The sequence below is a fragment of the Borostomias antarcticus genome, assembly GCF_949987555.1.
Source record: "Borostomias antarcticus genome assembly, chromosome: 5".
Taxonomy (NCBI): Eukaryota; Metazoa; Chordata; class Actinopteri; order Stomiiformes; family Stomiidae; genus Borostomias; species Borostomias antarcticus.
Window position 1 is genome coordinate 6414317 of NC_140238.1, and position 72089 is coordinate 6486405.

The following is a 72089-nucleotide window of genomic DNA, read 5'->3' on the forward strand; positions in this document are numbered from 1 at the left end:
TCCGGAAGAACGGAAAACAAGGAAGACAACTACGGGAAAGTAGAAGGGACAAATGGTACTTTTGATAATCGAATCGCGTTGTTGTTCGCGTTCGTATAAAACCGCCACACGAGGTCGTCCTCTATAAGCATAACGTTTAATTTGACAAGAGTATAGGTCATGCCTTGTCGCTTTAACCATGTAACACAATATCTTTAAATTGGACCAATGGAAAATTATAGCCCAGACTCCTAGAAAATGTCATAATTTTGAGAGAGAATTATTATTTAGCCTACTGAAACCTAGGAAAGCCGTGAAATAGACGATAGGTTATAGCAGTAACCACCTGTTTATGACCCTGAAACCTTGCCTATCAACTTAATAGGCAAGGTTTTCAGTTATGCTATACTAAATTCCATCTGGGTCTGAATAGGAAAAGAGCATTGTTATAATGGATGCAAACATCCAAATATTAATATCTATCCTAAGCTTTCATTAGTTGGACAGGTAGTTAAGTAGCGCCTCTGACGTCACGCACCGCCGGGTATAAAAGGTCCCCCAAGTTCTTCATGCGTTCATTCGCTCACTCTGAAACAGTCACTGAAAGACCACGCGGTGAGACTGAGAAAAACGACGTCCACGATGACTAAAATGATTACAGTTTACATTGGAGTTCTTATGCTTGCCATGCATTTTTCATCACAGGTACGGTAATGTCTTTATCCGAATGCCTAATTATTGATAAGGATACTAATATTCATGAACCATGGCTTCAATCGTTAACCAAATCCTGAAATCACGCATGTTATCCAAAACTGACCATTATTTAAACATACGATTTGGGGTAAATCCGTTTTGGGATACTGTATTGGCCTACATTTTCAAAAGACAAGGCTTGACTATCGCGTGGTTATTGTACGCGCAGCGGTTTCCAATCGGTCTGATTAGGATGCTGGAACGTGGCGCATGCAGAAAGTTCATCGTGTAGCCTCAGCCTGTCAAGTGGGATGAGAATGATGAACTAACGTACATGCTTCGTTTGAGACGGTTCATTGAATTCGATAGGCCTTTTTGAGACCATATGTTCTACTTTGAGACCTGTTATTCAGGATACCATTTGACACAGCCTAGCCTACATGCTGCCAAGAAAGTCTGCTTTTAAGTTTGAGGATGTGTAGCCTATTCCCAACTTTTTACGTAACTATCGTCCAGTGCGCACCTTGAGCGTCAGTCTCTGGCTTTTACGCGTGTAATGCTTAGATTGCCCTTTTCTTTAGGCTATAACCATTGACATCCCATCTCTTCTGATTTCAGGTCCACGCGAATTCGACCATGACCCCTACGAATGTCACTGGCACGAGTTACTCCATGACCACCATGGTCAACGGCACGGGTAACGGCACTGCTCCCAGTGCTGGCGTGTCTCTGCAGTCCAGCAGCGCGTTCACGCTACTCGTCCCCGTTGCGTTGGCTAGCTTTCTCCTGCACGGGCGCTTCTAAAGACCGGAGGGCACCCCGGCACTGAAGACTGCGCCAAGACTGTAACATCGGCGGCTGAAGTGGACAGAGGTTTTTTTCCTCAAGGCAATCGTGTGCGTAGGTGACCTGGGCGAAATTGGAAGACTTATTTTTTTTTCTGGGCCTTGATGGAAATTCATTTGGCGGCGCGCACAACAGTCGCCTCCCGACCGCATCAGCCCAGTCATGGGCTATCTAAAGTTTCAGAAGTGGGGCTATCCAATTGCACAGGCCACCGAACGAGGATGTACGAACCCCTGCAATTTGACTCCGTTTTGTTCTACTCTTCTGCTCGCCGGGGTGTCTTTTGGACTGGTTTGTATCTTATGTAAATTGTCTGTGCCCGGGAAATCAACCGAGTTAATTGCAGTGTTGGTTGAGGCGCTTTGTGGAAAATTTGTGGAACATATCTGGCACATGTAGCCTACCTGTAACGGTGCGCCTCTCGTAATGGATGGGGCTTACTTGATGTCAGAAGCTTGTACAAGTGATTTAAGAAGCCTAATTTTTGTATTGTAAATTCCCTTTATCTGTGTGAATTAAGTCGGCGATTTAATATGCTTTTAGATTAAATTTTTGTATTGTCAGGTTCAATAAAGCTTTCTGGTATGTAGCCTACTTGTGACAACCGTTTTGTGAAAGTCTGTCTCGCTGCACATCCACTTGCCACAGACCATATTGCCTGCCCACGTTGAAATGGAGAAGTGTTGGCTTTCTAAATAGCCAAAATATACGCCTTCTGTTTTGAGCTTTGATATTGGGGCTGCTTAAAACTGCTGTTAACCTCGCAGGGTGAAGTAGGACTTGGATGTCCACATTGCAGTGACGCCTACATTTCAGTGACATTTTCAGCCAGAGAAGCCATCCTGTGACGAGTAATTTGACTCCACCATTTTACACTCCACCTACATCAACTGGGTTGCGTGCCAAAAGGAGGGAGGAGGCAACCTCATTCTAATCTCACATTGAACAGGGGAGCGCTCCAACTGTTGACCAGAACCAGGTATAACCACAATGTTAGTCCCATACTGCAAGCAAAACAAGTCACACATTTGATTATCAACCCAGGTTCATTTTAGGTCTTTAATCTAATTCAGTAGGCTATGGTTTTGAAAAACTTAAGCAAATGGGGGTTGAGGTATTGGCAATGAAGGTGAGAGTAGGCCTATAGGATCTGTTTTCATGTGAGGTGACGGGTTGAGTTCACCTCTGCAACTTCAAAATGGTCAAATTGTATTGACATTCAAAACGTTTGACAGGAATTGACCAGTGTTCTACATGTCTACCACCCCAGAGACTCTTGTAAAACTCCCTAGGGTTCCCCCTTCTCCACAGCTGTCTTGAGGGACTTTGCATCAATTAATTTTAGATTTGTATTCCTGTCTGGGTTTTACAAGCTGCTCCAGGAGTTTCCTGTTTCAGTTCTCAGGTAGGCTAATGTATGCTTATGATAAGATATCCGCAGTGTAACAGCAAAGCTCTCAAAATTACCATTTGTGACTTTTAATGTGGATAAAGAGTTTGATAAGAGGCAGTTTTCATTTAGCCAAAATAGGTTCTCAAAGGTTTATATTGCCTTTAGATTCAAACATATAAAGTTAAAATGTAAAACTAAAATTGCTGGCTTATTAACTCGAGAGGCTTTAGGCATAATATGCAGTGCTAACCAGGTCTTCCATCTAGGGTCCATTTGGGAGGGAGGCCACTATTCCCAAAGGTCATCTGATACCCTTCCAGAGTCAACAACCATGTTGGCCTTTACTTAATGGCCATTCAGTAAAATTTCATGGACCAGCCAATGGTTTGCTGGCACCAATCATTTATATACAGTAGACCTACATGCTTCCAAATACAGCAGTAGCTTATCCAACAGGCAGCATTTATACAACAGCATTTCCTCTCAGGCTCATCAATTGACGCCTCATGTTTTGAAATAGGCGACATTCCTGTCCAAAATACACATCTTGAATTAAACAAAATCTGAAAACTGCGAGGAGATGAGCCTGAGACCACACACTGATCTGGTTTTGGTATCTTTAATCCTATTTTTTAACCGCTAATCTCATGCTGGGAGAGAACTCACAGGGAGAGAACTTTGTGTAAAATGCACTTCACTGATGGTAACAGACACGTAGGGAGGGAGCTACGGTAAGAAATAAAAACTCAATAATTGACAAGGGCTGGTGAATAATTTAAAGGGTGGTGACCCATGTTTCCCTTGTGTGCGTGGCCCTCTGGGCTGCCACAATGTCCTATTGTGACCCTACTTCGTCTAAGGAGGGGGCATTATTAGACTTTGTTCCCTACTCAGGAATCTACCTGACTGGAACCCCCCTCCCCACTCACCACACACACACAGACACAAACGGACACACACTACATTACCCTGCTTGAACCGTTCCCATTCCCCCACCCTAAAGTATATTTAGATGCTTTTAATGTCTCATGTAAACCATTTTGAATTGCCAGACATGCACGCGTGCGCACACACACATGCACACACACATACACACACACACACACACATACACACACATACACACACACACACGCACACACTCCTCCCAGACCCCCCACTCTCCATCCCTGTGGGAACTACATCCCACCCAGATCACATGACAAAGGCCTCATTGTCCCACCGAGGCAGACACCCATCTTATCTATTTCAGGTAAACTCAACCAAGGACTTCTACAGGGTTCTGACTCGCTGTCTCTCTCGCTCTCTCTTTTTTTTTTTTTTTATTGCTCTTCTTCCTCCCCCTCTCTCTTCTCTGTCTCTTCTCAATTCAATTCACAGGGGCTTCATTGGCATGGGACACATACAAGTTTAAACAACTTTAAAAGAAAAATAAATGAAACAAAACAAAATGAAAAAAGAAACAATCACATGTAAACATTACACTTCAGTGTTGTTTTAACTAAAGAGAGTCATTACAAAATGTTATGTACAACGTAGAAGAGCTGCTTCTATAGGCCTTCCTTAGTTTATTCTTTATTCAGCTCCCCATCTGCTTCGGCAGCAGCGGCTTCTAGTCTTCCTGGAGTCCACATAAAATTATACAAACACTGACAATATACAGACATACAAACAGACATACTATACAAACATCAACTGACTGACAACAAAAACCAGTTTGGCGAAAGGGGGAATTATCAACAAACAGTAAACAGAGTCCAGGATAAGGACAGGTGCTGCAGACTGCTCTAATGCCCTCTAATGTCAATTCATAGACAGGTGACTAAAGGAAAAACCTGAATGAGTACGTGGGGCGTGTGTATAAAAATGCTGAGCAGGCCCAGTTGACCTTGATTTTTAGAATAAAAATAGCAAGAGGAAAATATCTATAAGTTGTATAACTATAAGTATTGGTGCACGGATGACAAGAGCTTCAGTCACAAAGACTGCAAATGGTAAGTGTTTCAATAGTGACATCTGCATTTAGATCTATGGGAAAGACATCAGTAAATAGGAAGTTGTGTCAAAGCGCTTATTCAATAACCACAATATGTGCACAATGTTGTAAGGAAAGAGCAGAAGAGCAACTCTTACTCATGTGACTGACTATGTCGCTCTATGCCTTTGGTTATCTAATTTATTTGTTCTGAATAGAGAGAGGGAGTCCTTACTCTCTTTTCTCCCCCTAAGTCTTTCTTTGTCACTGTATCTCTCTCTCTCTATTCGTGCTATGATCTTGTATCATAGTGACGTACATCTGGCACAGTGCCAGTCACATTACTCCAATGTCATCATGAAATGTTAATGTCCATTGAATGAGATTTGGGTGAGTTGGAGAACAGGTTCTCCTCTGGCCAGTCACAGATGCATGACTCTCAGTCTGTCTCAGTGTGTGTGTTTGTGTGTGTGTGTGTGTGCGTGTGCCCCTCTCCCCTCTACCCAATCCCCACTCACCTGAAACTTGTGTGTGTGTGTGTGGGGGGGGGGGGGGGGGGGTAAGAAAGGAGTTGGGAGGTATGTGAGTGCAGGTGGGGGGAAAGTGTCCTCACTGAAAGGTGAAGGACATTCCATTTAGCTCTCACCAACGAACCACAACCCCTTGGTGACCAATCATTAAAGGGTGCTTGAGCCAGACATCTGCATTCCATTAAACAGCCACCGAAAACCCACTCTCAACCAGTTGCAACCTTTTATAGGACTAAATTGTTTAACCAACCCAACATACAGAATCACGAAAAGTCTGATCTGTCCAATAGGCTTTAATGTGCAAATTAAGTCACAGATAAAATCCAAAGACAATATTTCAAATTTTTCACTAATCAAGCTAAGAGATTCCTGTAAAAATGTTCTTGTTTTTGTTGCTATGGCAGTACTCATCACCTATGAATGAAACCGACTCTCAGGTTTCTGTTTACACCCTCAAACAGCCCTCAACATTCCAGCGACGCTGCTAGAACATTGTCTTTTTAACCTTGCCACGACTCTGATTCAACATTGCAGCATCACTATGGTGCTTAAAACAATGGATTGGAGTTTGTCGGTAATGAATAAGTTAGCGACTAGCATGTGTGGGAAACGGATATCTCTATCCATTCTCTGTGGGTTGCTAGTATGTTGCCTAGCACCCAGAGGTGGGTGGTTGGGTCAGTGGCAGGTGAGAATCAAGGATAGGATGACTTGTTGGCCTTTAATGGGGAAAAAAGTGTGATGACGTTTTCTAATACCATTGCTTAGTTAGATACTTGATTCTTATTGGCTGGTACTGAAAACAAATTGTATACAGTATACTGCCCAGTGTTCATCTTCCAAATCAATAGTGACTTATTTCATCTTTTCACTCCAGTCATATTCACATAAGTGCATGCATACGAGGAAACATACTATACAGGCATGTTTGGACAGAGTCTGGTTTGAGTAACTGCCCTTCAAGCATTCAACATTTCATTGAGTGCAATGCAGGGACAGAATGGCCTCGGTAAGATCTGTGGCTTATCTCCTAGTAGGCTCGGTTCAGGGTTTGTTTACCTGCTAAAACACAGATCAATCCTAACACAGGCCACCTGCTGAAAAGAGAGAGAGAGAGAGAGGTGAAGTGGGGTTAATGAGAGGCATGGGTGATAGAGGAGATTGATGGAGAGAAGAGGGAAGTACCAAAGAAAAAAAGGCCTGTTTAACCTGATCTGAAGTCAGCATAGAGCAAGGCGTGCAACTCTGCATACCTCAACCACTTTACTGATGTACATAGGACCCTGCAATGAGCTTTCCCACAGCTTCCCTGCACAGAGAGAGAGAGAGAGAGAGAGAGAGAGAAGTGGGGATCTGGTTTCAAAGCCTCCTGATGAGAGCTCATTGGCATCATGGTAAAGAGTGGAGGGGGGGGGGAGAGATAGATAGAAAGGTAGATAGAGCAGGAGAGTAGTAGAGAGAGAGAGAGAGAGAGAGAGAGAGAGAGGGATCACTTACTGACATCCCTCATTATTGTCATGTGTCCTGTCTAAGGTGTCCTGGTGGATTCAGAGTCATTCTGGGGAACAATAAAGTTTTAGGGCCTTTGAATAAGTGGTGTTTTATGAATACAATCTCTCATTGCTGCGTGTTATTTCTTTTTATTACGATTTTATGATCATTTATATACCACCCAAATGCTCTTCTGTAGCTTTCTCAGCACAATTTCTTCTGTTTTTCTGCTCATTTCGGGCTGTTGGCATATTGGAGATGCACTGTATCCAGAACAACATGTTGACATTGGATTCTGGTCATAGTTTTATCAGCATTATCTTTTTTGTATAGCCTAGTTATAAAACAGGGATGGCATACATCAATTGCTCTATAGCATATGGGCCCAAAGCTCCGCAAGTGTTCAATTAAGAACTATTTTGCTCTTGATGGGGGACAAGACAACTGGTAATGTCAATGATCCAATTATCTGCGCTTGGGCCTTGGTCATTGTCCGCAACCTTCCATGAGTCATCGCGGTGATCATGTGTCACACAAAGACATACTAGCCACCAGGTTATTTGCCTTTCTGAGTGATATGTACATTGAAATGTACTGTATGTGCAAATTACAGTGTGTGCTTCAGCTAACTCAGAGGGGGTAAGAAAATAATATGTGTCCGTGAAATTTGGTAAGCGAGATGGGATTTCTGCTGTTACAATGATATCAGACTTTGTGTGTGGGTGTGTGTGTGTGTGTGTGTGTCTGTCACACCTGTACAGACATCTGATTCTCCCCACATAAGATATCAACCCTAGCTGTTGCCATAGCGAATCAGATATAGATGCACAGTAAATCCCATTGGACAGTAAGAGATCCCATCTCTGCTCATTGGCTGATCACAGTCAGATAACCCAGAACTTTGCTCTTATCATTTCCCTGTGACATTTTGCTCATTTGCATGATATGTTTAACCTCCTTTGCATGGGGAGCTGTGGATTCGGACCTCTGTAGGTATGAGACCACAGTCTAATTCAATGGCCTGGTTTTCAGGAGTTCTGGAAATGATCTGGGGTTGACGTTTGGTGGCTGCCCTCTGTAATTCCTTGGAACAACAGAGCTCTGTTTGCTATCATTAATTATCATTTATACAACTGGTTTACATGTAGGAAGAGGAACAAGGATGTTTAGATAAAGGAGAGGGAAGTGTTTGAAAAGTGTGTTTGCTTATAGTGTGTGGGTAGAAAAACCCATTGTTTTCCTTCATTGATCCACACCTGTTGAGGTCGGAAAGGGAGGGTATTAGATCGTTCTGTGTACGTTAGTGCGTATATACGTTCATTTGTCTGTCACACTTGTACCAGAGCCCGTCACCTGTGGGCACTCGCCACAATTCATTTTTCTAATTGCCAAGTACATTTTGCTTTGTACAAAAAAAACATGCTTGGTGTCTCAGTAAAAGCAGAGTCTAGTCAGAAGCCTGTCTACTTTCTAAATCCTCAGTGTTCAGAGCTTCAGGTGTTTAGTAGCTCTTTTAGTGCTTGTTCTAAATGTTAGGTTTCTCATACAGTATGTTGGTATCGAGGTTAGGTGCATTGTGAGTTTATTATTTCACAATGTAGATCATATTACTCTTATAGATTACTCTTATTTAGGTAGTTTGATGGTAAATGGACTGCACTTATAAACACAGCGCTTTTCCACCTTAGCGGCACTCAAAGCACTTTACAATGGCCTCTCATTCACCCATTCACACACTCATTCACACACCAATGGCGGTAGCTGCCATGCAAGGTGCTAACCTGCTCATTGGGAGCAATTTGTGGTTAGGTGTCTTGCTCAATGACACTTCGACATGTGGACAGTCGGAGCTGGGATTCGAACCACTGACCTTCGATCATTTCCCCCTATGTTGGATAGATCAGAGATAGAGTATGGTTAGGTTATATGTTTTTCAATCGTGACAATGTTAGTCTACATGGTAGGTGGAGAGTCTGTGGGAGTTACAGCGCTCCCTACTTCTGAAGTTTGGACATGTGCTGAGAGGCTTGCGCTTCTGACGTGTATTAGCGCGTCTAGTCATACTTGAAGGTGATTGGCTTTTGCTAGGTGAAATGTTTGCTCAAGCTGAACTGCTCATGAGCGATTCTTGCTCGATGCACCCATTTTGTGTTGCTAGCAGTTTCGCCGCGATTAACTCTGCCCATTCGCCTCCTGCCATTGACTTTTCATGCATTCAAGTCACTCGAAAATTTTGCTTACTCACCATAGCTGTACTGTGGATTTCATCGCTCATTAGCCGGGCATGCGCAGCGCTCCAGTCATCCCAAATTTGGATAGCTGGCTGGTACTAGCTAGCTAGTTCTTTTCACACAGAGTTAAGAGCTCTATGCAATGAACAACACTTTCATATATTCATATTCATGAAGGAAGTATCACATTTCCACTCCTTCATTACCTCAAAGGAACATGCATCATGGGTGGGGGACGACATGTTTACTGTTGCCTCTGGCTTGTTTACTAAAAAATAAACATATTCAACAGTGGTTAGACAAAGAACGAAGAAGTTGAGTGCATTAGTAAATTAGTAAACCCCATCAAAAGACATTTGTTTATTTGTTTTAAACAAATAGGCCTAGACCTCTATGACCTGTCCTCTCTAGCAAGAACATCAGGCAGAATACATGCAGTCAGTTTTGCAAAGCAAATTCACTGAGCCCAACCATGCAAAGATAAAGTGATGGGCTGATCAGTCGACTCGGCCATGTTTTCTACATGAATATGAGTCACTGACCCAACACAGGCTACATTATCTCCAGCAACATGGAATGTGCTGGGACGTGTTAAGTGAACAATGTAGACCTTTACTGTGGTGTGTGGTTAATGACCAAAACAACTCACAGAATCTGAGAATAATCTCACACAGTTCTTATACTGTACATACATCTCAATGGTCTTTGATTGTCCAATGAGGGGGCACAGTCACGAGCTCAGACCAACTCCTGGGGCAGTGGGCATCTGTCAATCAAAAGCCACAGATGAGCATAATGTGTCGCATGTCCGCCGTTCTGTGCAGGCCGTCTTGTCTAGAGATCGTGTCGAGCGCATGACCACCGATGACCACCCACTCGCCGAGGCCTGCTCAACTGAAGCTTTTCATAGCTTTGTTCTCTCTTACAAGACTAGCTTATGTGTTCATGCTGCAAACCTCTCACTTATGTTAACCCTTTAGTGTTTTTGGGGTTGAAATTAAGATGAACATCTTTATTATCCCATAGCAGGTGGTGTTGTGCCGATCAACAACCGCCTGCCGAAAAATTACTTCTCTGCCCGAAATGAACGCTGAATATCGCAGAATCTGCCTTAAATGTAGGCTATATTACTACTGGGTTTACTTCAAACATTAATAGGCTACTTTTTAGAGTCAGGTGATATTATTATCAAAGGTGTCAGCTGGTATATCAAGCATACCTTGCTAGCCTATTCTGACTGTGTGCCAGTGACTCGAATGTGATATTCTGTACATTAACTGCCCTGATGAATATAGCACCTTACTAAGAATAATTTCTTAAGTGTAGGGGAGACCGGGGTAAGTCGAGCCACTTTTCATATTAAGGATCACTACATGAAGGCAATTATAGTTTTTTTTGCTAACAAATATATCAGCATATATTTCAGTATGTTGTGCATCCCTACAAACAATCAGAATCAGTTTGAACATAACAGTTGATATTATAGCATGTACAAAAAAAAAGGTATCGTGGCACAACTTACCCCGTGTATGGAACTTACCCCGTGAATTTATTTGCCCCCACAGCTAAAATGGTGCACTTTCACGCTAGGTTTACTACCTGATGTTGCAGCTCATAAATACCATAACTGATGTATAAAACACATCTAAAAATATATTTTTGGTCTTTACACAATCCTCATGAAACTTATGATAGAGTAAATTCACTTTCATGAGCGAAAAATGTTTTTTGGGACATAAATGTCTAACTACTTTACTCATGTGGCTCTTACCTTCACAAACTTCATGAAATGGTGCCTTTTTCCTAAATATTTGGTCACTTGGCTCAACTTCCACCTATGCTCAATTTACCCCAGTCTCCCCTATTGTTATTCCACTCAGACGTAACACACAATCATGAGTTGGTATGTGTGTGTGTGTGTGGGGGGGGGGGGGGGGGGGCAATCATTTGGCAAGTCCCTGCCCAAAACTGCACCCCCGCCCCCGCCTCCTACTTCAGGATTGTGAAGGGTGACGATTACAAACTTTTCAGGACTCAAAGTAGAAGTCATCGGATGCAAGTATACCGAATTTGGTCAATATCAGACTCTGCTATCCTGGGAAAGGTTTGTTTTCCTGGTGGGGCAGTCGTTCTTTGGCAGAACACCTGCAACTCAAGAGAACCCGAGAAAGTCAGAAGAGAACAAACTGAAACATACTGTAGGATATAAGTACACTGCCCTCAATATATAGGTCAAGTTAGATAGCCTTTTTAATGTCAATAAGAGAAATACAAACTTTAATTTTTTATTGTGTAAGTTAGTCTATAAAGGGAAAGCAGGCATTGTAGGATGTTATAATATAACATGCAAAACCTGCGTACAGTAAGTACATTCATATGTGGCTTATTTGCACTTTATCTTCAATTTAATATCAGTAATGTTATGCTGTGGAGAGAGGCCAGCAAGCGCTAACTGTTCATATCTGGTATGTGGGAATATTTCCATGTGTTCAATGGTGGAGAAACCAGTGGCAGGCCAACTCAGACCTAACAGACTTTCAAACTGTAAGAGCCACACAACCATGAATGAAATATGTTCTCGTGGCTGTATCAATCGTGCTTACACAATAATAATTCTCTAGTTCTCAAATAATACCAACACAAATACTCCCAGTGTAGCCAATTTTCATTAGATGTGCTTATGACTATAATGATAAATACTCAGGAGATTGCAAACTTCCTGGTGCACATCTATAAAGTGACCACACAGTATCATCAATCAATTAGATCTATTCTAAATGTAAATTAGTAAATTTTGGTAAACTTTGAAGAGCCATGTTTCAAAGTACTGGCTCATGAGCAACAGAACCACAGGCTGAATGGCAGGTGGCAATTTTCTTTAAGATATGGATATGAAATGAAGTGTCCCGACGTCCACTGAGGAAGACTAGGGGTATGTGTACAGTATGTGTGTGTGTATGTGTGCCGGGCTTTGTGTCCATCTGTGGGGTCCATGTCTCTAAATGAAGACTGTGAGCATCAGGAAGTATGTGTTCCTGTCTGTTTCTGTGTGTGGGTGTGACAACCTGGCTTGCTAGCTATGTGTGGAGGAGTCGGCGCTCGGCTGAGATTTCATTAGCATGTCTCTCTCTCCTTCCACCATTGTGGGAGTGAGGGTGACATTTGCACCATGTGTACACCAGGTCAAACCTACATGAGGAGAGCTGAAAAGAGCATGGATCAGATGAAACAGGAGCCAAAGAAGGGCTTGATGAGTGTGACACTCAAAATCGTGTTTATTAGGCTATGACTGCATTCAAACCCAAATGGGAATTAGAGCTGCTGTTATAAAATGCACCATAGATACTGTTAACCTACAATACTGCAGTTTTGGGCTATGGTTATTATAAAATATCTTAAATTGTTCTTAATTTGTATTCTCTATTTTTATTTTATTTTAACATTTTTATTTATTTTATTTTTATTTATTGTTTCTGTAAAATAATATCCTCATTGTGTTTACATGATTTATGTTTTTATCCACCTCTTTTTTATGTACAGCACTATGTGCTACATTGATTTGTATGAATGGTGCAATAGAAATAAAATGGGATGTGATATCACATCTCAACAGTAGGTATCATGTACTGTGTCTGAATGTTCTCAAACCAAATGATAGACAGATGTGTGGAATAGTGCATTGACCTCATAGACTACAACTGTTGTGAAGGGATGTTGAGTTGCAGAAGTCACACAAGCATGAGGTCACACAAGCATGGAGGAAGCAAAAATAACAACTACCAAGTGATTCGTCATCTCCTTATCTGAGGAGGTTTCAACTGAAACACAAGCAAATAGACTTTCTTTGCTGCAAGCATAGTCATCTTGTCCTTCTTGTCGGCTTAAGAAAAAAAATCCCATCAATTATCATAAAATTCCATCCATCCATCTCCATCCCATCCATCATTCTCTCGTTCTGTCCCACCTTGTCCTTGCACCCTGTCTAATGGCAATATCAATCAATCAACGCTTTATTTGTATAGCGCATTTCATACCCAGAGGCAATACAATGAACTGATCCTACTCTAACCTAACCTGCTGTGTTGAGGTGCTGGGTCTTACCCCTTACGGGCCAGGTAGCTTGAGCACGAGAGACAGAACCATCAGATCCGCTGTGGAGTGGGTTCCAGATTAGACTGGGAGCGCAATTTGATAGGTCATCAAATACAGTACATGGCCCAGGCCGGACGTCACAGTCTACATTGCTGCATGACATTTGCACAACAATGGACATTTTCATTGCAGCAAAGCAACGGAAGTTGCCAGAAGACTTGAAAGAGTGGAAATGGTTTGCGTATTCTATCTGTGCCTTGGGCAATTTTCACCCTGCGTATGTTTGTTAACCTTCAGGCTTTGGTACACTTGAGCCAAGACAGCCTCCTGATAACCCTCTCCTGGGTTACGCTTGAAACTGCACTCCTTAAGACATTCTTCTGAAATAACAATCCTATTGTGTGATAAGGCTGCTATGACGCTAGTCTTATGGAATTGCGAGAGATAAAGGAAAGAAAAATTCAAACAGTAGACGATTATCTTTCGGGTTTAATTTTATCAGTGAAGGTTGTTTTGTGTTGCAAGGGCTAAAAAGTAGCTTGTGGTGCTTTTACTTTTATTAACTGTACTCACACAAAGATAAAGACAAAGGTTTTTATTGGAACAAGGATAACGCAAACAATGTAATCTACCACGCTTTCAGCACCTTCAAGAAGCATAGTTGTACAGCATAGTTGTGCATTAAGGTGGGACTGCATGTTCCATGTCATGGCCAGGGGTAGAGGGGCTTCTCCACACACACACACACACACACACACACACTCACACACACACACACACACACACACAATCATGTCGTATGAAAAAAACATTTGTATGGGCCATGGATGTAGGTATGGGCACAAACTTAAAGCTATGATGAGGTCATTTGATGATGGTTATGCCAAAACCCGCCCAGGTATGGCCACACATCTTACAAGTTTGTAATAGGTAATAACAACTCTCTTAGTCCGAGTTTACAGTTTAAGGTGACCATATCCATGTCCAACTATGTCCACGTCCATAGTTCTTGTCATACAATGGAAGTGTGCTTCCTGGCAGTGGACCCTGTGTGTCTCTCACCCTCGTTAGCATCTCCATAGTAACTGATGGAGGGAAATCCCACCCTCTGCTCTATCCATTGGGCGACTGCCAGCAGCTTCCTGTCCTGGAGGGTGGGGCCTATCAGCTGCAGACCAATGGGGAGACCTCGGCTCGATAAAGCGGTCGGAACGGAAACAGCAGGAAGACCTTGGGCGGAGAGAGAGAAGGGGAGACAGAGGGTGAAATTGGAGAAGGTTGAACGAAAGGCAGAGAGAGTGGTTGGAGTTGCAAGGTTGTTTGAAGGACAACTGTGAAGCTTTTAACTATCCTCAAAGCTATCGGCCTCCCTTTCAAAGATGAACTGAAGAGATTATTGGTATCAGTTTACATGATATACAAACTACAATATTATTCTAACACCGGAAGAAGTGTCTGTTAATCAATTCATTCTGTTGGGCAATGGAGAGAGATGTGAGAATGGGGACTAGAAAAGGAGTTCAAAAGTTAAAGGTACCACCTGGGCTGTGTGTGTGTGTGTGTGTGTGTGTGTGTGTGCGTGTGCAGTAAGACTGCACCTACTATATAAAAGGCTGTGTGAGAGTATACACCTGTGCGTGCGTATGCTTCAGTTTTCGTGTGTGTGTGTGGGTGTGGGTGTGGGTGTGTGTGCTCTCTCAGTACCTGCCATGTTGACAGGTTGTGTGAATATGTCTTCCTGGGTGCTGCGCGTGCGGTTGTCCTCCTGCGTGAAGTCTGCGTAGCGCGCCGCGTCACTCAGGGTGGTGGGTGTCAGCAGCACGTTGACGCCAGAGCTGAACACACTCCTGAAGTCCTCCGTTATGAGGCGACGTACCTGCTGCGCCTTCACAAAGTAGTGTTCGTAGTTCCTGCGAAACAGAGAGCAACAGTGTTAAAGGTTCACCCCAGCTACTTGGAAACAGTAATGTGTGCTGTTCCGTTCAATTAAATGATTTCCCGGTCTTACTGTTTGAGCAGGAAGTAGTTCCCGGATAGGATCCTCCCCCTGACCACGTCGTTGAAGCCCTCGTGGCGGGTGGTGGCGTACATGGCCTCTGTCGAGCTGTCCACCTTACTACGGTGGCCTGTGGAGGATAATTGCCAAATGAACTTCACTTTTTTTCCAGTTTTGACTTTAATTCTTCCAAAAAAGTCACTACTCAGTACATATCATGATACATGGGTCACGATATATATTGCGATACATTGCAATACTAATAAAAATAGAGCTGAAAATAACTCCATCATCTGCTCCCTGGAGGTGATACTGAGGGCGGAGGAAATTTAAAGTCTGTTTAAAACATGGATAATGTATGGATTATTGAATTATATACTTCATGATGTATATCTAGATTTATTCCCTCTTGTTCTGTATATTTTCCTTGTGCTTAATTTAAAAACGTTTACTTTGTTTTATTTATATTTTTTTTAATGTATCGATACGAGGGGCTGGAAAATCGATACAGGATTGTGGGAAAAAATATCGCGATACTCTGCTGTATCGATTTGTTTTGCAAAGCCCTACTACATAGACACAGATAAGCCCTACTACATAGACACAGATAAGCCCTACTACATAGACACAGATAAGCCCTACTACAGACACAGATAAGCCCTACTACAGACACAGATAAGCCCTACTACAGACACAGATAAGCCCTACTACAGACACAGATAAGCCCTACTACAGACACAGATAAGCCCTACTACATAGACACAGATAAGCCCTACTACAGACACAGATAAGCCCTACTACATAGACACAGATAAGCCCTACTACATAGACACAGATAAGCCCTACTACAGACACAGATAAGCCCTACTACAGACACAGATAAGCCCTACTACATAGACAGAGATAAGCCCTACTACATAGACACAGATAAGCCCTACTACAGACACAGATAAGCCCTACTACAGACACAGATAAGCCCTACTACAGACACAGATAAGCCCTACTACATAGACACAGATAAGCCTGACTACAGACACAGATAAGCCCTACTACAGACACAGATAAGCCTGACTACATAGACACAGATAAGCCCTACTACATAGACACAGATAAGCCCTACTACATAGACACAGATAAGCCCTACTACAGACACAGATAAGCCCTACTACAGACACAGATAAGCCCTACTACATAGACACAGATAAGCCCTACTACAGACACAGATAAGCCCTACTACAGACACATATAAGCCCTACTACATACACAGATAAGCCTGACTACAGACACAGATAAGCCCTACTACAGACACAGATAAGCCTGACTACATAGACACAGATAAGCCTGACTACATAGACAGAGATGCGTACCGTATTCCAGGCCGTCGAAGCGCGCCATGTTGGACGCCACCTCAGCACAGCACAGCACATAGTAGCAGACAATGGAATGCTGGGTGTGGGGGAGGGACACCTGCTGGACCCGGGCCCCAGCCCGCTCAAACATGTCCGCCACGCGGCTCCACTGGGCTAACGTCTCCTGGGACAGGCCCGGGGCATGGTACTCCTAACCATGGGGGAACATTCCGTTTTATATACTCCTTATCATTGGGGGAATGTTAGCAGTTGGAGTTTAGAGGTTAAATATCACAAAATGTCTTGTAGAGAAACTTGGGGGGAGAACGTTAAGCGCAAAGTACTACTGTACGCTCAGTTTCTGGAAGATTTCCATGGTTTAGAGAATTTTCCTCTCTGACAACAAATGATAGGCTTCACTAAAGACAGATTTTCCGGAGAGGGTCCAGATGGTGATTCAAATGTATCACTTCCCTAAACTGAGAGGCCTAGGTAGAAATTAAGGAATCAGTATCACCTTAGGGATGCCGACAACCATGTCCTTGACATCCAGGTCCTCAGGCAGGTCTGCCATTGGGGAGGAGTTAGGAAATGTTGTTGAGTCTCTGACATCATGGCCTTGGAGGATACCTGTCACCAGAAACCACACCTTACAGTAGGCTAGTCATGCATTATTTTTCATTGATTCAATAAGTTCTGTTTTTTTTCCATACACTGTTTTTGGGATTCTCATTACACACCAAATAGGCAATAAAAACCAAATGTTACTAGTTACCACCCACAGGAATAATGTTTCCAGGTGCTCCAATACTTAGAGGACAGGGTAGGAGTAGGGTATTGGCAAGGACCTCACAATACATATCACAAAACATGGGTCACTATTGTGATAAGATGCATGTTGTGATACATTGCAATAATCTACATAATTTACTGAAAATGTTCAAATAGAGCTGAAAAATACAACTTCACACAGAGGTGATCCTGAGGGCTGAGGAAATGTAAGTACATTTGAATTTGAAATAACTTCAAACATGAATAATGTATCAATGATTTAATTATAAGCTTTGATTTGTATATCTATATCTACAGTATAATAATGTATCGATATGAAGGGCTGGAAAATCAATACAGTATCGTGGATTTTTCTTTGCAATACTCAGCTGTATCGAAATTTTTGCACAACCCTAGGGGAGAGTGATTCACTTTGCACATGCTTGTGAAACATGATTACTGTACATAATACTGTGATCTACCCATCCAGTTAGTCATAGGGAGTAGGAACTAAGTGTTAGCTAATGTTCTATTTTTGTATCTGAGGTTTCATTCTTCTTTGGTACTGTGACTTTGTGTCATACAGTACGTTCTGTGACCAAATTTAGCCGCCATCCTTCGGCAACTTACCCAGGACGGTGGCAGTGTCGTGGGCGCTCCGGGTCATGATGCCGGGGACGTCCATGGAGTTGACCAGGGGGATGAGGCCGTGTCTGGACACCAGGCCGTAGGTGGGCTTTAGGGCCACCAACCCACACAGAGACCCCGGGTTACGAGTAGAACCGCCCGTATCGGACCCCAACGCACTGGACACGGGCCGAGAACAGAAGGCATGTCAGTAAGAGGACGAGTTCTGGAGGGCTGCAAAGGTTCACAAAGACATTCTGTGTGTGTTCCGGTATCGTTTACAGGGCATCAAATCTATGGTATTTGCACTTCCATGAGCTGAATTTACACCTGTGCAATGAGGTTGTAATTACTGTAATCGATAATACCCATACAATGTTGTAGAACTGACAGGGCTAACCACACAGTAAAATAGCAACTTTATGGAAAGTGTTACTCCATGCAGTTGGTAACAATGTAGATTGTTCCTGAGTGCAACTCTCCATCCGCCCGCTCACTCACAGGAAGCTGGTGAGAGAGGCTACGGCGGCAGCGCTTCCCCCAGAGCTGCCTCCACTGATGACCCAATCAGACTCTGGCTCCGCCCCCGTCCGGTCTGTATATGGAGCTGAGTAGCTCCAAGGGTTCCGGACGGGTCCAAAAACACCGTCAGTGCTGCCCGAACTGAAAAGGGAAGGGATAAATAATGCATGAGCTTCACAAAAGCCTCAGCAAACTAAAAACTATCAGACAGCCTACGAGTTTCCTCTAAAAATGAGCGCTGAGACATATGCGGACAATATTTACACCCGCTACAATCATTTGAGTGTCTCTGACTGACAACCTTACCCCATTGCAAACTCATCCATGTTGGTCTTTCCCATGAGAACAGCCCCCTGATCCAGCAGCTTCTGAACCACTGTGGCATTGTAGGGTGGAGTGTAATCTAGAAAACACACAAAATAATATTGTTCATTCTGTTCAAAAATGTCTTGCTCCAATTTCAAAATAGTGTATCATCTATATTTTAATATAGGTCAAAGGTATGTTGTTATGAGCAGCAGACCTTTGAGCATCTTGGAGGCACAGGTGGTCTTGATCTTCTCTGTGCAGAAGTTGTCCTTCACAGCAAAGGGGATTCCATCAAGTGGTCCTTTTGGTGCACCTGCAGGGAATTGTTTGAGTATGTTACTGCAAACTAAAACTCACAGTGTGTGCGTGTGTGTATGTGTGAATGTGTGTGTGTGAGAGAGAGATAGAGAGAGAGACTCACACACCTTTGAGGAGCCTGTTCTCTGACTCCTGTGCCTGTTTCAATGCCAGCTCCTCTGTCACAGTGATGTATGCATTGAGGTTACGTGTTTTCTTGATTCGTTTAAGGCATTTTCTACATAGCTCAGTGGGAGAGATCTTACCCTCCTTCAATGCCAGGGAGACCTGAAAAATATGCAAATCACTTATCAAATTTAGAAGATCCCTACGTACTTAAACGTGATTTCACAAGCTTTTGTCACTTGTTATTGATTGCTGGTAGCCAGCTATTGATCTGGATGACAGTGTGGTTTAAACTATATGATGGGAGGTTGGTTCACAAGTTTAAGTTCAAAGAAATTATCTTATCACCGCGGCAAAACAATCGTCAAGGAAGGGAGATGGTGTCTACTTTGCTAGTTGTGCTGCTAATCAATCCAGCCATAAGGGCTAGCTAGCTGTGAATGCCATTGGTAATCCTCTCTGTCACATTAATAACGTTAGCGAGTTGCGACAAGCGAGCTATCGAACTAATGCTATTAAACTCGAGTTGAGACTGCTTACCTCTTTTATTGACAGGCTCAACATTATTACGTTTTTCGTTAGTGCTTGCTTGCTTGCTAGCTAGCTGCTGTCAAATGTTCAGCAACCTTCAATGTGTGTGATAACAGGAGGCTGCCATGTTTGTTTGGATCCGTGGGCGCTACATTAGGCTCTGTGATTGGTTGTTTCAAAAGCAACCCTCACTCCAATTGGATACGTGGAAGCAGTCAGATTCTAGTGGAGGAAGAGTTGATCTGGACCTGGATGCTAGCTAGCTGACTGAAAACATCTGTGTTGAAAAATAACCTTACATCGCGTAAATTGTGTAAATACGTGTTAGAGTGGCTAAGGTTATCTAGATATCTTTGCAAATCTGTGAACCATTTTACAACGAGTATTTACGCAGATGACATTGCAGCTCACCTTGCGTAGCCTACTCTCCAGAGCGCATTCATTCATTGATTGTAGTCTACCAGTGTGCAAGTGTAAAATCAAGCGAGGTTAGCTAATACTAGGCTACAATTTCGAAAGCTTAGAATGCATCATTCGAGAAGATTGGCGTGTAGTCGGTGGTATACTTGTTTTAAACGAGCACCTGTGACAACAGTAGTTTCCAATGGTGGGCAGATGAGACTGTTTAACACATCTAATAATCGCATGTCAATCATGCCTGCTTGGGTTATCGACAGATATGGGGGTAACGATGTCCTACGATTCACTAAAAACGCCAGTTTCCCTGTCATCCACTATCCAAATGAGGTCGTAGTCAAAGTCCATGCTGCAGGTCTCAATCCCATTGATGTCAGCATGAGAGGTGAGTCACGAGTCACCAACTGTATGCGGTCATGTGGTTTTTCAGACGAATTTCCAATGTTCCCTAACTTCCCTTGTATGGTGGGCTAGCCTATGTGCCTTCTACAAGTGGGGTAGGCTACAGTCTCTTCGATTCATAAAATAAATAATCCAAAATACGATTTTGTGAACCCCCTTGGAATTTAACTTCTGTGTTTTGCATATCTCCTTTCTGCACAGAAAAAGACATGTCATCTTAATAGAATTACCACAGTATTGCAGTAACAACTCCCAGAGATTTTTACTCTCAAAGAGTGACAGCCTAGTCTTTTCTCTGTCAGACAGTGTGGGCTATGGTTACTCATGCACACTGTTAAATGTCAAGGACGTTTACCACCATTCAGATAATGACTTCTCTTTTTCATAGAATAGAAAGTTAAGCTCAGCACATTACATTGCTGGGAAAGTAGACTATGACTCAGTTTGTGCTTTACATGGTGTTGATTCATCCTGCTACACATTCTACTATGAACAAAGGGAAGTGTGGAGGATGTGGGAGACTGCACTGTTGCTTTTCCTGGCTACCTCCACTTAGTTATGAATACAATAGCAAACGAGTATTGCAGCCTATTGGTCTGAATCAGAAACAACACTTATACAGTATGTGCAATAACAACATCTTAACTCTCTTGGCTCACATTTATCTTCTGAAGCAAAATGTTGCTTCTAGAATTGGTTCTCTATGGTCACTTTTATCCTCCATCATCAACGTTGTGCTTCTGAACGGTAAACGGTCTGATCGTGGTTTTCTCTGCACTGTAGGTCGATTTGATTTTAGGCCACAGGCTAAGCCTTTTTCATGTCTTCCTGTTTGTGGCCTTCCAGGTGGCTATGGGGCTGCCACCCTAGCCATGAAGCGAGACCCTCTGAACATCAACCAGAGGGGCAGTGAGTTCCCACTCATCCTGGGCAGAGACGTGTCTGGGGTCATCATGGAACGCGGCGTGGACGTGGCCTACTTCAAAGAGGGCGATGAGGTAACGACAAGCCTCCGGCGTGCAAAGGGGTTGCTTTTTTTTTTTTTTCTGAGTGGAGAGGTTCGAGCAGTTTTGACTCTTTGTGAGCACAGGTGTATTGTTTTGCATAGGAGGATGCATAGGAGGATGCATAGGAGGAGTTAAGTTGGATATACACACAGTATGAGGGTGTTTGCCTTCGGTGTGTGTTTGTGTGTTTGTGTGTTTGTGTGTGTGTGTGTGTGTGTGTGTGTGTGTGTGTGTGTGTGTGTTGTGAATCTGAATCTAGGGTCCACCCATGAAGACGTGTCATCACCTATTTATTTAAAGGGATGTGACAGTAGGCCACTGTCTGTTTTCTCTCTCTTCTGTCAGCTCTTTGTTTACTTACTCCCAAGAGTTGCTGAAATGTGGAGCAGCGCATCGCACCTTATATAACTGCACCACCTCAGGGCCAGCTGGCTGATGCATCGTCAACGAAATACAATCCCGTCATTCAATAGCAGTAGCATAATTTGCATGGAAATGATGGCTGAAAAGACGTCACCCTGGAATATAGGCCTGTGCAATCCACGCTCTTCCTTACGGGCCATATTCATGGAAAAGTACTGTCATGAAAGGCGTTATTATTAAGCCATTGTTTGTCTTTTACAGGTGTGGGCGGCTGTTCCACCTTGGAAGCAAGGCAGCTTGGCAGAGTTTGTGGTTCTTAGTGCCAATGAGGTATTGTGTTTTTGTCCTACGCAAGCCAATCGGTCGCTATCGAAAAACAAGAGCAATGACAGTGCATTCGGTTTCATAACGCACTGAAGGGCTCTTTTTTTTTTATAATGACCAGCTGGCCGTACATTATCCTGCTTATTACACGGCTATTGACCAACAACATTAATAGAGAGAAAATATTGATTAGGGTTAGGATTATGATGTTTATTTTTTAGCTTCAGTGAAAAAAAAATGAAGCAACTGTTGGCTTCAGCTATGAAAAATCGTCCCTAGCAACACTGCTGCTTTGCTCCGTAGCAACATGGCACCATTCACCATCGGCCAGAGGTGAAATTATATCTTATATTCCTGCTACTTGATCCGACACCATTCAACTACAGCTATTTGAGGCCAATGGCACTGAAATGGCACCAGCAGAAACATTACACTTTGTCTTTCTTCAGCAAACTTAACGTTAGATAACAACAGTCGAACAGTGTGTTGCCCTTAGCAGCGGACAATATTGCTCTCTTGCCCCTAACGTTGTTCAGTTATTGAGAAATATTTGACCGTACTGTAGAATGTACAGTATTGATTGCCCAATCAGAACTGAGTATTTCAAAGCGCTGTGTAATAAATAACAGTATTTTGTTTTAGTCTCAAATTGCTCTTCCTCTTTCTGTGGCTTTCTTGTTAACGAAAAAATAAATAAATAGAGTACCATACAGTTAAGTCCATAAATATTTGGACATTGACACAGTTTTCATCATTTTGGCTCTGTACATCACCACAATGGATTTGAAATGAAACAATCAAGATGTGCCTTAAGTGCAGACTTTCAGCTTTCATTTGAGGGGATTTACATCCAAATCAGATGAACGGTGTAGGAATTGCAACCAATTTTATACGTGGTCTTCCCTTTTTAAGGAACCAAAAGTAATTGGACAATTGGCTGCTCAGCTTTTCCGTGGCCATGGTGTGTATTATCTCGTTATTTCATTTACAAGGAGCAGATGAAAGGTCTAGAGTTAATTTCAAGTTTGGTACTTGCATTTGGGATCTGTTGCTGTCAACTCTCAATATGAAATGCAAAGAGCTGTCAATATCAGTGAGGCAAGCCATCATTAGGCCGGAAAATCAAAACAACTGTGGTGGATGACAGAATAATTATTTCCTTGAGGAAGAAAGACCCGTTCACAACAGTGGGCCAGATCAAGAACACTCCCCAGGAGGAAGACAGATCAAGAACACTCCCCAGGAGGAAGGAGTATCTGTGTTAAAGTCAACAATCAAGAGAAGACTTCACCAGAGTAATTACAGAGGGTTCACTACAAGATATAAACCATTAGTGAGCCTCAAAAACAGGAACCCTAACCCTAACCCTAACCCACAGGAAGTTGGCAAAACACATCTAAAAAAGCCTGTACAGTTCTGGAACAACATCCTATGGACAGATGAGACAAAGATCAACTTGTACCAGAATGATGGGAAGAGCAGAGTATGGAGAAGGGAAGGAACTGCTCATGTTCCAAAGCATACCACCTCATCAGTGAAGCATGATGGGGGAAGTGTTATGACGTGGGCATGTATAGTTCATAGAAAAAACATGTTCACTCCCGCACTCATTTTGCTCTCTGCTTTTATTGACGATGTTTCGGCTTAGACGTTTCTCAAGACAATGGTTCAGACAATGAGCTGAGCACATTTCATGCCACCCCAAATAATATTGTCATAAAGTCAGACTTCCTAGGAAGAAGAAGAAGATTCAGAACATTGGGAAATACAAGAGGGACCAGCAGATGAGGCTAACCGGCCTCTAAAGATTCAGAACATTGGGAAATACAAGAGGGACCAGCAGATGAGGCTAACCGGCCTCTAAAGATTCAGAACATTGGGAAATACAAGAGGGACCAGCAGATGAGGCTAACCGGCCTCTAAAGATTCAGAACATTGGGAAATACAAGAGGGACCAGCAGATGAGGCTAACCGGCCTCTAAAGATTCAGAACATTGGGAAATACAAGAGGGACCAGCAGATGAGGCTAACCGGCCTCTAAAGATTCAGAACATTGGGAAATACAAGAGGGACCAGCAGATGAGGCTGACCGGCCTCTAAAGATTCAGAACATTGGGAAATACAAGAGGGACCAGCAGATTAGGCTGACCGGCCTCTAAAGATTCAGAACATTGGGAAATACAAGAGGGACCAGCAGATGAGGCTGACCGGCCTCTAAAGATTCAGAACATTGGGAAATACAAGAGGGACCAGCAGATGAGGCTAACCGGCCTCTAAAGATTCAGAACATTGGGAAATACAAGAGGGACCAGCAGATGAGGCTAACCGGCCTCTAAAGATTCAGAACATTGGGAAATACAAGAGGGACTGGCAGCTGACGTTGCCTGGCCCCTAATGACTGTCATGTTCTTATATAGGCCTACTAAACAGACCCGTCTCTAGGGCTCATAGGGGGGCATATGAACTGCATGAAGGGGCACAATTATTATTAACTATTTTTTTTAATATGATATGCTTTTATATTTGTGCAGCACTGACATGTATACTGAGCTCTCTCGTTCTCCCTCTGACTGATAGTATGTTGAACTGTGCAACATATGCCGATGCCCGGAGAATTTTTCTAGTGTTGAAAAGGAGTTTTCACACGTTGCGGTAGATTTCCTCTAAGATGTCTCCACAGACATAAGGTGTGATAACAAGGTGTGATAACAGTCAGTATGGCTCCAGTATGGCCTGGAGTGTAACGCTCAGCTTGACTCCCAACTGAAATCCCACTTCGGTAACCACTACGTTTGCGTAACTTCCTTTTTCAGTACAGCAGCCGTCAAACAGAAAAAAACCATACCATTGTTTCATAATGTCTTCATTTCTAAGGAATCGAAAGTTAGTATTTTTAATTTAACAGAAAATACTATGATTAATAAAAAAAAAATCATGTTATTAATTAACTCATTCATTAAACTATGGGCGCCAGTGGGGAGGCACTGGCACTTTCGGGGTGGGCCAGTTACCCTCAGGCCCGCTCATAGCGACGGCCATGCTACTAAATAATGTATATTGTTGTGGGGACGTGGTGTGGGGTAGCCTGATATCAGACAGAATGTCAGCTCGTTACACTCCTGTAATCTTCAAGAATCAGTCTGCATCACCCTGGGCACAAACTCACAAAGTTACACCACAGGCAAGTCTAAATAGTTTCCACAAAATGTTAAAGGCACCACGAGGGGTAAAAAACTACACCATAGACTAAACAATAAAACCAAGGTACACACTCAACAAGTGGAGAACATAAGACAAAGCTTACTGTACAAACTTAGTGTACAAGATGACACAGGAAACACCCAGTGATCAAGTTGAAAATTAGCATAATAGGACAGCATTAATATACTGTATGGTAGGTAAGAGTTCTCTATGTTATCTAAAACATGCCTCATCTCAAATAATCCTACAAAAAGGTTTGCATAATTCAGAGCCATAGTTGTGCCCATTGCTGTTCCTTTAATTTGTAAATAAAAATCCTTATCAACACTAAAATAATTCTTTGTTAGTACAATTTCAGCTGCCTCGATTAGAAATGCATTGAACTGTGTCTGTTTCTGCTCTGCCATTTAAAAAGAGGTTTAGGGCTTCTAGCCCTCCTTGGAGGAGAATATTACAATAAAGACTTCTTGTGATGTACTCTCAGAGACTCCAGGATATCATTAGAATATTACAATAAAGATGTCTTGTGATGTACTCTCAGAGACTCCAGGATATCATTAGAATATTACAATAAAGATGTCTTGTGATGTACTCTCAGAGACTCCAGGATATCATTAGAATATTAAGATAAAGACGTCTTGTGATGTACTCTCAGAGACTCCAGGATATCATTAGAATATTACAATAAAGATGTCTTGTGATGTACTCTCAGAGACTCCAGGATATCATTAGAATATTACAATAAAGACGTCTTGTGATGTACTCTCAGAGACTCCAGGATATCATTAGAATATTAAGATAAAGATGTCTTGTGATGTACTCTCAGAGACTCCAGGATATCATTAGAATATTACAATAAAGACGTCTTGTGATGTACTCTCAGAGACTCCAGGATATCATTAGCGTGGGCAAACAAAGGGCTTGATAGGGTGATCAACAAATACTGAGAGTGCTGCCACAAGGGAATTTATACTGTACCAGCAAAACATGTCTTCCATTCCATAGATCTATGAATGTTTGGTAATGTATACAGTACAGGAATCATTGGTGATTTTTTTGGTAGGAAATCTAAGTTCTTTTTAGTGATAAGGACTTTATCTAGTGCTGCATCTAGAAAGTCTTTAACTTCCATTTGGAATGATTTTGTTTATTTCTTGTGTTTCTTCAGAGAGGTGCTACTGTATGTTGCATGGGTGGGCATTTATAGCTGCCAATGGAACTGGTTCTTTTGCATTTATTGATGATGTGAATGCTGACAAAAGCAGCAGGATGAATTCTGAAGTGTCTCAGGCAATATTATCTGCTCATACTCAGCCAAATGCTTCAGAACTCATTGGATGGCGCTTCACAGTGCAGATGGACAATGACCTGAAGCATACTGCGAAAGCAACCAGAGTATTTCAAAGCAAAGAAGTGGAATGTTGTGTAGTGGCCAAGTCAATCACCTGACCTGAATCCAATTGAGTGTGCATTTCACTTGCTGAAGACAAAACTGAAGGGAAACTGCAAAAAGAACAAGCAGTAACTGAAGGCAGTTGCTGTAGAGGCCTGGTAGAGTGTCACCAGGGACCAAACCCAGCATCTAGTGATGTCTATGGGCTCCAGACTTCAGACTGTCATTGACAGCAAAATGATTTCCAACCAAATATTAAAAAGGACCATTTGATTTATGATTGTTAGTTTACCCAATTACCTTTGGTCTCTTAAAAAGGAGGGTACCACATATACATTTTTTGTAATTCCTACCTCCTTTCACCAGATTTGGATGTAAACTCTCAAATTAAAGCTGAAAGTATGCACTTAATGGACATATTGAATGTTTCATTCCAAATCCGTTGTGGTGATATACAGAGCCAAAATTATGAAAATTGTGTCAATGTTCAAATATTTATAGTATTTGTACGAATATGAACTGGTATTAGTACATGGCATCATACATTTACATTTTGTTGCCAGTGCTATGTGGTCTCTAGGGGTTTTTAACTTTGAGACAGGAAGTTGCAAGTAACTATTCCATGCTGATGATTAGAGAAGCAGGCTTATTTATTACAAGCGCATTGTGTTGCCTCTGTGTATGAAATGCGCTATACAAATAAAGTTTGATTTGTTTAGATTTGATTGGATAACCCTCTCATTAAAGCAGCTTTCTGTGTGATGAGAAGCCACATTGGCAGCAGTTAGGACCTGTAGACACGCTGCTCAGTTTTGAGTTGGCGCACTCCGCAGGTTTTTAACCCCTTTCATGAGCTGATGACTGACAGTTTCACACAGCGACAGGTCCGGCGAGGGGGTGCTGTTGTAATCGGCGGCCATTTTGTGTCCACGGCAGGTGGGCCGTAAACCAAAGTCGTTGAGCCACACGGAGGCGGCGGCTGTGCCCTACGTGGCGGCCACGGCCTGGTCAGCCATTGTTAACACAGGAGGACTCAACAAGGACAACTGTGCTAAGAAGCGGTAGGTTGTCCTGTTCACCTTTGTCTGCGGGCTTAAGATACAGACTCACACACACACACACAATTAGGCCAGACAGTGGCATAGCTATAAACCATGATCCATATGATCATACATGTAGGCATGGTTATGAGACCTTCTCTCTGTCCTTATACAGCATTCTCATCCTCGGAGGATCAGGTGGGGTCGGGACGTTTGCCATACAGGTGATTATTGATCAATAACGACTAAAAAGGCAGTAAAGCACACACACACACAAACACAGAAGCATACAGTAGAGTGAAAGTCAATTTCAATGCACTGAAACAAGGGACAAGTTGTCATCAACTACATTCTACCTTCCCATTCATACTCAGCCTCATTCACTTTATTAACATCATAATACCTACAGTAAATATACCCCCATACCTCACCAGACAACAAAGACAATTACAGTGTGGTAAATGGTGTTTTATAAAGGTATAGTGTTATATAACACTAAATGTAAATCTAAATGTTAGGCCTGTAATATACACCCAACGTGGCAACCTAAATCAGCACATGCAGCTCACATTACACAACATTAAATGTCATTTGATATTTTTGTACCATCTTGTCGATGGAGCTGGTGTTGTATATATTGTTGTACCATATACAACTAGTTTGTGTGTGTGTGTGTGTGTGAGAGAGAGAGAGAGAGAGAGAGAGAGTGAGAAAGAGAAATAAAAACTACTAAATTCTGATATCCGCAGTTGGTGAAGTCCTGGGGAGCCCATGTGACAGTGACCTGCTCCCAGAATGCCGAGCGGCTGGTGAGGGCACTGGGGGCTGATCACATGGTGGACTACACAGCTGGTCCTGTGGAGGTGCCGTTGAGGGCGTTGGAAAAGTGAGCAGGGTGGCGAATACACACACACACACACACACACACACACACACACACACACACACACACACTATAAACACGCTATATAAATAAAACTTACTTACTTACTACTACTTACACAGATAATACGATGTTCCTTGACAGGAAGGTGCATTCCATGGGTCAGAGCTCTGTAATTTTTTCTTATTCTAAGCCAGAGCAAAATCTCATTAGAGAGTGTGGGAAAATATTTTTCTCCAAGTTGAAAACTCACACATTATTTACCCCCTTCCCATCTCTGCGATTCTCTTTCTCTCTCTCTCTCTCTCCCCCTCCCTACCTCTCTCCCTTCATCCCTCTCACTCTCTTTCTCTCTCTCTCCCTTCCTCCCCTCTTCCTCTCCGCTGTACCCCCCTCCCCCTCTCCCAGGTTTGATCTGATACTAGATAACATCGGAGGGGACACGGAGCGCTGGGCGCTGGCTCTGCTCAAGCCCTGGTGCGGCGCCAAGTACGTCACCTTGGTAACGCCTTTCCTACAGAACACCGACCTGCTGGGCATCGCAGACGGAATGGTGCAGACAGGCTTCACCGTGGCAACCAAGGCCCTGAAGGTAACCGTGGCAGCAGCTCGGGTGGGGATGGTTAAACCTGCCGCGAGATCTGCTCGATAGGCCTACACGTTAACTGATTGGCTGCTTAGAGAGCCCCCTCAATTTGGTGGGCCAGTGGGATAGTTACTGACAAACTTGGCACTTGGCAGCACACAGGAACTGAGAGAGGTAGCCTCAAATCGCAAACCATTTCATCGGCTTGGCGGTGCATATCGTAACGCTTTCCCATTGCGATGTATCCCGTTACGATATGTTGTCACATGCCTAATAATAATATGTTGCATTTGCAATGCGCCCTCCAAAGAAGCTTGAAATGCTAAACAAGCAAGCCCCCCGCCAATCTTATATTCCGTTAGCCCATCCCAACTGGCATCCTTTGTGACCGTAAAGTCCTTTGAATTGCCCTAATGGCACTAGTGTGTGTGTGTGTGTGTGTGTGTGTGTGTGTGTGTGTGTGTGTGTATGTGACACTTCTGAAGATTGTTCCATAGGAACATTGCAAAATAACTGAAAGACCTCTAGCACTATCCAACAGACCTCTAGCACTATCAAACCCTTGAGGCCTTCATGATTGTCCCCAAATCCGATGACATCGGGGGGGGACGGTAGCTATTAAAATTTTGTTCATCCGTTCGTCTGGCCGTCCTATGAGATACACCAGAGCCCAACAAAGTTAGTCACGCCCTCAGGTCGGGAGTCTTGGGAGAGATCGTTAGGCACACAGCGGTGGCTCCAACTTCCACGTTCGTTTTCTGAGTTCAGCACTCAAGACAGAACGAACATTTCTGTGAAGCACGGGTGAACGAAACCCAATGCTCAGGAGCTACACACAGCAGTGCTTCCAACTTCCGTGTTCATGTTTCGAGTACTCGGTGCTGAAGGACACACTCGAGACGAAACAAGCATCTTTGAGAAGCATGGATGAATGAAACCTAATGCTCAGAAGCTACATATGTGTCATAGTACAGTACACTGAACCCTTTGTTTTAGGTGCAAACGGTCAGACATTTTACATATGCAGCATAACACTGCAAATACTGACTGGTGCCCATTGCCTCTTTGCCGGACAATTGAGGAGAGTCATTTGTGCAGTTTTCTGGATTTCTAAAATTAAAAGAAAATTATGATTATTACTGCTTCCAGCAAGTAGCCAACCCAAACATAACTAACTGCTACTGTACAGTACGTATGTTCGTCCATAGTGACAAACAAGGAGCCCTACAGTAGTAGCTGGCAAGCAAGTCAACTTAGCTAACGTTACCTAGTGAGCCATTAATTATATTGTACAGCTTGTTTATGCTCCTGTTGAAGTGCATCAATGTATGCAAGTTTGTCCTAATAGTAAATTACCATTAGAAAAAAACTTGCAAATGACTTCTAAATATGTACACTTGCTTCCACTGCTTCATTGATACAAAGGGGCCGTACATCATTGGTGGTGGACAACATGTCTACTACTGTATTAAAGACATCATTCTAGCCTACTGTACATGATAAATGTTGGCTTGAAGTTACATGTGACCTACATTCTGTATAGGCACCAGAAACTAAAAAGGAGGAAGGAAGTGAGGATTTGGGGAAGGAGGGTGGTTGTTTAGGAAACCCCAGAAAGAACGGCCGGGTCTCGTCCCCCACTGAAGGTGAAACGGTTTTTTTGCCCTCTGTCTGAAAGTGAGAGAGTGAGATGCATTGATAGAGTGCCGATAGAAGGAGAAATTGTGGGGTGTTTGCCGTTAACGTATAACTGTAACCAACAGTCAATGAACACAGCATCTCATCTCACCTGTATCTCTTCATGAGCATCTGACATCTACTTCTCCCCCTTGCTTATGCTCTCATTTTAATATGGGATTTCCCTGTTCAATTAAAGGAGGGATGAAATTTAAATGAGGCGTTAGTCACCAGTTTCGTTCCCTCGCTGCCTCCCCTCTGTCTTTGTCGTCCTTAAAAAGCTAGTTGGCCCTCTCAATCTTTCCCCTGCCTATCTTTCCCCATCCGTCCGCCTCGAATGTTCACTCTCTCTCTCTCTGTCTCCATCTCTCACGCTGCCTCTTTCTATATGCCTTCCTTCTTTCCTCCCTCCCTCCCCTCCTTCCCCTCCCTCCACGGTCTCCGATGTCCAGAGGTGCAACCGGATATCTCAACACGCCATGTCCCAGTGGCTCCACCTCTCCCCTTCGCCGTGATCTCCTGCCCCCCCCCCTCCTCTGAACACCTAGGCTGAGGTGGAAGGTGGAGGTGGTAAACGCCTAGGCTGAGGTAGAAGGTAGAGGTGGTAAACGCCTAGGCTGAGGTGGAAGGTGGAGGTGGTAAACGCCTAGGCTGAGGTGGAAGGTGGAGGTGGTAAACGCCTAGGCTGAGGTAGAAGGTAGAGGTGGTAAACGCCTAGGCTGAGGTGGAAGGTGGAGGTGGTAAACGCCTAGGCTGAGGTGGAAGGTGGAGGTGGTACACACCTAGGCTGAGACCGGGGTGGAAGTTTCTGTGTTAGCTCTTCAGTAGTGAACATGGCCTACATCCTGCCATTGGTGGAAAACATAACCCCGGGGCCTCAGTAAAACAAAGCCCACTCCATTGTTGCAGGGAGCGCTGACCCTATGTCAAAGTAGTAAGGTAGTTTGGGTAGAGAAGATATGGGTTACATCCCCTGGGAGGGAGCATGTTACAGTGCGCATCGCCTCCAGGGGCCCGGAACGGCACTTATTCCATTAGAAATTAGGTTTTTGTTTGTGCCTAAATGGCACCTGTAGCACTATTACATACTGTAATGTGTGTGCTATGTTTGATAATATTATGCAGTTTAGTGTAGGTCTTGCGTCTGGGATTAGGCTTGAGCCATCTGTGGAGTTTCTGAGTGACACTCATTGTGGAACTTCAGTGGCTCTTCAGAGAATGCATTGTGATAAACATATGGGCAGCTGCTATACAGTTGATAGTAACGATCATCAAAGCCGGCTCCCGTGTTTGATGCCACAACGTTGTACAGTATGTGACCTGAACATGTCTGAATGTAAAAGCTGACTGGAAAAAGTAGATGACGGATGCACATTGTGGTTTGTCTCCACAGGAAACTACACACCCAAATTTGTTCTTTGCCGACCTCTCTTTACACAAACGCACACCACCACCACATACGTGCAGAAACACACAGTACACAAACGGTAGTCTCACATTCTTGGAAACATTCTGAGAAAGCTAGAGCACCAACAACCGGTTAACCAGATAAAACGCCCCCATTTTCCAAATCTCCCCAGCGGCTCCATGTTCTGTAACTCCTCTTGCCCACCCCCCACCCACCTCCCCCCCCCGACACATGACCCACAATCCAAGCCCACCACCGTCTCACTTTCCTCAGTAGCCTGATTACAAAGGAAGTCTATATGACTGTAGGGGCATGAATGGAGTGTCATATTTGTGTCACCGAGGGAAGATAGACTAATCTGCCATCACACCGTGGGAGGGGTACATGTCATAATGGCATAGCTGGTGATCAAGGACAGATATGTATGCTTTTGTAATGTGATATTTTTTCCGAGCACCTATTTAGAATTAAACTGCATGTTTAAAGGCACGGAATACTGTACCTATCATACGTAAATTATAATCATCTATGTTTTGCACCTTTTGGTGTTTGGTAGTGTGAACCTAGTGAAAACCTTCCTCTCAATTGACCCAGCATTTTATCTCCACCTAATTGGTTGGAGGGGGATCTATTAAAATGGGCTCATTACACAAGCTGTACCAGAGCCCACCACTGGGGGTGTTAGCCACAGTTCATTTTTCCCATTGCCACTACATATTGCTTTGTACACACAAAAAATGATACTTTGTGTCTCAGTAAAAATATAGTAGGTTCTACTCAGGGGCCCTTCTATTTTCCAAATCTACAGACTTGAGGAGCTTCCTTGTTTGTCTGTTCCTTGTTCTATCTGTACATGTAATGATTCTCATAGGTTAAGGTTAGTGAAGTGGTTAGGTGCATTGTGGGTAAAGTTATTGATAGTTGGCTTCGCCTCGTGAGGTAATTAGTCCCTACATCGTGCATTATTTATCGATAACAGCACACCTCGTCATGTATTATCTCTTACATACTGTATGATGCACACCTCAGAACATATCTGTGTGTGTAAGCTGTAAATATTCAACTCGTATTCATACTGTACGATTTACAACATAATCTAACCTTCACCCCTTTTCTACTCCTTCCAGCACTTAACCAAGGGGGTGCACTATCGCTGGGGGTTTTTCGCACCTAACGGACCCGTCTTGGATGAAATCAGCGAGATGGTGGATGCAGGAAAGGTATCGTTCAGTGTGGATGATATGTTGAAGCTTCACTGAGTCATTTTGTATCTTAAAGGAGTAGTAAAGGGAAAATGCATGTTTAGCCATGTTTTATGGTTACTTATGATCATATACAATGGTTCAGATCAAAAAGTTGACAAAACTAGCACTTTTGAGAAAGTCTGATAATTGCTCTACCACCGTTTTGGTCATACAATGGATGTGGGTGGGCACCTTGAAAAATCATTCAAAAAACATCACCCAACTGTATGTGTAGCCTATGTTATGCCCCATAATATGTTACTGTCCTTTGCTTTTGCAAATTAAAGGACTCAAATTTTAGAGAAATCCAATTTGTTGATTAACCATTCATCTTCCCCTCAGCTATTCTGGCTTTGAAGCTTGTGCTTGTGCTCATAACACAAATAACTTAGTAAGGTCCGTTATACTGGAATCAAACTCAAGTGTAAAAAGACTAAATGCAGAGATACACATACAGTAGTCTGTCAGAGATCTATTCAGATCTTCAGTGGTCTTTTCATCGACACTGCTATTTAATATAAAGATTGAGAAACTCCCACTAGAACATTTATGCATCCTATTGTTCCCATGTCTCCATACGGCCAATGAGGTGCATGGTTACAGTAGTCAGATATTAAAATGCATCTTAAAAGAATGATTAGGGCCCCATTGTTGATTGTGCTGCTGGCTTACTATAAATGTTGACCTACTAGGCTACACCAACTGTTTCCATTTACAAACAACAAACAAACATCTTTATTTGTCATGTGTGAAGCACACATCACATGGGGTAGGGAGGTGGCAATGCCGAGTCACACAATGAATGACTGGAGCATCCACCAATGAAATTCTTCTCCTGCTCTCAACCCATCCCCTAGTCCCTCCCCCAAGGGCAGCCGAGAGCAGACAGTGGGCAGCGTTCATGGGCTGAACCCAGGGACCAATCCAAGTGCTCTTGTTCTTCTTGCTGTGAGGCAACAATGCTAAGTACTGTGCCACCGTGAGATGTTTTGGGGTTCAGTGTCTTGCTCATAGAGACTTTGATCCCTAGCCGGCCGTACTGGCTCATTAATCAATACTCAAAATACTGTGGAATTATTAGCTGTATTGATCTCAGATCTCCTAAAACATATTTCTTGATTCACTTAAAGCGGTTATTGTTTTGTAGCAGCACAATAGGGCCCAGTACACATCATATTAAACAACTACATAGATACAGTAAGTGAAAGAAGTTGTGCTTTATTAGCCCTTGTGAGAAATATCAAAGAATGCATAAGCATGTTCACCTGCGACGAGTCACCAGCATGGAGATCATCAAATATTGACGGTTCATGGTTATTTGATCTGATACAAGTGACGACCTCCACTATTTACGGAAGCAGACCTGACTGATGGTAATGTGTTGTTTGATCCCTGGCGTGTAGCACTATATCCTGTCAGCCTTTTTGGTCAACTTCTTTCCCTGTCAGTTAACACAGATTACTGATATACTGTAGTTGTGATAAGACCTGTGGAAAAATATAATAAATAGTTGAAAATGTACAAATAATGCTCACTTACGTCAGCCTGAAACGTGTCACATTAGTGGGGTTTGTACTTCTAGAACTATTTGATTGGCTGTGTTGAGTCAGGCAAGCCAATCAAGCTCAGCTTTAATAGTTTAGAATGCATCCATTATTAGGCTTATATACTATTAGAGCTACACTGTAGATTATAGATGCAGTATAGGTAGGTAGGTAGTACTTTATTGATCCCCAGTGGGAAATTGCTGTGTTACAGTACAGCAGCAGTATACAAGAAGCACAATCAAAACGATACAAATGTAAGTACAAATTTACAGTATGCAAAATATACAAGAAATCAATAAACTAGTGTAACAAAAAATAAACAATAGACTGCCTAAATGCCTATACTGTCCAAACATGCCTAGCTTGTGCAAGATACAAGTAAGTATACTTATAAGTATAGATGTTAATTACGGCAATATTGTTTCTGATACGTTAATTATCTGCAGCTCGAAAACATTACATCCCTGATGAAATGTTACAAATGTTGCAGGCGTAATCCACCCTTCCCACAACAGCATCAGAAGCAGCAATAATGGCACCTTTTCACAACAGTATTCACTGTAATCACATCTTTAAAAAACACTGGTCTATCAAAGGATATCTTGTTATTAAAAAAGTGGGTGCCCCACCCCAGTGACCCACTAGTATTAGTGACTGCAAACACACACACACACACACACACACACACACACACACACACACACACAGTGAAGTGTGTCACACCTCCCCCTGGGCAAGGACTCGCCCCTTAGTCTCGATCACTGCTGGAAGTGATCAGATATCGTTCAGAGATGCGTCTAGCCTAGATCATGTATGTGTGAGGGTGTCTTTAAACAGGATCCTTTTGAATACACATGGCTGTTTTGACCCAAAAAAACACAACTTCAAACACAACAACTTCACAGGTAGAGTGCTGAGAAATGACTACACCTGCCGAATGTCAACTTCATACATCGGCCGGTTGTCAAGATCATCATGGTCAAGCTCGTCTTGCTCAATACAACCAGTACAATCCTACCAGAAGAAACAAAGCAGACATGCTCGGATGTTGTTCGAAGTTCAAACCTTATTTTTCTGTTTATATACCCGATAAGCACTGTAGATCCATTCAGTCTGTTGGCTGCTTGGAAAGAGGCACTGATGGACAAACCACTGTAACCCTTACCGGCAAACCAATACATTTGGTTATTGTGCTTAGCACTGATTTGTATAATTTACATCATATCTATTTAGTCTATGTGACCATAGGAACATTATTTAAATTTACAAAAACATACACGCCCCCCCCCGCCAAGCATTGGTACGGCCAGTCAGTCGGTGGCAATCTGTCAGATGATGACCGGCCGTCTCGGACCGTGCTGAGTAGCCAGGCGGCTGGAATGCCAGCGTAATCCCTGCTCCTAGGCCCTCTAATCCAGACCTTTTGTCCCGGGCCCCCGGGTCGGCTCCCTGGCCTGGGACGGGAGCGGATAGCTGTCGCTGCCAGCGGGTATTACAGAAGCCCGCCGCCATGACATCATTGGCTCCTGCGCTCTGTTCCGTTCAGACAGCGACGCGCCACAATCGGGAGGTTCTGAGAGAACAGTCGGGCGCAGAGAGAGCGGAGGAAGAAGAGAGATCTGGGAAATACACTTGTCTGTGTTATTGACAAATACCAGGGTCTTACCGAGATGGTGTTTGCTAGAGTATATTTACAGTAGCAATATTCAGATAAAAGAAAGAAATGTAACAGTGTAAATGAGGTATGAGTGTGTGTGTGTGTGTAACAGTCCAAATGATGTATGAGTGTGTAACAGTTTAAATGATGTATGAGTGTGTCAAAATGAGGTGTGTGTGTGGGGGGGTAAGAACTGTGAGGGCTGGGTGTTTAGTTTCCTGTCTAGGAATCCAGAGTACATCATCTGTTCTTTTTCACTTTAAGCCTCATTTGATACCTGTTAGCAAACCTGCTGTCAGCTACTGATGTCTGTGTGTACACATTGCACAATTCAAGACTTTGTGTCAACATAAACACGTACAGGTGCCTGTACATTTTCAACTCACTGAATGCACCCGTGTCTGACATCACTTCTTGTTCCAGTGTCTGACAACTTCCTGTCCTGGTTCCCCTAGATTCGGGCGGTGGTGGAGGAAGAGTTCCGGTTCTCCCAGGTGCCCCAGGCCTTCCAGAAGCTGGAGAAAGGTCATGCCCGCGGGAAGACCGTCATCCACATTAGCAGCGGAGCCTCGTCCGAGTAACCACGGCAACTAGGGATACACCCCACCATCCTACAGTACAATATTTATGGGATGTGTTGCAGTTGACTCAAAGGGCTTTCTTCCCACCACTGACTACGTAAGAAAAAATGAATGATTGAATCTCTAAAGAGCAATAAAGCAGGAATGTAGTCATTTTGGAGTATTAATGCAAAGAGGCCACTGGTGTGAGATCCTCAGCATGAGCCTTACTGTATGGAAGCCCAGAGTGGACTTTGGATTTGGGAACGTTCTGCAATGTTCTGTTCATGAGTGGTATCACCGAAGCTCATAGCTTCATAAGGACAAGTGAGATGATTATGGCGGCGTGACAATGAGAGGATGTATTACAGTACGTCATGTGGAGATGAGATTAATATGGATCTTGCCACAGTTCAGTGTATGCGATGATTCACTGTGAACAATACAAACCAGAAAACAAATAAATGTTTATTAATTTCAAATGTAACAACATTTTTCTGAAATGCATACAGTATGTACATTCAGGACACAGTGGTAACCAGTAGTATTGTTGTAGTGCTGAAATGGCTCTTTAATCCTATGAATAAAATCTATACACCTGCCACCTACCACAACTTCACACTGATAACCACAAACTGTGCAACATCTGCCAAATAAAATAATACAGTTCAGGATCCTGTTTTTTTCTATATTCTCCTAAAATTCTTTAACTATAATGTTGGGAATCCATCTTTGACATGTACCGTGACTGTAGACTAACCCTAAAACACAAATGGGAAGCAGTTCTGTCAAATCCAGAATCTCTGTATAAGAAAATATACATATCAACAATAAAATGGTACCACAAATACTTTAAAGAGATCAAAGAGAGTAAAAGCAGCATCAACACAGGGCTTGAATCTCAGTATGCTATGGGTACAAGTACAAAGACCAGGCAGTACAGTAGCTTTTTGGTATGCTCTGTTTCTGCTGGAGGCCCGAGGCAAATCAACAAATAAAAGTCGTACGTAAGTAAATGGAAAAATTAGCAGTGATAGGATTCCTATCCGTCACTGATGAAAGCTCACAGCGCGTGGTAGGATATTGCTTCGGTTTGCATTCTTTGTCAGTGACGTGGATATTCCAGGGTGTTCAGGAATGCAAGACCGTTGCATTGTAGCTCACAAAAAATGTGAATCACAGATCAACCTTGGAGACCACTGAGCTCAATTTATAACCTTAACTGGCAAGTATGACAAGGATATGGGTCCCACGGTGGAGCTGCATCACAGAGCTCTGTCCTCCATGGCAGAGCTGTATCAGAGAGACCCATGGCAGAGCTGCGCCATGGAGCACTGAGGCCCATGGCAGAGCTGCACCATGGAGCACTGAGGCCCATGGCAGAGCTGCACCATGGAGCACTGAGGCCCATGGCAGAGCTGCACCATGGAGCACTGAGGCCCATGGCAGAGCTGCACCATGGAGCACTGAGGCCCATGGCAGAGCTGCACCATGGAGCACTGAGGCCCATGGCAGAGCTGCACCATGGAGCACTGAGGCCCATGGCAGAGCTGCACCATGGAGCACTGAGGCCCATGGCAGAGCTGCACCATGGAGCACTGAGGCCCATGGCAGAGCTGCACCATGGAGCACTGAGGCCCATGGCAGAGCTGCACCATGGAGCACTGAGTCTCATGGCAGAGCTGCATTCTAGGGCTCTAAGTCACATTGCTTTGTAGAAGCAGAATCATTACAGAATCTCCAGGGACCATCTTTGGTTCTGCTTCCTCTCATCACAGGTGCTGAGAATCACTTGGTGTTTGTCATACTGTTGACCGCCTGGAAAGACAAAACAAAATAAAACATACATTTGGGAGTTTTCTTCTTCTTCCACATCTATATGAATTAAGATAAGGTATATGAATTAAGATAAGGTATGTGTGTGTGTGTATGTATGTATGTATGTATGTAGGTATGTGTGTGTGTGTATGTATGTATGTATGTATGTATGCCTGTATGCCTGCATGCACACAAGATTTTATCCCTCTATATGAATTAAGATAATGTAGAAATCTATTTCAATAAAATATACTATATATGTAGTATGCATGTATACTGTACATGTATGCATGCATGTATGCAGCTTGATCTAGGCTAAAACTGTACACTCGTATAACTGCACCTCCCAAACCCACCACTAGATGGGGCCATAGGACAAACACTGGAACTGAATAGTTCAACGTGTGGCTTGACACTGACAACAAACAGACATTATAACTAAATAGACCTACGCTATTCTATTTAGACTTTGGTATGGCGCAGTATGGCAAAGTACGGCATCACATGTATACAGGTCGTAGACATCAGCCTTGTATAAAAGCTACACAGTATGCCACAGAGTGCTATGTGCCATGTTGTTGTATAGTTGCGAGGTCTCAGTCAGTGACAACAGCCAAGGTCCAGGGGTGGTGATCTAACCTTTGACCTCCAGGACCATGTCAGGTTTGAGATGAGAGCGGACCAGGCCGTCGGGGGTGACGTTCCACAGCTGGTTCTCCTTTCCTCGTTCCGGCGACACGTTCAATCTGCAACCCGCCATCATCATACCGCCTGTGGTCTCCAGGCAACAGTCTTCCACCAGCTATAGAGGGAGGGACGGAGAGAGAAAGAAAGATATGTAGAGAGAGAGAGAGAGAGACAGACAGTCGTATTATTTCTCATCATACAGTGACACACAGCACCAAGTATAGTTACCCAGTTGACTGACAGACTGACCACTTAAAGTTTAACTGGGTGTGTTATGATAGTTCACTAATTTGTGTCATGAAAACTATGCATAGATTGACTGACATGGAATGAGGATGGAATGAGGTAGGGTATGAAATGACTGGAATGAAGAGGGACTGCATTTCAAACACGCAAATAACTCATAAAGGACTTTGTGAGTTACCGCAGTGTGACTAGATACCGCTGCACTAAATAACTGGGTCCCTCGACTCAATGAGGTCCACAAACCACTTGGTCTACGATAGCTGACGATTTGGGTGAACTGTCCCTTTAACCCGTGCAGGCCAGGGTAAGCTACCTTGCAGTGCAGCAGTCCGTCCCGGTAGATCCAGACCTGCTCCACTCCCCCGGTCTCCTCCAGAGCCTGCACCCTCATCAGCTTGATGTCGTCCAGGGAGCCCGACAGCGTCATCACGCGGCCCGTCTCCTTGTTCCGCAGGCGGACGTACATCTGCCTCTGTAGCGGGAGGAACCACAGGACACACATAACAAGAGGTGGACTGGACTCAAGTGGATTTCTCACCCAACAGTGGTTTAACTTATTGGAAGAGCTGTGTTTTTTTAATGTGATTTGTGTTGGCATGTACCCCACGTTGAATTTGCTTTGGGTTGGTTTGAATTCTTATCTGCCAGGTTTAAATAAATTGAGATGAATAGGACAAAACTGTGGTGGAATCAAAGTTAGAGTTAAAGTCCCATACCTGCACTAGTGGGCGGAGAGATCCTATTCGCTGCCAGCCGCTGAACTTGCACCAATCCTGAACTTCGCTGGGCTGCAGCAGGAACTGGCGCCCACGGTAGTTAGAGCCCTCATACAGCACCCACCTGGAGAGAAGAAAAACACAACCACTCACACACAACGCATTTCTCTCCTTGTCTTATGAGGCTATCATTCTGTATCCTGTGTCTGGCTACTACACAGAAACACCGATTTTGTTATAGGTGTATTTGTGTTGATGTTGTTCAGTAAAACCGACAGACATAAAGTCCTGTGCGTTTCTCTTCCCCATGTGTGAATCTCTCACCATTTTAACAAAGGTTCCTCTTACTTTATAGCCACTTTTGCCCAGGGCAGGGCTTAGCTACTGTAACACCGTCAATGGGAATTTCATGTGTCACTGCCAGGCTTTATACAGCTATAAGACCAAGCTAAAAACATAGCAGGGCATAGATTATTATGATATTTCAGTCGGATAAGGCTTGGATGGCGCTTTGGCGATAGGTCGACATGCTACCCAGAAACCTTTTAGAACACGGGCGTATAAATACAAAGCAAAATGTTCTGCTTTCACGTTTTCTTTTATCAGTCTAATGCCTTAAAAAAAACGGTTCAACCAGAGGTTACGTACATTCCTCCGTCCACCACCAAGGAGCGCACGCGTCCATCCACCCCGGCCAGCTGGAGGTTCACCGCTCCAGACGTCAACCCCACCCTGCGACCCCTGCAGCCAGCCTTACAGAACAAGGTGACGGAGGGCAGAGAGAACTCCTGAAAGGGGGGGGGGGGTAAAAAATGGGTCGAAATCAGTATGCACACACACAAGCACACATGCACATTCACAACAAATATACAGTAGGTTAACATCTGAAAACAGACACCCACACACACACACACACACAATGGGGTACTCACATGTCCCACAGTCTGTATGGAGCGGATGGTAGCGTCTGGTCCCTGACAGCCCATGGCCTCAGTGTCGTGGTAGTCCCCTTCCTCCAGCACAAATATGTTCTCTGTGAACTGGGCCCCCTCGTATGCCAACCAGCTGAAACACAACACAATACACACACACAGTCAACTTCATCTCTAACTAATACAGTAGGTCTGCTATCCTGTCATTTTGACCTTTTCCGTTCACCCCAGCATGCATCCTTTCCCACTTGGTTTGGGACAGTATCACACCTTGGGCAATATGTCTTCCAAAGAGCTTGAGCTACCAAGCCCCATCTATGAAAGTGTTTTTTGACACCCACATGCAGTGCTCGGTGCTGGGTAACAAAGCGATGGCGGTCTGCTCACCTGCCGGCCAGCACCCTGCACGAGCGTGGGGAGAAGTCCTCCTCCAGGACGGCTGTGCTCTTCTCCAGGACCACCGCTCTGCCCTGGAACCCCGGCTCTGAGAACAGATGCACCTGTGCAGGACACAGAAACGTTCTGGACCTAATCTGACGAGTAGAGCTTTGCGCATCAACATTATTCCACGTAAAGACCTGGTGATAGATGGACCGGGCGGTGGTAGAAGCACTATATGGATAGCTCAGTGACATGAAAATAAGTGAAACTGATAATCAATCATACTGACAGAACAAAGGGAACAGCCTGATGAACTCACCTTAAACAAGCTCGCCCCAGCCAGGGTCTCCTAGAAGAAGTAAGAAATAAAGGAATTCTTTCTTATTAACTCCCGACAGTACTCTAAATAACCTCGGTCCCAAGGTTGATCTTCATTTACTTTCCCTGACTCCTTCTAATAAAGTCTTTCCTGATGTCTTATATCAGTGTGTACAGTGGCTTACCAGGAGCACTGGCTGAACTGAGGAGATCTTGAGGTTCTGGGCCCCCCAGTCCTCCGGGCATCCATAGAGGCCCTTCTCTAGAACGTAGAGCTCCCCGGAGAACCCTGGCTTCTCGAAGGCCACCCACCTGTCCAGAATACATCGCACACACACACACACACACACACACACACACACACACACACACAACACACACACACACACACATACACACAAACACACACACAAGGTGCACATTTATCCTTGTGAAGTCAATATACTTTCACTTAATATCTGCTAAAAAAAAATATCAAGACAACTCCATAATAATACCACAAGAGTAAGAAAACTATCAGTTTTGTAGCATATTACAAAAGATTAATCAGCATTTATATCACCATAGTCTAATGTCGAAACATTCAACAAGCAGTCTGAAGATGAACTTTTATAATCTGGCTCTCTGGTTGGTGGTGTGACATTCTAACCCAAATCACTGGCTTTAACTCTACTAATGTTTAACCAAACAACCAAGCCAGATTCTTTGAATAACCATTAAACAATTAACCAGGTGAGTCCTGCAGAGAAAACAGTAGGTTACAGTTTTGAGACATACAAAGGTCATGTTACATTTGTGTTTGAATGGACCATTAACATGTGACAAGATTTAACAAAGATTTAACCATCTACTCTCAACAACCAAACATAACACATGACTCAGTTTTAGTGTGTTGATATGAACCATTTAACAGCGTATAGCGCCTACACATTCTACTCTATTCTGTAAGAGTCTGTGGCCTCAGAGCGTGCTCTCATTTCTGACGCTATTGTCTAACCTTCGGTATCAGTTACCTAGATGTGACATGCACACCCTTATTCCACGTTTGTGACCTCCATTGCTGTGTGTGTGCATGAGTGTGTGTGTGTATGTGTGTGTGTGTGTCTGTGTGTGTATGTATGTGTGTGTGTGTGTGTGTGTGTGTGTGTGTGTAAGCAAGTGGATAATCACGCTGACTCACACTACTTAGAAAGGAAAGACAGAAAGATGATAGGAGTCGCACACGCCCATGTCGCTGACATGCAGCACCTTGTGCAATAAAAAGACAAGTTCAAACGCTTACAGTATCTCAGCTGCAACAGAAGCCGACACTTACACTCCGCCGAATATGTTGATAGACTGTGCTTTCACACCGAACCCGGTGTCCTCCATGCTGAGGACAGGTCCGAGCAGGTCCACGTTGACCCCACGCTCCCCAAAGTCCCTCTCACTGCACAGTTTCACGTGTGGGGACAGGAAATCCTACAAGGGGGGAAGGGCATAGGCACGAATATCTTAATACCGTATCATTGTCTGTGTAACAAGACTGATCCTTTGACTGTACACACTGGCCTTCTAAACTGATAACCAAATAGTTTTCATGTGATGTTCACAGCACGATTACACATTAACACAATTAATACTGAATATGTAAACCTGCCATGAAAAACAATAATAAACATGGATGGATCCAAAATAACGGATAGCCATGTGTTCTTACGGTGAGTACTGGGCGTAGTGACAGGAGGGTGTCTCCGTCGCTCCCCCACTCCCTGCAGTCTGGGTACTGCCCCTCCTCCAGGAGGTACTGGCGACCCTCAAACTCCGGCTCATTATAGCCCACCCAGCTGGAGAAAGACAGGGCACGTGCACACACACATGCACACACACATGGACGCACACACGGACGCACACACACATATATGCACGCACACATGGACGCACACACGGACGCACACACACATACATGCACGCACACACACGCACACACCACACACGCACACACACAGCGAGAAAGAAAGAATGAAAGGGAGAAAAAGATGAGAAAGTTTAAGCAAATATACAAAATATTTTTTTTCTCTTTTAAGTCATCTTAAATGTGTGATTTCCAAGATATCAACTTAGACAGCGAGAGAGACACTAACAGTCCAGCGAGGATCTTGATAGAGCCCACAGAACCCAATGTCCTCCTCTTCGCCCTTTTCCCCTCTTCCTCCTCTCCCTCTTCCTCCTCTCTCTCTCTCAAGTCATAGACATCGCCATCCATCTCCACACACTCGCCCTGGAAAGCGGGCCTCTCGTACAGCAGGGCCTGTGGACAGAGAGAAGGGGGTTAACTCCGAGCGGCCGTTGGGCATGGCCGGTGTTGCTCTGTCTCTCGCCCCTGCTTGTTCCAGGGCGGGATGCCAGTCATTCCGCAGATTCCAGCGATGCGGGCCACGCGCTGACCCCTCAGGCTCACTACATCTCCCACCTGCCTGTTGGCTGGCTTCAGCACAAGGTGGTAGGCCACAGGGAAGGTGGACTGTTGCGTAACATGGTTAGGGATATATTGAGGCTTTTACATTACATATATTTCAGTCATGAAGCAATTACAGTATGAGCTAGCGTTGGGGTTAATTGCCTTGCTCAAGAGCACATTGATAGGCAATGATTAATGGGAAATGACTTGTCAAGTGGCCTGGCTGGATGCTCTAACCACTGAGCTACCTACTGTACAACCCTATCTACAGTACCTACGCCAAACCTTTGGTTGTGAATACATCAGCAAGTCGCGGCTTTCGTTACGCTAAACACACAAGGTTCTGTATGGCACAGCTTCCTCAGTGGGTTGAAATGCACCGTAACAACTGTTCTATACAGACACATTTCTCAGATGGAATCAGCTTGGCCTGCTGAGAGCATGATTGACTCGTGCACAGACAGTGATCAGTAAAGCCATGGTGCCAGTGTAACTAGTTCTCTCACAACCCGACGCACCTCCAACAACAGCCTGCTCTGTTTCACAATAGAGATGTTTATTCAATAGCTACAGTAGAGCATCACCACATGCCATGGCATGTATGTCTGTCTAAAGCTATATTATTAAATATTCCTATGTGAGAAGTGTTTAAATAATGCTTAAACGATGCAGATACAACGCACAGACACTGACATTGTTTTTGCATGTAACTGTTATAAAATATTAATGTGTACAGGTACATACATAGCAATGGAGACATCAATAGTGGGGAATACCTTAACTTCCTTGGGATTTTCCACCTTTATTCCACCCTTTCAGAGACAAAAACATGTTCCTTATCAGAACAAGACATTTGAGGATACATTTATTTTAATTGATTATTAATTTGCATATCTTTATATTATATTCTTTGATTAATCTATACTTTTTAGATTATTCATATTAAAGGGCAATGCTCGTTTTTGACAACCTGGACCTTATTTACGACATATTATAAGAAGTTTGACTCACCGAGATCACTTTGGTGTAGTTCGGAGGCCTGTAGAAGAAATTTAAAATCCAGCGCGAGCCAGTATATCCATGTAATGACGGTGGACGGGGCAACGAGAATGCAGTTTCTCAAAATTTATTTTCGGCCGCTAAATGGTTGTTTTCATCAATCAGATTGGATGAATCGACAGTTGAGATTCCTCAACGCGAGGCATTGTAGTGGTTTTCAAATATGGGGTCTTTAGCCTCTGTAATATGATCTTTACACGCCTTTCCCCACTTGCTCCAGCACGCATGCGCACAGGCCAGCGCGCAGACTGGCTATTCTCCGGCTCACATTCTCTGCGCTACGATCGGATTGTTGCTGACGAATGACGACGACAATATTCTCGGCACCAACAACGATCGTAGCGCAGAGAATGTGAGCCGGAGAATAGCCAGTCTGCGCGCTGGCCTGTGCGCATGCGTGCTGGAGCAAGTGGGGAAAGGCGTGTAAAGATCATATTACAGAGGCTAAAGACCCCGTATTTGAAAACCACTACAATGCCTCGCGTTGAGGAATCTCAACTGTCGATTCATCCAATCTGATTGATGAAAACAACCGTTTAGCGGCCGAAAATAGATTTTGAGAAACTGCATTCTCGTTGCCCCGTCCACCGTCATTACATGGATATACTGGCTCGCGCTGGATTTTAAATTTCTTCTACAGGCCTCCGAACTACACAAAAGTGATCTCGGTGAGTCAAACTTCTTATAATATGTCATAAATAAGGTCCAGGTTATCAAAAACGAGCATTGCCCTTTAAGTTATGTTTAATTGATTTTATTCTAATGGAGTGTGTACTGATACCATTTTGAGGGGCTTGAGAGATCCGATGAATGGCTGAGGGAACCCCCAGGATTCTGGGCAGGGGTACTCTCCCACCTCCAGCACTGCCAGGAGACCCGCAAAACCAGGGTCGCTCCACACCAGCCAGCTGTAGAGTGGCGAGATGGGGCACACACACACACACACACACACACACACACACACACACACACACACACACACACACACACACACACACACAGGTGACACAATGTTTAGTGATTTCAAATCACACCCTTGACACATGCTGCATTTCAACTATCATGTACTGCAAGTGTTAATTTTAAAGACATTGTGGCATAATTTCAGGGCATTTGCACAATTCTCAGATATACCAGAAAGAAAAGCCATGAGAAGGACAATTCCATTGCCAATGCAAACACATACTGTACACACACAGACAAAGATTCAAAGACTCGCAGGTACATATCATGGGCGACCCACCCCATAATTCCCAAAACTGAAATATTATACAGCTATGCAACACATAACAAGACAACTGACTAAACAAGCACTTATTTACAGTCTTTTTATCACAAAGTCAGTGCTGCCTGTGTGTGTGTGTGTGTGTGCGTGTATGAGTGAGCTTAAAGAACCTCTCATAATGGCATTACTGTAACAAGCGGAAGCCGGCCAGTTAGCATTCCTCGACAGAAAGACAAAACAAGATGCCAGACACACAGGCTCTCATGAGGCTCATCATTGTCTTTTCTTCTGGCATGAATGTGGGGGTATCCAGATAGCGGGTTTAGTGAACAATTTGAGTTTTCTCACCCTGAGATTGAATTGAATTGAATATCAGGGCTAGAGAGCTAGAGTTTTCACTAAACCCGCTTTCTGGAATATCCCTGTCGTCATTACATACAACAATAACATAAATATGCACGTCCACTCATTCAGGATACGTGGTAGTGGCTTTATATGTGCCAAACAGCCCCATAACACAGAAACATTCCTGGTACAGTATGTCTAAATGGTACTTGGTCAATAAAAGTGATTCTGATCCTGATTCTTGTGGCGTCATGCCAGGATTGGGGGCAAGCAGTGGGTGAACTCACACTCCTGAGTGGACCTTGATGGAGCCGGTGTCCGGTGGGATTCCAAAGGAGCCGGTCTCGAACGTGTCCTCGCAGTATGATGACATTCTACCCATGCCATTCACTTCGGTAAACAGGTCGATCCGTGGTACACTGTAGTCCTGTCATACAGTACACAAGCAAAACATCAATTTTAGACACCATCTGATATTGGTACGTATACAACAGGTAGTTCCTGTACCGCGCAATGTGATTGGACGAGAGGCATTCTGAACCATACGTATAGCCATGACATACGGTTTAGAATGGTTAAATCACTGCGCTGATGGCTGTGTACTTTTGTTTGTTACAAACCCCACACGACATTCCATGATGCCCTCTTGCAAGTAATTTTTCCAAAAAACGTTGCATCAGTGAGTGATGCATTAACATTAGACTAGTAGTAGTTTCTGTTGTAGTAGGTGATTTAACCATTCTAAACCATATATCATGGATATACGATACGATGTTTCAGAATAGTAGTTTCTAAGGCACTTGAGTGCTCTCATGCCTATGACCACAGCGCAGCCATTGCAATATTCATGATATACTGTACGTAGCATGGCTTCTGGTGTGTTATTGCTTAATTAAGTCCATGGATTCCCCTCTACAGCCAATATGGGAAAAATGTTGAATTATTTAATTTCAATACATTAACTACAGTAAATATTGGAAATTGAAAGAAAGAAAATGTAAATAAGAGATTAAAATAGAGAAAGATATAGGTCAGATCAGGAGTGCATTCAGTCTTATGTCTCACCCTCACGGCCAGACGGATGGATCCGATTACCATGGGCGCTGTTGGGATGGGCTGGCCCACCTGGTCTTCATGCCCGGGAGTCACCTCCTCTCCCCACATGTTGGGTAGCTCCGTGGTTCCCTCCTCCAGGGCAATGGTACGCCCCTTAAACCCTGGATGCTCATATAAGAGCCAGCTACGTACATGAGTAACCAGAATGTTACACAAAGATAAGCCTTTACGGTTCAAATATTAACTACAGTACGTGAAAATCTGAGTCAGAAATGCTTACCAAGAACTATATCCTAACCTAAATCATACTGATACTGGTCCGTGACATGTTTCATGTTTCTATAAACGGGTGCATGGAACTCGTATCCTTTATTCCTCTACATTCTTTGAGAAATCACTGATCTGAGATGTCTTGATGCGTTACAGCTGCAATCATGTTGGACCAGAGATTGTCTCAACAAAGGAAGGATGTGTTTAGATTATTCAAGCTTGGTGACAGTCTCTTACCATCCCCTGATAACCCTGGCTGAGATGACAGGTGACAGCTTCATCGCGGTGGCATCCTCCACGTTATGGTACACCTCGTAGGCCTGCCCTCTGCACTGGACATGCTCATGGATGATGATCTAATCCCGGAAGTAAGGAGTTGGGAGCAGCACAGTCTTTCACTGCTATTTACTTAGTACTATTTACTTGAATTGTTTGTGGAGCAATTTGTCCTCAATGCTACGCCAGAAGCAAGTACCGGATATATTACATTAAGTCAGCCATACCTTTCCAGGCCGTTTGTGGAACCCTCTCACTTCTGGAATCTGCAATAAAAGAAATAAAAAAACTGCTTTTATTTCTCCAAAAGACAAGAAATATTGCACGCATTTCCTATATTAAGAGAAGAAGTTGGTACTGTATATAATGTGTCATTGAAAAACTTACAAACCAAAGAAATTCAGTAGAGGGTATGAACCTCAATTCTAGAACAAACCGTCTTTGTGCTACAGTATACAGACTGTAGAGGAAGTAAGATTCCATCTACCTTGCATGGACGAAAACAAATGAGATACAGGGGCTATTATCTATTTTTGGCACTAATTTGACTGTATAAGCTTGTGGCATCTGACATCACTTCCAAACAATTCACTGTCTCTGAAAACATCACAAAACAACCAGCACATCCTGAGTGCTTGAAGCACATATTGCCATGGAGATGTACAGTAATAGATACACACAAGCACTTTGAACCAGATGACTATTTCTAAAGTGCTTGCCCAGCCCAAGAAGGCATACCTTGCGGGTCAAAACTCATTCAGTTGTAAAAATGAATCATGCTCCTGTAGGCAGTGACAAAGTGTTAAGATAATGAGAGGGTCTGACAGGCAGGGGCAAACAATGCTGTATTTCCAACATTTACTTGTCTATTGTCCATTTAAAGTTCAAAGCTCAAAATATTATTTGTCCATAGTAGTCTACAGTACATAACACAATAACTGGGTCAATTTGAGTGACTAAATATATAAATACGAAGAATATACAAGGATGACAATTTTCACAAAATTATAGTATACACCCTTACCCGAGTTTTGGCAGCAGGTTGTCCATTCAGTGGGGCTTTCTGTATATGGTCGGAGGCTGAAGGCAGTCCTGCAAGGCCTTTTAGGTCCACATCTAGAGTAGGAAGTCCAGCAGTCTTACCTAAATCCATAACATCAGACTTGGCCCTCTGTTTTGATCTAGCACTCTGTGCAGCACTTTGTGTAGAACTCTCTCCAGCTTTTAACACACCTTTGTCCTTCTTGAGATATTTCTCCCACTGATCAGAGAGCTTTATCTCCGGGAATGAGGGAAGAGGAGGCGGTGAGCACGGGCTATTTATTGAGTCACTGTCTGCACCCACACCCACATCCACACCCTTGCCTGGCCCAGTTCCAGACGGAGAAGAAGGCACTGTTCCCTGCTTTCCAGGGGTGGGGAGATCCTGGGTTTTCTGGGAGTGCAGAGGGGCTGCATTTGGGGCTGAGGCGGGATCCTCTCTGCCCTTCCTGGAGGACTTGGGAGAACTCATGAGGTTGGAGAGGATGGACATTCTTTCTAGCCGTGATGTGAATTTCCCAGGTTCTATTTTGTTACGCTTCTCCTCTTTCTTCTCTGCTTCTGCTCTCATCTTTTCCTCCTCTGCTGTCTCTCTCCCTTCCACTTGGTCCAGCGGTTTATCCCAGTTTCTAGATGTGTGGAAGGCTTTGTAGAGTATAGTGCCCTCTGTACCTGACCGTTTGGTCTGGGTCTTCACTTTCCTGTCAGAAGCTTGTTTCTTTATCAGCATTGCAGGTGAACATTCATTCGTGATCTTATCTTTTTTTCCAAGGCCAAACTGGAACCCCTCAGGGTCAAAGGGCATCTCAAAGCGGTCCTCCTTGATGGCTGGCATGGCGAAGGGCGGTGAAGGTGTCTTCACGTGCCCGACCCTCTTCGGGGGAAAGGAGAATGGGATGCCTCCTTCCTTAATGCTTCTGACAAATTCATCCAAGTTGTCCGCCTCCAGAGTTTCATCTATACTTGCTGAAGCATTCAGTTGCTTCTTGTTTTTTTTCTTCTGTCCTTGTCTGAGGCCACGTTCTACATCTAGCCAGCTGGACAGGGAGTCCTGCTGTAGCTGGCGAGATTGAGGAGGAGATGGGGGTTTCAACGTTTTGGAAGACTGAAGCGGCTCCTCCATTTTGGAAGGCATTTTTGAATGCTTTGGTGTATCACTGAGGATCAAGACCTTCTCTTCAGGAACTTTGCAGGTTTTAGTTTCCTGTTTTGTGTCCATCTTAGTAACTGTACCTCCAGTTGCTAATTTACTTTGTTTGAGCTCTTGCTCCTTCGGAGCCTTTAAGCTCACAGTCTTTGGTTCATGTTTTGTATCAATAGTACTGGGTCTAGTTTGAGGTGCAGCATCACTCAGTTTGCTCCCTAGTTTTGTCTCTCTTTCCTCCTTCTGAGTTTTAATGCTAATGGACTTTGGTTCATGTTTTGTGTCCAGTTTTGTAGCTGTGACCTCTACAGACGCCTCTTTCTTAGTTTCCTCTGGTTTCATCACTGTCTCCTTCCCTTCCTGAGATTTTGAGATGATAGACTTTGACTCCTGTTTTGTGTGGATTTTAGTCATAGTTTTCTCAGTTGCCCTCTGACTTGGCTTGTCCTCTTGTTTTGTCTTTTTCTCTGGTCCATTACATGAATCAGCCAAATCCTGTTGGAGTGAAGGAGGCTCTTTGTTGGTGTGAACTTTATCATTCTCAACTGGTTTCTTAACAATGACAGTCTCTGTTGTAACGTCTGAGGGCTTATCTGTCTTTCTGTCCATCGCCTCTGCTCTCTCTCTCTCCTTCGGTGAGTCACTCTCCTTCACAAAATCTATGGACAGAGTAGCATGTTCTTCACAATGTACAGTATCTGGAGTTTGGGTGGGAAATAACTTCTGCGATATCTCCTCTGAGCCAATCAAAGTAGGTTTATGTGCCTTATCCTGACTCTCAGTTTGAGTCACATTGGGGACGATTTTGGGTAGACTATCCACAGCTAGGCCATTCACAGCTTTTTCTACCGGTGGTTCCTTATTGTTTATCTCCTTATCAGCTTTGGACAAAATCTCATCCGAACCTCTAGACGAATCTCCTTTCTTCTGATTAGATTGGGTCTCAATGTCACCGTGAATGCCGTCAGTCACCAGAGGTTTAGCGAGTGTATCTATTACTGCCTCATGGGAGGCTGATACAACAGAGATTGGCTCAGGTGGGCTGTTCCCCTGCACTGCACCCAGGTCTACAGTTCCTACCTGCTGTGATAGCTCTGATATGGCTTTCACATGGTCACCTTCACTAGCTTTTCCTTGTGCAGAATCCTGTGTTGATTTGGATTGTTGTGTCTGTGTCATAGTTTTGTTTACATCTTGTGGTGCATGTTCTTGCACAGGTTCAGATTTCCTCTCTACAGTGGCTTCAGGTTGACTACTGGTGCTGTCCTTCCTAGCATCCTTTGTTTCAGCCATATGTGATTGGCTTGCTTTGTCATCTCTGCTACTGACAATTTCCAGTAAGGTGTCTGTTGCTGGTATAGTCTGTTGCTCTGTTAGTTCAGTGTTAGTTTCAGTCACTGGTGATTTATTTGCTTTGTCTTCTTCTCTGCTACTGGCAGTTTTTAGTAAGGGGTCTGTTGCTGGTATAGTTTGCTGCTCTTTTAGTTCAGTGTTAGTTTCAGTCACTGGTGATTGCTTTTCTTTTTCTTTTACAGACTCTATGCTATTGATGGCTTCTGGTGAGTGGTCCGTTGCTGGTGCAGTCTGTTGTTCTTTAATTTCAGTGTTAGTTATGACTGTTGATTCAGATTTGACCTCTGTTTTACAAATGGGTTTGTCCTTCCTTAAATCATGGGTCTGGTTCACTGATGGTTTGCCTGTTGTAGATCCATCAATACCTTCTAAATGTGTGAGTTTTATAATGTGTTCTACTTCCTGCACAGATTCAGCCTCTGTTTGAAGTGGTGCTTTAACAACACCAACCGTGATGCTGTCCTTCATTGGATCCTGTACATCTGTGACTGGTTTAGGTGTGTGCTCAGACGTCTGTATACTGGAGGAACTCTGTGTGGTTTCTTCTATGGGGCGTTTCTGTGGGGATGTGGGGGGTGCAGAAGCCTGGGGGAATATTCTTAGTGGTTTGTTGGGTTTGGCTTTGGTGGGAGGTTTCTGACGTAGCATAGGTAGCTTGCTGGCCAAAGGTGAAACATCTCTCTGATCTTTTACAGGACTTTTCAAGCTTTGCTTTGGTAACACCTTCCCATCATTCTTAGCTGTGCTGTCAGTTGGTGTTGTGGTCTCACTCTTTTCCTTCAGCCTCAGAAAGCTTGGTTTCTCTGGTTTGGTTGGTAGTGAGGAGGAAGGGGTGGGTGTGTTACTCTCCTCACGGGTAGCGTTCTCATTGGAGGGCAGTTTGGGCAAGTTTGTTGGGGAAGGGCCAGACAGTTTGGTTCCTGTTGATTACAACAGCTAGTTAGAACAGTAGCTTATGCTGACAGACAGAGAGTTGGTTAATCTTCAAGATTGTTACCTCTGCCCCAGAATTGAAACGGAAGGTCACAGACACAGGGTTTAGACCGGCATAAAAATATCAACCTAACGAATGCAGCAATACCAAATATGTGTGCGAAATGCATTCATGGGCGTAGGTAGGTGTGTGCTCTCTGAGCACCATTTCTAGTTTGTAGATTATCTTTTTAGTTTTTTGATACAGTATATTATGTGAACATACATAGAGTATCATGTACATATCTTACTATACCATGCAAATGAAAAAAAAAATCATAACATTTTGTCCTACCTTTCACAGGATTCTCGGAAGGTGGTATCTCAGCAGCAAGCCTCTCCTTGGGGCTGGGGAGCTCCTCTTGCTTAGGACTGGTTGGTGTGGAGGGCATACTGTTGATACCCGATTCTGTCACACTGGTTTGGGAGATGCTGGCTTGGGGTTTGCTATCTTTCTTCTTCCTGACTGGAGATGAGAAGTGGTCTGGGACCTTAGGTAACCGACTTTTTGGTATCATGCTCGTGGTATTTTCAGTGGATGTACTTCCCTGTCTTTTGACATTGTGATTCTCCTTAGACTTGGTCGGTCTGTCTGTGGCTTGAGCTGTGTTGGCTTCATGGTTTTTCTCTAGTCCATTGACCAATTTCCCTGGACTGTCACTCTCTACACTCTTGTCTTTGCTGAGCTTTGTGAAAGATCTTGTTGGTACTTTACTAGGCGACATTTCACCTGACTGAACAGTCCTTTGAGATGTTTTGCCTCCTGGACTTGGGCCCTTCACTTCCTCAAAACTAGGTTTTCTGTCTGATTTGCTTGTGGCCGCAGGATACTTTATCAGTAAATCTTTTGGTTTAGGAAGCTTTTGGGGTTTGGAACCAGCTGCTGACTCTGAAACATCAACATCTAAGGATGCATCTGGCTCTGTTGATGTTTTCAATGCTGTGTCTATCAATGGCTTTTTGGGGATTCTAGACTTAGGGCTGCTGATGACCATAACTACATCAGTTCTGCCTGCAGTGAGTTGCTCCTTTAACGTAGGTGACTGTAACATAGCCTCAATATTCTCTCCGCCATCTTTACTTGAAGTTCCAACCTTGATACTTTCTGTAGGACTCTTTGTCTTTACGTTGACATCTTTAATCTTGGCTCCAATGGGAGGAGGTTTGGTCTTTGCCCCACTGGCTGTACCAGGCCCACTTCCTGCTCCTACCTTAAACCCTTGTTTAGAGGCAGTGGTACCCTGACCTTTCACCCCTGACCCCCCAGCATATGACTGTGTTCTGTTTCCTGGCATGCCTGTGGCGACATCCAAGAGATGGGTTGCCTCGTATCCTGGGGTCCTTGTTGTCTTTGTTGAACTGTCTATCGCTGTCTGAACATGATAGTTCACGTCTGTATGCTCATTCAACTCCTCTGTAGTGCTGCTAGGTTCATGGTCTGGTTGGCTGATGTCTACATTCAAGTTTTTGAGGTTTGGCGGCCTAGAGGAAGAGGAGAGAAATAGACAGATACGCAGAGAGTGATTTACTTTGAAGCCTCTGAGACAGTTCTGAGAAACACTTTTATCACAAACATGCACTTCTATAACCTCGATTCTGTACCGCCTCATCTCAGTTGAACATTACCGAGGTATTAAGACAAAGATCATACATCTGACTTACAGTATGCACACTCTTGCATCAGAAGTAAACACATTCTTCAGATAAAGAGCTTTTAAGAGAACTACAACTTGTCCTCCCAATATGGTTTTAAAGTTTTAAAACGGGTTGTAGGAGAGATGATAATAACCTACTGAAGAGACAGACTGACCATAATAAAGTGAAATGGCTTGTCTAAACATGACCAAACTGTTTAAAATGAGAAAAAAAAGTATCTTGAAGGAAATATGTTTAACATCACCTTTCACCTGAAACCTTCAGTAAAATCCAACATACGATTTCGAAATTCAAACAATTTGTTCAGATGAGAGATCTAGTTTTTACACATCATGCATGCTTCACAAGAGCGAGTAAATATGCAAGTTAAGCCTCTTCTGAACTATGCCGTATTTGATTTCTGAATGGCCTACCTGCCTGATTTTTGAACAGCATTTGCTGAGTCTATTCATTGAGGCCTAAAATGAAACAAAACTGGTCACCTTGGTAGTTCCACAATGAGTGATTAATTCGGTAAACATACAGTACATCCCCTCTATATCGGTCAAATCTTCTGATGAATAAATACAATCATTAAAGCTGTTACAATGACTGGCTGTATAGTATATATTGTAATGGTTATGGTAACAGTATGTATGGTTACAGGTGGTAGGTCTAATCTTTAGTACAACCAGTAGCCTTGCCTTAACAGTAGCCTACACTGCAGGTTCTATCTAATGTGCTGTGTGAACATTTCAATGACGCAGTAGACGTTCCGCTGTGCAAAGAACCTCTCTTATTGTTCTGCTCTGATACAAAGAGGCATGGGAACCCGAAGCTCAGGTTGCACTCACACAGCTCCCGCTCTCCCCCCCCATCCCCCCCACCCCCCTCTCTCTTTATCAGGATCGAAGCAGTAACAAAACAATAAGGAAAATGATTTTTAAAAGCATTACTTACAACTTCACTTCCGACTTCTGAGAGATCTTTAAAGGGAAGTCTATGGTTTTGTCCTTTTCCACCGCTGTCTCCGCCTGCTCGTCTCTGTCAAAGCTGGGCTCCGGGCTAACGCACACCCTCTTGTCAAACACCTTCTGGCTATGAGACACTTTAACACTCCTGCGTGGGGCTGCTATATTTTCCACACTCACGTCCTCCAGACAGGAGCTCTTCTCTGAGTTTATGCCTGGTTTGGGCTCCTCTGGCTGGGCTGAGTTTGTTTGTAACTCCCTGGATGCTGGTGCTGTGGATACGGATAGTTCTGGCACCGTGCCACTGGACTCTGTCACCGGGGGGGCGGAGGTGGCTGAGGCACCCTGTATATCGGAGTCTTCCACAGGAACGACTGCCACAGGTATCGCTAGCACTGGAGGCGAGTCTTCTCTGGAGCCCTCCTCCCTCTCTTTCTCTCCCTCCCTCGCCCCCTCCTCTCCCAGGTATGTTTCCACCCACACCATCTTATGGAGCTTCTCAGGTGAGGCCAGACTCGCTCTCTCCTCTGCCCCAGGTGCGGTGCTCTGTGTGGGGATTACAGTTTCCCTGGAGGTGCTGCTGATGGATTTGAGAACCCTCCTTCTGGTTCCTGAGTTATTCGTTCCCATGGCTGGACTGCCTGTCTCTGTTTGGGTGGCGTCTGAGGTGGATGGGGTACGTGACGGTGACCCTAGAATCACTCCCACTAGAGCCGTTCCCTTCGCTCCAATTTTCAGGGAAGTCTTTTTAGACTCTATGCTTACAGAAGTGAGGAGGTTAGATGACCTTGGTGTTGCAGCCAGGGGGATCTCGAATGACTGGAGGGTGGTCGTCCCCTCACCAGACCCCTGTTCATTCTTGAAGACGGTTTCTTCCAGATGAACCTGCAGCCTCTTGCTCACCTCGTTCACCACGGCCTCAGTGAAGCTGGGCGCTGTGTCCATCTCAGCCTTCGAAGTCGAGGAAGAGGGAAGGGCTGAGAGGGTGGGCGTTGCATTCCCCGAATTCCCCTCATCGTCTGACTGAGCGCGGCCCAACCTGCACACCTTCACCTCCCTCACGCTGCCCCGGTCGCTGCCGCTGTCGCTATCCATGAATGGGAGGTCCCCTCCGTCGGTCAGCAGGGAAGCCAGGCTGGTGGAACCGGGGCTGGGGTTGCATCTGGGTACCTCTCCCTTGCCCGTCTCAGGCTGGAGCTCTGTGACACCTACTCCAGCTACCTCCCACTCTCGCCGGGAAGGAGTGGGGGTCCTCAGGCCGTCTGTGTCCGGAGGTTGGGGAGAACCAGGGGAGACGGGAGTGCTGGTGCCCGATTGGGGTGCATCGTCTGAGCCTTCTGAGGGCCTGCTGCTCCTGCTCTTCTTCCTCTTGGAGCCAAAGAAACTGCCGATGCGGCTAAACACTCCCCCCTTCTCGTCTGAGCTCTGGGAAGGGAGAGGGAGGAGACAGATAAATGCTCAGGTTAACAAAAGCCACACCTTTGGGTATTGGCACAGAGCTAGAAAAACAAAACAAAAATGCTGCATGGTACTCTATGCCATTTCACCTTTAATGTAGGGGTAAGATCTATGACCAACCCCTCTTTGCTCTCTGTAAAGTGCATTGTGTTACCTCTGTGTATGAAATGCGCTATACAAATAAAGTTTGATTTGATTTTTCATTAAGTTTGTGGGAAAATACAGTACCTGTATGTTAATAGTTCACTGCAGATTCTATACTTTTCCAATGCATGCACTTTTATAGATAAAAAATCAAACACCAGACCGATTGAATAGAGTGTAAACCACTCCTACACAGCCAAGTGAGAAAAATGATCAGGCTACAACACCTAGGCAATGACGTGGGAGTGATATAACATGTCACTGACTGATGCCAAGTCCTAGTCAATTACCACAGATATTCACACCCTCTTTAGGACACAATGATGCCGGATGAAAAAGACAGAGAGAGGGTGGCACATGCACATAAACATCACAGTAAATTAAATACCATTCAGTCAATTTCAAGACAGAACTTGTCCATATACTTTATCTGAATCCATTACATTTTGGAGCGGATCCGAATCCGAACCACAAATTATTTTTCACTTTTGTTAACACCGAGAGACATCCTTCTTTAGACTAGAAAAGCCCACTCCGCTTGCACATTCAACTGTACATTCTGAGGATATGCATCCTGGGTGAACGAGGTCTGCACTCTCAGAGTGCAGTTTTAAGGAAGATTCCTGGTAAACCCTTAATATATACCATATGTGTTTGTTTTGAGCTACCAGTTACCTTAAAACAGTGAGGATACTACACTATACTTTACTCTATTTCACAAGCATCGTTCCTTTCTGAATTACTACAGAGAAATAAAGAGGCTGAGCGTGCATAACCCCACTCTGTCAGTCTGTAGTTCATGTTAGGACAGGATACATATCTTACCCTCCCACCACATAAACATTCCATACACACAAACATGATATTGAGACTGCTACATACCATTTGACAGTCAATTTCTGAAATGTCACCTGGGGTTTTGCATTAAAGCTCCAACACAGTGATCCAATATCCACACGAAAAGCAGGTGAGGAAAAAAAGTGAATGTTTATCCATTTTAGATTGCCCGGGGGCATGGGATAAAAGTCCCAACCTTCTCTAGAGCTACTGTAGCCATGTAAAAAATGCTCTTTTTGGGTTACAGATTTCGCAAGATAAAAATGTGTATCTACCCTTCCTGCCAGACAGATAGGTGTATAGTACTACTGTACCTGTAGGTGTGTGAATCTATCTTTGAGTAAACCTGTATCAAATAAACTGCAGTACAGAATCTGACCCTGAGGGTAGGGCTCCATGTATACCCCAGCTGCAGCCTAACATAAATGCTATTGTGAAAGAGATGTCAGCTACAGTAGCAAACAACCACATGAATGAATGAGCCCATGCAAATGTACAGTGTGGGGGCGAGGATGGAGGAGAAAACAACCACACCCGTCCTTGTATCAGACTGGAGCAAATCAGTCAGGCAGTAACCACTGTATCCGTACAGTAGTCACACACACTTCCGACAGAGCGGAATATTGAGGGGATTGAAATGTTGTGGGTCTATTAAGCGTAATGTTCAAATATGTAGGCTAAAATATGGTATATGGCTTTATATTATAACGATTTGTTTCAGTTGGGAGTGAACATTTTGAACTCACAGCAGGCACACTGCTTACCAGTTTATTTTGGGAAATAACTTAAAATCTATCTGTTATTGTTACATTAGGACACTATTCAGATTAAGAGGTTTATTAGATTGCTTTCCCAACAGGATCTTCCCTTGAAAAATCTGGTTCAAACAGTGTTCATTTTTTTTCTAAAGTCTCTTATAAATACATGGCGGGTAGAGGCACATACACTTTGTGGTTACTAATTCAAAAGTTAAAATGTGTGAGCTGTCTGTGTACATAAAATAGACAAGGTCTAGGACTAGACCTACCTCTCAAAGAATACAAAAAAGACAGTTCACATTAACCAAGTCTGTGGGATACAAAATCCCCCCAAAATTGGAAACAAAACAAAACGGCATCGCTTCAAGCATGCTTTTCCATGCTTACCAGTTCTGGACCAGAACCACTAGGATCAGGTATCCACTGTGCCTTTCCCCAGGAGCTATTTAACTATATACACTGTATAACCTACTGTAAACTACAGACTGGATTCATTAGTAGGAGAGATATAGCCTCGCCTGCACTTTTTTCCTGCTTTGTTTGCTTCCCTGTGCGAGACAGAGCACCTGATCATTGACCATTGATCTTAGATTCAGATTCTTAGATACGTGGTACAACAATACAGTCAGGAAGTCCAAGCAAGCCAGCAGAACTAGCGGTCTTGTTGATTCTATGTGCCAATGATGTGTGGACATGTAATGACATGTCAATTATCACACAGCCCAGATCGCTCCACATTATACAGCTTTAAATGTGTCAGATGGGTTCAGCCAGTGTGGTAAAAAATTATCAAAACGAAGCAGTTAAAAAGGCATCGGGCTGCTTCCTCATACCACTTTTATGGCTTCGTAGAACTTAATCTTCTATAAGTGCTACTCTTGAATGTGAACCTAAATAATTATCAACAGAATACAGAGAGGGACTCCAAACCCAAATAAAGACATTAATACTGTAAATAAGTAGAACCAGTCTGACAGGTTTGAGGGTAAATGGTGAATGTTACACAACAGAAACCCCCAAAGGACAACTCTAACCTTTTCATTGTTTAAACAGTATTATATCAATGGCATCATATATCAAATGATGGGCCATTCCACACTTGATACTAGATTAAAGATGATGACAATATTTGAAACTGGAATCGCCAGCCTTCTTACCTAAATGTAAGTTTGATAAATTCATGTAAACTAAATGATCAACTTTCATTGTTGACAACTTATGTGGAGAACTCCATGGCATACACGTTTACATCCAGGTCAATACAATAGTATTTTCACACATTATTTATAGTGATATTGACTTTCTACTGTGAAATAGTGAAATTGACTCTCTACTGGCCCCTGCTGTGTATATTATGTATTAAAGTATTTCTGGCTGAGGAAAGCAGAGGCTAACGCTGTCTTGAAACAAGTACTTTGTTTGCATAAGAAAACACTTCCCAACAAGTTCAAACCTGACAACTATCGGATTCAGAGAATGCAGGCCTAATGTAAATTAACATGTATCTAACAGTGAATAAAAAAACGTTTTAACGTCATTAAAAGTTACTACCATAATTCAGTCATTCAACTTTCATATTGTTCACTCAGACAGTGCAGAAATACAGCACAGTACGTATCAGTCACTTTTACAGTAATACCTGCAAGTACTGTAGATACTCAACTGGTCAGAAAAAGAAGTCAAATAGGCCTCATGACCTTGATAGTGTACCTGGTTTACTTAACCCGGTTAAATACAGTGTATACTCTATGTTCAATATGGCTTCATGTACACAAAGGAAAAACAAGGTGAAGTGCCCACAGACTGACCTTTCTAGATTTGGAAGGCGAGGTGGGGCTTCTGAGGTGAGCCATGTCCACGCTGTACATGGATGAACACTCCGAATTGCCGTCAAATTCTTCTGTTCCAGTCCTGATGCTGCATTCTGTCATCACGCTGATCTGGTCATAGCTCCTGTTGGAGGCAGAGGCGTGGTGGGAGGGGGACAGAGATAGAGAGAGAGAGAGACAGAGAGAGAGAGAGAGAGAGAGAGGGGGGGGGGGGGGGGGGAGATGGGGATGAGAGAGAGACGATGAAAGAGGAGGTGGTTAATCGTGGACCCTCCTACCAAATGTTGTCATATAACAGCATGTATTCCACCCCACAGAATGTTATCTATCTGAATCCCACCCTGTTACTGTATATCACATTCACACTAATAATACAGCACTGAGACTGAAGGGTACGGCTCTGTCAACATCTGCTGCATTTATCACACTGACAATAACCTCCTTTGCGATGCTATCACTTTGTACGCCCGATATTTCCAAACAAGTGTTTATTTTGAAGTCTGGTACAGTATATTGTACACAGAACACAATAACATCAAAACATGTCCTGTCTGGCAGTGATTGTACTGAAGTAGCCGTAGTCAAACATCCTGCCATTGTCTCTTTCTCTGTGTCGAGACAAACAACCAGACTAGAGGCAGAGAAATGTGCCACTGGAAAGACAGCATTCACTCCCCATCGCTGAATCACCAGTCACGCCTCAGTGAAGGCAGTTAGAGCACCAGCGAGCATTCTGGGACGAGCGCGTGAGGGAAAGCCTCCTATCTATTTTATTTTCATTGTGGGGGGGGGGACGGACTCATCACCCTCGCGTGTGATGTTCAGTTGACTCTGTGTAACTCTCTGAAGGCATTTCAGCTTTGTCACACCCAGAAAGATAGTAGATTCACTCTGAGAACAACACTATAGGATCTGTTCAGAGAGATAAAAATGTCAACCACCTGAGACCACAGTCAAGTGTTTCTCCACTGGAGGGCGCCAGGGCTGTGTGAAACCACTGATTCAAAAGCAACAAGGTGTTGGTGTGAATGGGTATCTTCAAAGAGAAGAATCATAATTAGTATGGTGCAATGATCTCCATCCAGGCCTCTCCCCTCACTTGGGAAAGAAGCCCTCAATACTCCATGTGCACCAACACAGAGCTGTCAATGAAAGGCTGCAATAAAAGACCAAATGTATCCATACATATTGGTAATCCTAATGATGTGCATAATTTGCCTTCTTTGCCCACAAGAGGGCATATCTGGATTAAGTTTCCTGATTGAGCACGCAGGAGGAATGAGTCATCAAGCAAACAACCCAGGTCTATTGTTGACCTGCATAAGTTGAGTTCCTCAGAGTTCAATTGGTTAAACTCACTCCTCAGTATAAATACCACCCACCCGTGCCATCAAATCCCTAGCTTTTCAGTGGCATACTGTAGCTGGCTAAAGTAGTGTTTATGAAACGTTGTTGTGTTGGAAAGTAAGAGGGCATGATTTCAAGCCCAGCATGGGGCAAGGTGGAAGCAATACTGATGAGTGACACAGTGACATACTGTAGAGGAGCATGCCAGTGACTTTAAGTGTATCTCCAGTCGTTAATGATTGATGCAAACAGAGACCTAGAGTAAATACTCTAAAGAAACGGCGTAAGTCATGAGTCAGGACTTTGAACTAGGAATTAACTAAGGTAACTAAGGTTATTTTTTTAAGGTCTGAGACATTATGTATGTATGGTTTCATAATTGACACTGGCAGTGATATACAATATGTAATCTACTGTATTATCCAGTACAAGACAATCATGGTCAAAATGTGAAACTGAAATACCAATTAAAAAACTATAATTCAGCGTCCCTCTGCGTTTGGGGAGCATGTGTGGGGTGCTGGGTGAAATGTGTCTATCAAGGTTTTCTCAGTGTCACTTTGCTTGCAGCCCTCTAAAGAACCAGCTCCAACTCGTCTAGGGATTTTTTCCCCGTCACGTACAGTAGCCTAGATAGACAAAAAAAACATGGCGTATCCGATAACATCTACACATTTTATTGGGTTTGTTGATTGTTTCCCTTTTCTGATACACCATGGTAACTGGTGTCATCACTTACAAAACTGTAAGTTATAGTTAGGCAACTTCTACCTTCAAGAAAAGAAGTCTAACAAAGACAACCTGAAAGATAATATGCCTATTATGTGCACTTGACAGACCGTTAATTAAACATTTCACACCTCTAGTCAATCGTGCACTTTGTTGAATGAAACATCATTGATTAACTTTGAAACGTTCAACAATATTTTTTATTTCCTTTTACTACTGGGAGTTCACTCTGAACTGATGTTTGCAACACTTTTGGTCACTTCTGAGGAGACAATGGTGCAAGTACATTGGAGCAAAGATCGACTGTATCGTAGCTGAATGTAGCTGAATCTTTTGACTGTCCTTGAAATGCACTTCTGATTACACATCCAGCAGCAGCCCAGACAAAGAGCATTGCGCCCTTCTGTGAAACATACTGTGTTGTCCTTCTGTCACAGACTGTGCTGATACAATCACAAACACCACACTCTGTGCACAGCTGTCTGTCAGTACAGCAATCTAACACGCAAACACACACAGGCAGCACATACAAAAGCGGGCCACGCCAACACACACACAATGTTTGCTCCGGTGCAGCAACCGGACGCTTGGCAATGCATAACCACGCCATGCCAACGCCAGCGCTGAAGAGACACAATCCCATCACTCATCACACACGCGCACTATGCAAACACACAACGTAAGGACACACACACGCAGCAAGCTAACCTGTGGGCTCTGTAGGACTGAGCAAACTAAAACAAGGGATGGATGGCAGTCAAAGGCTGACTCACTCTCGCCATGATGGCTTATGGGTCTTTGTGAGTCACTGGTGGCGGTGCATGAAGGCCTGTTTGTTTCTCTCTGGCAACGGCATATCTAACGCCACCTCCAAAGCACACTTTGGAAATGGCTGCAAGTTTGGACAGCAGTTTACAAGAGGCCATGAGTAAGTCTGCTGTTCTGTATTGGAGTGCTACTGTAGATCCGGGAGCAGGTTGCCGTATAGGTGCACACTTCAGATCGGTTCCACCGTTCCAATGAGAGACAGACTGAACAAACAGCCGCATGCACAGGTATTCATCATGCATGCACACAAATAGGGCTGGGTTAAAAAAAAAAACGATTGATCGATTCTAATTTAAATGATTCAGAATCGATTCATGAATCCCAAAATCGGTCTTTTCTTTAATGAATGAATGAATAAATGAAGGAATGAATAGTTCATTCATTCATTCAATGATTCATTCATTCATTTTTGGAAATCCGTATCGATACACAGCCCTAGCATTGATGTGTTGCATAACTTGGCAGTCATGTAATTAAGGTTACAGCTAAAGAAAAAACAAGGTTTTAGTAACACTAACCGAATCGATATTGAATCGAATCGAATCGTGATAATCGATTCTGAACCTTGTGAATTGGAATCGAATCGATTCTTGAAATTCGAATCGATACCCAGCCCTACACACAAACCTATCCAGCAAGCGACCATCTACTGTACTTCTGATCCATGTCCATCACTGTTTCTTTTTGCAAGCACCGACCTGCCAGCACAGGGACAGGGGAAGTCACAATTTCATTTAACTTTTAAATTAACAATCTAACATAATGATAACAATGTACTTTTAAATTAACAATCTAACATGCGATAACATTATGTCCACAATAACAAGTTACTGTTTTTAAGTCTACTTTTCCTGCTGCTTTACACTGATTGTGAAATACGAGTCAAAGCACATTTGCAATAGTCATATTTGCAAGTCTTCTCCTTTCAAAATCTCTAAGTACAGCTGACTCCTAAGTATGTTGCAATAATGACTCCATAGCAGCCGAACCCTTACAATGAACAAAGGGAGCTTTATTTCCCAAGAAGTAGGATAAGGCTTGGATCCGTGTTTGGTCCCATTCCTCACAGTTCTGTATTGGATACCACCCTGTTTGATGTGTGTGTGTGTGTGTGTGTGTGTTTGGGTAGAACAGTGGGTGTGTTCAGGTGGGTGTGAGTTCCAACGTGAGGTTACAGTATGTGTACATTCTAACTCTGTAAAAAAAATTCCAATGTTTGTTCTCCTTTCCAAGACCATTGAAAAAAGGTGTGTGTGCAGACAGACAGATAGACAGACAGACACACAGTTTATGTTTTTGCCGAGTAGGCTAATAAGAAACACCTGCGCAGAACCATTACTGTATTAGTAGTGTATGCAGGTCAGGTTACAGCTGTTTAAAACAAACCAATCAAAAAAAAATCAATAAAAGAGTCAAATAACAATTCAAACAGACAAGACAAATAGACTCAAACCTGAACTTCAGCCCTGAACATTTGGCACTAAATCAACTGTTCAGGTCACAGAGTACCACATGACAAACCAACCAGTCTAGATGCACAGCGAGGAAAAGCACCGATCACACACACACACACACACACACACACAGAAATGATGTCACTAGAAGGTGTCCCAGATGGCAAAACAACAAGGGGCCACTCCTGTAATGTCAAGTCAAACATTCCCATGTGAAATCATTGTTCCAAAAACCTTTTAAAGGAGTAGTAAAGGGAAAAATCATGTTTAGCCCTGTTTTAAGATTACTTATGATCATATACAATGGTTCAGATCAAAATGTTGACAAAACTAGCACTTTTGAGTAAGTCTGATAATTGCTCTACCACCGTTTAGGTCATACCATGGATGTGGGTGGGCACCTTGAAAAATCGTTTAGAACATGTTAAACTCTCCATTTCAAAGAAAAGAAGCTCACCGAGGGGGTAATTGGTGTCCGTTGGTGTTCTGACATCAAATTTGCTGCAAAGTATGAATACTGTAGGGTTTTATTGGTCATTTTATGAAATCCATTGACTTGTATTGACGCGACCGTTGTAGATGTGTAGATCAATCCGCAAAGGGGATTCAGGAAGCGGAACTACTTACGGTAGCTATTGTTATTGTTTATGTTGCTAGGCTACCTAGTTTGCGGAGGTTTACACACGTATGTGCTGCGACTAAATAGTTCTATGCTAAATATTTAAAAAAAGCCTTTCCAGATGAACTAAAATCTTACTTTATGGCGAATTATATGTCAGAACACCAACTAACACCTCGGTGAGCTTCCGACCACATTTTTATCAGAGCACAAATGGATTTCTATTGAGCCTCGCAGCCGCTCGCCTTCTCACTGGCAAAAAAAAAAAACGCGACCATATCACCATAGTATTGGCTTCACTCCACTGGCTCCCTGTCCGCTTTCAAATTGATTTTAAGCTTCTGCTATTTGTTTTTAAAGCTCTAAATGGACTGGCTCCTCTGTACCTGGTTGAACTCTTGCACCGCCACACCCCAGCCAGAGCCTTAAGGTCAGCTGACCAGTTGCTACTGGACATGCCCAGGACTAGGCTAAAGACCAGAGGTGGCCGAGCCTTTGCGGCGTATTCCCCTAGGCTCTGGAACAGCTTGCCCCTCCACATTAGATACGCCCAGACCCTTGAGGTTTTTACATCTTTATTGAAGACCCACTTTTTCTCTCTGGCCCTCAATTCTAGCTGAGCATGACTCTTGTCTTTGTGGGTATTGATGCGTTTGTGTGTATGGTTGTGTTTGGTAGATTATTGTTGTAATTTATTTCACCTACCTGTACAGCACTTTGATCGACCAAAGTCCTTTTAAAATGTGCTCTATAAATAAAGTTTGAGTTGAGTTGAGCCTGGCCAGACTGATCCATGTAGAGAAACAGAATGTGAGCTCGCGAGATCAGGGTGGTTAACTCACACCCCCAACCTTCCATTCTCAGAGCAGACACTCAAGGCCACAGAGTTGGTAGTCTACTGTACAATACTGACAGTGATAAGACCTATTGATTTGATACTGCACCTGGCACGTTCACTTGCCGGGGCTGAGTACCTGGACCAAGTCAGTGGACTGACAGGTCGTATTGCCTATACAATTGACAACAACAACTGACTCTGCACAACTGTATCCTTGCACAACTGTATACTTGATGAATGTAATTTCATTGCACTGCCAGAACACAGACACAATCATCCATGTTCAGATGGGATAAGTACTGTAGATGAGGATGATACTGATAGACTGTATCTGTAGGATACATGTAGATAGTAAACTGCCTTTTGGGAACCTTTAAATGTCTAGCTACGTAACTAGGACTGGAATGAGGAATTGATTAGCACTGATAACACACTGTAAGGACAAGCAATGACAACAACTCCAATGTACCTGTACTTGTTAAACATGGCTTAATACACTTTCCATTCTAGGATGCTGTGAGGAGGAAGTGAGTTGACAACGGTCTCTCCCACTCCCTATCTACCATATGCTGCTCCGGAATTGAAACAATGCAGGTAGGTGGGGTGGAGGTGACAAACTTCTGCTTTTAAGAGACGTGGGTTTTAATGATCATTCCAGCCATAGTCGTGCGCGCTTGACAGACCGGCACGGCCCAGCTCAATGCTGACAACCATTACCTGTCCAGGCGCACAAAAACTCAGTCATTCCGTACATCTTTGTCGGTTTGTTTGTTTGTCTGTGTTTACAATCCAGAAATCAGCACCCATCACTGTCAGTAAAATGCCTGAGGCCTTGTCTGATCAGCTAAGCCTCTGGTTCAGAGTTACGGTTAGATGGTGATTATCTGCGGGTGACGAACACTAAAGCCGACAACTTACTGTACGGCGAGGTTTTAGAGATAGATGTCATCACAGGGCATGTCACGGCACCGCCGCGTCAGCCTCGTCCACCTCCTCAGCCCCCTGACCCCGGCCCGAGCCCCGGTTCTGACGCTGGTCCCCAGCCTGTCCCTGTCTCTCCAGTGCCGGACTCCGTTTCCCCCAGCCCCTCCCAGAGCCTGCAGCGGGAACTGCGGGCACGTCTGCAGTCACAAGCCATCCACACCTGCCGTGCGTCACCTTGATTGCCTCTCCTCCACACCTCAACGCACCTGGTCCTGATCAGCCAATCAACACACCTGGTCCTGATCAGCCAATCGCCAGCAGGATAAGAAGCCGGTCCACACAGCCCTCTGTGCCAGATTGTTGACCAACCAACCTAGTGGGTACACGTCTCTAGCTCCCTGCCTCGTCTGTTTTTTGAACCTTGCCTTACCCTGTTCTCCCTGTCTTCCCAGTTCCTGCCTGACCCACGCCTGTACGATTACCCTGCTCCTGCCTGACCCACGCCTGTACGACAACCCCGCTCCTGCCTGACCCACGCCTGTACGACAACCCCGCTCCTGCCTGACCATCGCCTGTACGACTACCACGCTCCTGCCTGACCATCGCCTGTATGACTACCACGTCCCCGCCTGACCCACGCCTGTCTACGGACCACGTTACTGCCTGCCTCTCCCCGGATCGCAATAAACGTGCCTACGGGCTTTCACCCCAATCGTGTCTGCTCTTGGGTCCTCCATCAAAACCCTAACAGGGCAATTGGAGGGAGGAGGAGGAGCTAAGGAGCAGAACCTAAAGAGTGGGGTGGGGTGGGATCAACACTGACATTTCTGGATGATCCTGGTACTGTACTTCACTTTTGTGATTATGTCTCAACTTCTAGTACATTTGGATCCATGAGGAGCAGAGTGCTGTAGGTTACCCACAAAGACTTTCCATTGCACTCTGCTCGGCAGTTTGTTTGCTAATATTGGTCTGTCCCATTCGATTTAATAAACGAAACACCCTAGATCGAAACAGGATACACGTTGGATGCCTAATGTTACAATTTCAGAAAAGGGGGTTTAGGAGATTTGATAGTGTTTCTAAGGGCTTTAGATGGTTTCCTTAACTATCAAAGCAAGTCTGTCATCTTGACAGTTACTGCTTACCCCATTACGCAATCCCATGCATTGCCTGTAGCAGAAAGCTTTGCACATGATGAGCTCACCCAAACTGGTTTGTTTTCACCCTACATCCTACCCACAACTCGACTCCCTCAACCCCTCCCTGTCCCACCCTCCCAAATTCCCACACCTCCGCCCCTCTTCACCTGCGGGGCTATATTGTATAGAGTGATACTCTATATCTAAATCTGATCTGAATCAAAGCTACGCACACATTCAATATGGTGACAATCTATACTGTACCTGATATGGAAGAGATACAGACAGCATGCCTTTCTTCTCTCTGTCTAATCTTGTGTCAAGAAAGGCTGTGAATATAGTTATAGTTCTCTCATGTTCTGACAGCCACTTTCCTACCTGGCTCTATGTTTTAAAAGTCAGGGTAGACCGATCTTTATCCTTGTATGTACTTGTTTATTTAGAGTATGTTCCCTGATACAGATAAAGGACAAATACAGACTCTTGGTTGCTATGGACAGAATGATAAATGAGACTATCTGCTCACTGTTAGTCAAGTCTTTGCTGGTTAAGCGCATTCCTCTGGAATGACTATCTTGAACAGGAAACAAGTTAATTGAGGTCCTCACTTCTGTGTAATAGCAAGGTGAAAAGTGGATGATTCAAGAGGAGTTTGCAGAGAGCCTGAACAGTGAACAGCTTCTACTGCAGGCTTCATAAGCACAAGTTCACACAGGAGAGGGAGGAGCTGACCACAAATCTCCTGACAAAGACACTTACTAACAGCAACACCCTTCAGTTTCACCCGAGGGATATTCAAAGGGCGTTCGGGAGAATAAATCCTAACAAAGCTCCAAGTCCCGACAATATCAGTGGATGTCTATTGAAGGTGTGTAATAAGCAACTGGCAGAGGTCTTCTGTAATTTCTTTGTCTGAACACTCCATACCAGCCCTATGGAAATCTTCCATCATCTGTCCAGTCCCCAAGGAAAGTAAACCAACCTGCAATAATGACTATCACCCTGTAGCATTAACATCTCTGGTGATGAATAGCTTTTAAACCTCAGCTGCAGAGGGAGGTTAGTGGGCTCACAGACCCACTCCAATTTGCCTACAAGCAGCCGAGAGTGTGGAAGATGCAGTGCTGACTTTACTGCACCACATCTACACACATCTGCAGAAGCCCAAATCACTTGTCAAGATGGTCTTTGTGGACTTCTCAAGTGCATTCAACACCATGCAACCTCACTTAACGGGACATAAACTCCTGAAGATGAATGTCAACCCCCCCCCATACTTCTCATCCTTTCTTCCTCACAGACGGACATGAGAGTGAAATTCAATGGCCACTACAGCTCCAACAGAACCTTGTCCACTGGGGCACCACAAGGTTTTGTCATCTCACCAGTCCTGTTCACCCTGTACACAGACGACTGCAGGAGCTCAGATCATGAGATGCTATACATCAAGTACTTTGATGACACAGTCTTTATTGACACCACTAACTCCAACAAATGGATCAGTAAGGAAATCCAATTTGCAGGGTGGTGTGAGAACAACTACCTGGACCTGAGTACCAGCAAAACCAAAGAACTGCTAGTGGATTTCAGGCGTGACCAGACAGCTGCTCCAGCTCTGGAGGTAAATGGCCAGACAATAGAGCATCTTGAGGAGTATTTTACCTTGGTACTACCATCGATCACGAGCTCACCTTTAAGACCAATGGCGAGCTGATACTCTCCAAGTGCCAAAAACGACTCAGAAAGATGAGGAAGCTCCACGTCCAGCCGTCTGTCCTGCAAGCTTTCTACAACGCCTTTGTGGAATCCATACTGGCCTTCAACATCACGGCATGGTTTGGAGTGATGAGCGCTATTAACCTGAACCCCCTCAATGGGACTGTAAAGATCAGCAGTAAGATCATCGAGCAGGAACAGGAGCCACTCGGCAGCATCCATAAGAGACAGACAGTGAAAGGCCTCACAAATAGCTGAAGACGACACACACCTCCTCCATACCTACAGTACTACAAACTCTTGTCCTCCGGACGCAGGTACATGTCCCTGCCCCTCAGAACCAGGAAGGCCACCTTCGTCCGTCTACTGAACTCTTAACCACGAACCCCCATTCTCTATTCAAGGGAAATAGATTGGCTAATATTCCTCCGCCATTACTGGCCAACACTGTCACATGCATACACTTACGCACACACGCATGTACACACAAATACACACACACACACACACACACACACAAGCCCTATGCACTGTATGCACTATTATCTATTTATCCTTAGTGTTATATTTTAATCTGTAAATTGAATGTTAATTGTGTAGTAGATATGTATTCTGTGTCTGTTCTGTGTTGTATCATGTGTTATATTATCTTCCACTCTACAAAATAAGTTCCTATATATAAATATATATATATATCACAACAATATATCACAACATATATATTTGGTGTGTGTGTGTGTGTGTTTGTACAGTATATACCTGTCTGCGTGTGTGTACCTGTGTATGCGTCTCCAACAGGTGTGTGCACAGTATCCTCAGTCAGCCTTTTGGTTTTCCTCAACATTTCAGTCCATGTTGAACACAGATGCCCCTGCTCTACCTACTGCGATCAAAGAGGAGAGGCCTCACAGCACGACGCCTGCAGAGGGCTGGACAGTTATCATCTGAACACGCTGGCTGTCACATTGCTAATGTTTATTATGCTGTTCCCCAAGTAAACTCAGTCAGCGGCTGAGCAAGGAATCCTTTAGGAAGTTGATTGTGCATAGGCAGCATATTGTTCCACAACATTCTCACACCACATAAATCCTGTAAAGTTCACCAACACCAA

The 72089-nt window shown here is 43.9% G+C and overlaps 2 protein-coding genes across 2 annotated transcripts; one reads left to right on the forward strand and one right to left on the reverse strand.

Annotated features, from left to right (window-relative positions):
• Positions 1–8152: 8152 nt before the first annotated feature.
• On the reverse strand, positions 8153–19868 carry qrsl1 (glutaminyl-tRNA amidotransferase subunit QRSL1; the record flags this gene model as incomplete). The annotated part of the gene is made up of 12 exons (XM_084438407.1): positions 19771–19868; positions 19233–19392; positions 19022–19120; positions 18805–18901; positions 18478–18639; positions 17980–18155; positions 17096–17208; positions 16597–16789; positions 15242–15359; positions 14938–15143; positions 14296–14463; positions 8153–8166 (listed from the first exon to the last, which is right to left on the reverse strand). The coding sequence occupies exons 1-12, from the start codon at positions 19792–19794 to the stop codon at positions 8153–8155; spliced, it is 1530 nt and encodes a 509-aa protein (XP_084294533.1). The 5' UTR covers positions 19795–19868.
• Positions 19869–20385: 517 nt separating this feature from the next.
• rtn4ip1 (reticulon 4 interacting protein 1) lies at positions 20386–37491 on the forward strand (the record flags this gene model as incomplete). The annotated part of the gene is made up of 9 exons (XM_084438866.1): positions 20386–20563; positions 21427–21578; positions 22212–22280; positions 27805–27929; positions 28084–28132; positions 28658–28794; positions 29200–29383; positions 33590–33682; positions 37366–37491. The coding sequence occupies exons 1-9, from the start codon at positions 20407–20409 to the stop codon at positions 37489–37491; spliced, it is 1092 nt and encodes a 363-aa protein (XP_084294992.1). The 5' UTR covers positions 20386–20406.
• Positions 37492–72089: the final 34598 nt, after the last annotated feature.